Genomic DNA, 66,976 nt, shown 5'->3' on the forward strand with positions numbered 1-66,976 from the left:
CCCCTGTGCGCTTCACTCCTGGCACCGAGAGGCAGATGGAAGAGAGGGACGGGGCAGGGAACGGAAACTCAGATCGTGTCCAGTGAAAGCAGCTGCTTTCTAGACAGTCAGGATGTGGCCTCCGCCTCCCAGGGAGAGACTCGGGCGGGCCCTGGCTGGCTTGGGGTACAGCGCTCCGGTCTCAGAGCGTCCACCGTCCGGCAGGGGCTGTGGCCAGCCTGCACCCCCCTGGGCGGTGCAGCAGCCGCCCCCCCCCCCTGCTGACACCGGCCTCCCCCATCCACAGTCCTCATCCCGCCGGGCCGGCCTCTGCTGCACCAACTGCCACACAACCAACACCACGCTGTGGCGGCGCAATGCGGACGGCGAGCCGGTGTGCAATGCCTGTGGTCTGTACATGAAGCTGCATGGGGTGAGCAGACCCAGGAGGGGGGTGAGGACTGAGGGGTGCAGCGGGCCACGCTTGTGGGAGGGGCAAGTGGCGGGGTGAGGCACGGACACGGTGGGCCAGGGGCCGGGTGAGTGGGGCAGGGTGGGCGGAGCCGCGCAGGTGGACTGGGTGGGCGGGGCCCTGGGGAGGCAGGAGGCAGATCCGGGCTGAACGCGTTTACCGTGCGAGGCCCCCACTGACTGCGGGCACCAAGCCTGTGCTGTTGCTCTTGGGCCCTTTTCACAGATGGGCCTGCTGAGACTCAGCGTCGCTGCGGCAAGCCTGCAGCCATTCAACCTGGGACGGGGCTAGGTCCCCTGGTGTGGCCTCCTGGCCCCTACAGCCCTGGGGGTTCGGGCCTGGACTGGCTCTTACCGGCCTTGCCGGGAGGAAGGCCCCAAGCCCAGGCCCAGAAGCTCACCAGTCGCCTACCCCTGCCTGCCCTCCCAGGTGCCGCGGCCCCTGGCGATGAAGAAGGAAAACATCCAGACGCGGAAACGCAAGCCCAAGAACGTTGTGAAGACCAAGGGCTCTTCAGGTGTGAGGGGCCAGGGCCCACGGGGCGCCAGGGGGGCCCAGTCCCCAGCCCTCCTGCGGGCACGCATGTGCCCCGCGGAGTCGCTTTGAGTGCCGCAAGTTTCCGCCACCAGAGATTTGCATGTTTAGTTCAAGCATCATTGTCCCAAAGTACAAATACCCCTGACTCTGCCCCGGGACCCACCCAGGCTGGGGAGGGGCCGGGGGTGGGAGCCCACCAGCCGAGGGTCAGCACTGCAGATTGAGGGGGCCACACCCGGTCCCTCGACCCCTTCAGTGACCAGTGCGGCTGGTGTGCCCCACCTTCCAGGATGCAGCACAGGGAACCCCACAGCCTCCCCGCCCACTGTCCCGGACCCTGAGAGCTCCACAGCCACTCTGAAACCCAACTCCAGCCTGGCATCCCCTTCATGCCCGGGGTCCAGCGTCCCCTCCCAGGTAAGACAGTGATGCGGAACGGGGGTCGCAGAGCTGGCGCCTCTGCAGGGAACCCGGACTCCCTGAGCAGCTCAGACCCCCGTCAGCGCCCCCAAGGGCCTCTCCCAGGAAGGAGCTCAGGGTCGGGCACACCGCTGGCCGTGGGTACCAACAGGTGGCCTACGGCAGACCCCAGGCCGAACACCCTGTTTCTGTTACCCTGTCTGTCACACAGGGCCTCCCGGCCTCTTCCAGGGTCTCAGGAGGTCCCTCAAGGCAAACGCCCTGGTCGTGGGGGCTCCCTAACCCAAGCGAGGCCAACCGGCCATGCCTGCATTCCCATGCTTCCCCTGTTCTCTGCAGGCCTCTGCCCGGGTGGACGACCCCCTGGCTCCCAGCCACGTGGAGTTCAAGTTCGAGCCCGAGGACTTTGCCTTCCCCTCTGCAGCCCTGGGCCCCCAGGCCGGCCTGGGCGGGGCCCTGCGCCAGGAGGCCTGGTGTGCACTGGCCTTGGCCTAGGTGCTCGGGTACCCGTCGGACCCACCTCACTGCCTGCTAGGCTCCAGCACAGCAGAGGGAGACCACCAGGCCCACCCGCCGGGAGAGATGAGCCGGCGGGACCTCGAGGTGCTGGGCCTCCACGGCGGGGAGGTCTTCTGTACAGATGGCAGTCGGACCCCAGTAGGCCGATGAGGAGGCCTTGAACTCCCCTGCAGGCCGCAGGGGACTCCCCCAAATGCTGTGTGGCACTCTGCCTGGGCCACTGCAGCCAGGGCTGACCAGGGGTGCCCGTTGCCAGCAGCTCTCTCGCCCACCTGTGCCATCGCCGTATTGACATACAGCAGAAGTTGGAAAACACCCCACCTCCTACTGTAAAATCAGGATCACCAGTGAAATGGCCGAGGTCAGGCAGCCAACGTGAATGAGGGGACCCGCCGGACATGGGACCTCCTCGAGCCCGATCTGTCCCTTTTCTCACATGTGATGGGTAAAGACACAGCACAGAGGATTTTCCCTCCTGTGAGTGAAGGACCGCTAGGGACAGATGTGCAGGCTGTGCACTGTGCCAGGACGCCACCCCAAGGGCAAGCCATTCGCACCACAGTCGTCATCCACTTGTGTATTTATTGGGGTGGTTTCCCCAGAGGGAACAGTAAAGGCCCATCCTGAATGAATCTGTGTATCACGACTGAGAGTGAAGGACCTGGGGCCCCGTGCTGACCCACAGGCGCTGTCAGTGCTGGCGGAGGAGTGAGCACACACGCTGGCTTACCTCAGACCATCCCAGCGTGGCTTGTCCCCAGGGAACCCTTACTGACGCCCTTTGCCTACAGAAGCCCTCCCCTCCCAGGACGGGGGTACATTAGTTGGTCAAGCCGGCTACGGGAGCTGTGCCCGAGGGACCCGAATGCCTAGCAACAGCTGGTGTCGGGGAGGCCATAGGCATGCAGGGGAGGGCGCACGCCTGCCGCAGGGCGCGTCCTTTCTGCTCCGTTGATGCCTTTCGCCAGCAAACGTGGCGAGCCCGCAGGAGCAGCCACTGTGCCACGCTGGTCAAAGCCCGTCTTTTGTATTTGAAACCCGTGGTCGGTGGCGTCAGCTTCCAGAACGTGTGCGTTCATCGTGAGGCTATAGCCCAAGTTCAAGCAGCACAATTTACACGTGATGTTGTCTTGTCTTTTTTTTATAAGACAAATGGTGCCATGAGTAAAAGTATAAAATAAAGATGTTGGTTTTGCATTCCTTTTGCTGTCGCCTGTGGGATTTCCCAGCCTGGTCCTGCCCGCGAGGCGGGGTCCACCTCACTCGGGTCTGCTGGACACTTGTCTCTGTGTGTTGACCCGCTACCTCACTGGCCCAGAGTGCCTTCGAGGTCGACCACCCGCACGGGAGAGGGACGCTGGGCCCGCACGTCGAGAAGTCATCGCTGCGCGGTCGGGGGACTCAGGCCTGAGGCCCCGCCACGTGCTGCCGCTCTGGGCTGCGGTCAGGGCATAGGGGCCACGCACAGGTTTGGGGCGCTGGCAGCCCCCGTGTGCCCACGTAGGTCTGGTGCTTCTGACCGGGGTGCAGCCGGCAGGCCAGGCGCTGCCGCCTCTCACCGTGTGAGTGCCACACGTGAGTGTGCCACACGTGAGCGTGCCACGGAGCGGCACCTGCAGGCAGGCTGCCTGTGTGCGGACGGGCCAGCAGATGGGGCTCAGCCCGGACAGGACGCCCCTGTTCTGCAGCCATCGCGTCTCTGTGCTCACAAGCCCCAGGCTGCCCTTCTCAGGAGGCCACTCACGAGTGAGCTGGTGAGGCAGAGAGGTGAGGAGCCGCCCAGCTGGCCAGGGCAGTGCCCCTTCCCACCTCCCCCCGCCCCGGACCACGTGCGGGGTCCTGAGCCAGAGACCCTGACCGTTATTTTGCAAGAACCAAGTGGCAACACCATGCTCGACCTTCTCAGCCCCAGGCAGCTGTGCGGAGGGCAATGTCCACCCTCCGGGGCCGCTGAGGGGCGGGGGCGCCCCGGCTCCGGGTGAGGGAACAGGCCCCGGAGGGCAGGAGGCGTGGGAGGCCGCAGAGCGCCCTCGAGGACCCCCTCTGGGCTCGCGCTGTGCTCCACCCTGTGCAGTACGGTTGGTGGCCCTTCCCCCTGCGAGGGGGCTGCTGCGGGCCCCCCCTTCTCTGAAGAAGGAGACAAGGGCTCGGAGCACAAGGCACCCGGCCACTGCGGGACCCACACGGGGGCCTGGGCTTGGAGGGGACAGCACGGCGTCCTCACCCAGCATGCTACCGCTTGGGAGCCCAGTGGCTTTCGTCGGAGCCTCAGTTTCCCCATCTGTAGGTCGAGGAGGGTGCCTGTGGCCAGGTGATCCACACACGTGTGTGGCTGGTCCAGGCCTGGAGGTCCCCGAATCGGGGCCAGTGTTCTACCCTCTCCAACCCAAGGAGGCTTCCTGGAGGTGTTCGCCGTAGGAAAGGTAGGCCCTCACGGAGAGGAGGAGGGGCTGGATGCCCCCGCCCCCGGCGCCCTGCCCACGAACAGGGCTCCTCCACAGGAAGAGGGGTTGACAACGAGGGAAGGAAGAAACAATCTCTTCTGTGTCTGTCATTGTTAAATGTGTCGTGCCGGGATGAGGAGGCTGAGCACCCTACCCCTGGGCATGGGTGTTGCTGCTAATTTGAGCCTTTCCCCCCAGTGCCCCTCCAGGGCCGGAAGCTGTCGGACCCGGAGCCTTAATATAGCCACCAGCACCCCCTTCCCGGGGCACTTCCTCCTGCCAGTCCCCTTCGGCTCCGCCTGGCTGGCCAGAAACCACCGGATGGGCCGGGAGGCCGGCGGGCGTGGGCGGCCCGGCCGCTTATCGGAGCCACAGGACAGAAAGAAGGGCCGCTCCGTCCGCACTGCCTGGCCGCGCGCGCCACTCCCGTCACCTGCCCCTGCAGCTGTCCCTGCACTGGGCTGAGCCCCCCCGGGGTCCGTCCTGGGCGCCTCGAGGCCGGCGGAGCTGAGGACACAGAGGAAGGGAGACACCCAGAGTCTCTTCAGCTGGGGTCCCCCCCACCCACTTAGAGCCCTAGGGTCGCCCCAGGGACAGGGTTGCAGGGCTCCTCAGAGGGGACCGCGCCCATCCTCTGGGATGGACCCAGGTCGGTGACACCCCGCGGCGGCTGCTCCCCGGCTTCTCTGAGCGCTGCTGCATTTAGCCAAGACCGCGTCCCGCGCACACGCCGGGGGCCCATGTGTCCCTCAGGCCCTAGTGCTGCAGCCTCACCCGGTGCCTCCGCGCCCACCCCGCGGCCCGGCCCCGCCCCCCAGCCTTGCGGACCCGAGAACTTCTGGGGGCGGGGTGGAAAAATGGGGGCAAATTCTCTAATGTACTTGTCTGGAAAATGGAAGGAGCGCCTTAAGAAGGGAAAGTGGTTCTTTGGGGCGAGCAGTGCAGGGTACCAGCTTTTTACTTGACCAAATAAGGACATTTCTTAGAAAGAACAGTTACTGCTGTCACCATCATCAAAAACAGGCCATTCTGCCACCAAACACAGCCGGTCGCCGTCTCCGGGAAAGGGACATAGGCTTGGGAGCCTCACGGCTTCCCTTCCCCACGAGCCGCGGACAGCTCGTGACAGTCCAGGGACCGCCCTCGTCCAGGCCGTGTGGACAGGCACTCAGAACGAGGGCGCCGAGGCCGGGGTCCCCGCCCCTAGGTGGACCCCCATGCGGCAGATGGAGGCCGGAGAGGCCGGAGGCCCCTGAGACTGCGAGGCTGCGGGCGCCAGGGGTCCCCGTCCTTCCTCCCCCATGCCCTTCGGCAGCGGCTGAACGGGCCCCAAACGGGAGGGGGCTGGCTGAGCCCCACAGCCCTGCTGGAGCCGGGGTGGGGGCGGCCGGCCCTCGACGACCACTCGGAGGCCGTGGCAGGCAGCCCCCCCACCTCCAATGCCCTGTGACACCCGCCAAGATGTTGACACGGACGGCTCCAGCCGCCTTATTTATTATCTGATAACGGGCTCTCGGCACCGCCGGTGGACGGCGTCTGGCCGCGCTGGGGCCTGGGCGGGGAGGCGGCGGGCGGGAGGACAGGAGGCCGGAGCAGGCCTCCGCTCTGGCCTCAGGCGGGACGCCCTGCGCAGTCTGGACCTTTCCCTCGCTGGCGAACGGCTCTCCTCCTCCGCCACCGAGCCGGCCGGCCAAGGAGGAGCTCGGCTCGCACAGGGACCCGGGCTCCCTGCGCGGGGGCCACAGCCCGCTCGACCTGCACCCCTCTGCCGCCAGACGCTGCTCCCTTGGCCTCTGCAGAGCCCCAGCTGGGGCCCTCCTCGCCCCCCGCCCCCCAACCCGCTGCCCGTCCTCCCCCCCCTTGTGGCCCAGAGCTCAGATTTTCCATGATGCAAATCTGGGCCTGTTTCCTCTTTGTCTCCAAGTACCCCGGCCCAGGTAACACCCCAGCAACCGCACGGCTGGCCCGGACCCTGACCGCCCTGTGACCTGAGGGCTCCCCTTCCCCACACCTGCATCCGCTCTCAGGTGTGGGGGGCACTTGCCAGCATCCAGGCTCACCTCCGGGCCTTTGCACATGCTCTTTCCTCTGTGCACCTAACGGGGGCCAAGACCCTCTGATGCTGCCTCCTCCACCACGTCTCTCTCGGGCAGTGCTGGGAGGCCTCTCCAAGCACAGCCGTCCCCACTGCCTGGGGCAGCCCTTGCAGGAGGGAGACCCCCTACCTGCCCGAGAAGAGGGGTGGGTTACGTGATGGAGGGATTGTGTAGACAAAGGGCTAAGGTGGGGTCCCCGGAAAGGCGGATGTGAGATAAGGGGTCCCGGCTGAGGCGAGAACCCCAGAAGCACTCTCTCAGAAGGCGACCTGTGTGGGGTGATCCATGCAGGCCACGCTCCCAGTACTGGGAGGGGTGGAGAGGAGCACCCAGCCAGCCCCAGCCCGACCCTGCAGGCGCGCCAGCGAGGGCGGCCCTGCGTGTAGACGGCAGCTCCTGCCCTCCACCGGCACAGCCCCGTGCGCATGGGGAAAGGGCCCCAGGAACCCCAGTTAGGAACCCCAGATGGAGCACTCACTGCTGCCCACCCTGAACAGCCAGGGCCAGTCCAGACAGCGGGGCCGAGGGCCTGGCCAGGGTGGTGGGGGGGGGGGGGGTTACCACGCCCGGGCCACCAGGGACCTTCAGAGCCAGGCAGGCTCTGGCTGAGCACAGGGTGGGGCAGGCCTCCCCCAGGAAGGCATGGGGGCTGGTGGTCCGAGTCCAGGGATTCTGGTTCCGGGGGGGGATGGTACAAGGGTGTCACATCTGACCTCCGAATTCATCTTTTCTAAGTCGTGTCTCCTGCATATGAGATGTGCCAAGTTGTGCAACGTAAACATTTCAGAGATTACACAATTTTCAAGCCCCGTTCTGGCAATTTTTTGTTTTTTAGTATGCAGAAGACCGCAGAGCATGGCGGGCAGCGCCCTTGATCTTGACCTCTGAGAGGTTCTGGTGGCCAGGAGTGAGGCAGGTCAAGTCGGACCCAGAGCGGGCCGTGTCCTCGGACAGTGAGGAGGAAGCCACTGTCTGTGCAGAGTGGAGGGGCTGGGAGGGGGCGCGCCAGGCACGGGGAGACACACAGGGAGGGGACAATGTCCCGCTCTGCCCCTGACCCCACGTCCCCTGTGGTCTGATAGCCACAGCGCCCCTTTCCCAGAGGCCTGTCCTGAGGCTGTGTCCCCTCAGGGTGACATCGTGGGGGGGGCAGGGAGGACTCAGGAGGGCCCGGCCCCACCGGCCCACACTCAGGGCCCCCGACGAAGGCAAGGCAGGCAGGTGGCAGGAAAGGACTGTGGGTCACAGCTTCCAGAGGTGGAGCCTGCCAGGCCGCAGGGACAAGCAAGTGACCAGTTTTCCTGAAGAATCTGAAAAAAATACCAAAAGCCCTTCAAGCCCAGTTGGTCAGGATGGCTGATCCTGGGCCGGGACCCAGACATGTCCCTTCTACAGGAATCTCTTTCCAGCAAATCCAAGCTGGAGGTGGGGGGAGGGGATGCACAGAGGGTCAGGAGGGACCACACCCTGGGGCCAGCCAGCAGGGAGCCCCGACCCCCACCCGGCAGGGAGAAGCCCTGGGTCATCCAAGGGCACCGACCAGCTTGAGGCTAACAAAGCACATCGTTGGACTTGAGCCGCCCAGGAGGACCTGGCGCTTGGGATGCAGTGCTTTGCACGTGGTGTCCCCAGGAGAACGGGCAGCAGTGGTCAGCTCTGCCGTGGCAGCCACAGGCCCATCTCCCTCTCTTGGGGTGAGGGCGGGGGAGGGGAACGGGGGAGGGGGCTCCAGGCAGCAGCCCGAGCCTCGGTTCTGGTCATATTCGGTGCTGGGGTTTCTTCAGTGGGGCCTGTGGAACCAGATCCACCAAGACGAGTGGCTTTGGGGACCCCCTTCCCCCCTGACACTCAGGCGGGATCCAGGAGGGTGGAGGCAGGGAACAGAGCCCCTCCGAGGACCGCAGTGCTCAGCCCGGAGCTGGGTGTTCAGGGAGAGCATAGTGAGCTTTTCCGAAGCTTGTAAACTGAACACAGAAAGCCCTAGTCACACGGCCTCCTTAAATCGAGAGCGCTCTGAGCGGCGTGTGCTGTCCACTGGGCCGACCCTCCACGGCCCCGCCAGGGTTTTCTGGGAAAGATTTAAGACCCTCTGGCCCGGACCCACTAGCCTTCCAGAGAAAAATATTAGGTCTGTGCGCTTCCGGCCCGGCCTCCCCCCGGTCAAGTTCTGAGGGCTTCCTGGCCTCGGCTCCACGGGGCGTCCGCGGGAGCTCACAGCCACTTGCAGATAAACCTCCCTTGTTTATTTTATGAATGAGAGAGGACGTTAAATACTCTAATAAAGTGCATCTACGCACCCGAGGCCAAGAGACACTTAGAGCACCAGGCCTTTGTGGGGGAGCCAGGCCGGGGGGGCCACCCGGGGGTCCCCAAACCCAGGCCTCAGGGCCCCCGGGGAGACAGCAGGCAGGGCGGAGGGTAAGTGCTCAGCTCTGCGGGGAGTATGGGCCACGGGACAACAGCCGAAACACGAAGCCAGCCCCGCACTGAGGGTCTCAACCCCGTCACCAGGCGGGAACGCCCCGTCCTGGCCCTGCCCTGGAGAAGAGAAGGGGCCCTCGCTGAGTCCTCTCTGTGACCCCCAAAGGAGGCATAGCCCCTGGGGGCCTGGGAGAAGGGGGTTGCTGACAGATCCTCAGGACACCGGGCGCCCTCCACGGCCCCCTCGATGCCCTCCACCCCACCCCCACCCACCACGACCTCGGGGCCCCGCTGTCCGCCCCAGCCCCTGAGACTCGCCACCCCACCAGCCTTCCCGGGGCCCCCACACGCGTGCTGGTGACCCCGCTGCGTGTCCCCAGCTCCCGGCTCAGCAGTGGGCAGGCAGCAGGTGTTCAGGAAGACCAGCCCCGGAGGAGCAGCCGCTGGACTTCCGATGGACGCAGGCACCCCTCCCGAGGGGCCCAGCGCTCACTCCCGTCTGTGGACAGAGGGCTGGGCGCCGCTGGGCCTCCCCTGAGACTCAGGCGACTCTCACGCTCCCTCCTCAGCGGAGGCAAGTCCAGGAGAACCTGGTCAGGACAGACAATAGGCTCTAAAAATACACCAGGGGCAGGATTTCCCAGGAACATCTGTGAGCTCTGTCCGGCGGGAGTTATAAATACTAAATAATATTAATTCAGAGTCACCAGTCGTCCGGGGACAGCCACGTCCTTTGTGGGACAAGGAATGTTTTTCCTGATGCATAATTTATTGCTCTATACAGTTAAATTCAGCTATAGACCAAAGACAAGGAAAAACGAAAACAGCAGGGCCTCCTTGGAGCTGCTGAGACCCAGGCCCCCCGCAGGTCAGGGAGGGCTGGGCAGTTCCCGGACCATCTCTGTCCTGGGGGGGGGGGGGGTCTGGCGTGCTTAGCCTTTCCTTGCCTGCCCTCCTCCTGAGCTCCCCTCCCTGTGGGCCGCTGGGTCCAGGGAGCTCCCCACCCCGTGGGTCCCCAGCTCAGCTTCGTCCCGAGCCCCACTCTGAACCAGTTTCAAGCACAGGTCAGATTTGGGGCCTGCGGGACACTAGGTTCAGGCGGGGGGCTGCTGGGTCCTCCCCCACACCAAGCGTGTGGATTGAATTGCGTTGAGTTAAGGTGTTGCTCATCAGGAGGGGCCCTGATCCAAGGTGACTGGTGTCCTGAGAGGCAGGGGACCCTGGGACACAGACACGCGCAGGGAGAGGCCCACGTGGCAACGAAGGCGGAGGTGCAGCGCTGCGCGTACCAGCCAGTGCTCGGGGGCTGCTGGCCATGGCGCCCCGGGAGCGCGGAGAAGCCTGGGCCGACCCTCCCCCGGAAGGAGCCGGCGGTGCGGACACCCCGATCTCAGACTTCCAGCCTCCAGAACTGCACGGAAATCCGTCCCTGGTGCCTGAGCCCAGGTCTGGGTGCCCCGTCACAGCAGCCCCGGGACATCGAGCCTCCTCGCCGTCCTCTCTCCTCCACCCAGAGGGTCCACGCAGGAGAGATCCCCTCACCCTGCTGCCAGCCACGGAGACCACAGCCCGCGCCACCGCGTGGGCCCAGATCCTTTTACGGCAAAGTGCGTGAACTCACAATCCCGGCTCCTGGGTGTTGGCATCCTGGGGAGGCAGCCAGACGGCCTCCTCCTCCCCATCCCAGACTGAAGAGACTCAGGCCGAGACCGGCAGGCAGGGGCCCACATCTGGCCCAAGGTGGGTCAGCAGCTGCCCCTGGACTCTGCTCAGCCGGGTCGAGGGCCCCGTGCAGGCAGAGCAGGGCGCCCGGCGTCTGGAAGGAGCTGAACCTGACCTCCCTCTCAGGGAGCCGCCCCGTTCACATCCGTGGGGCCGTCACTGCGACCTGAAATGTGCCCGTCGCACACCTGTCTCCTTGCTGTGCATCTGCCTCCTGGGCTGGGGTGCCGTCCCGGACAGCTATACCTCCAGCCATGAACGTGACTTCAAAGTGCAAGTGGCCATAACAGGAGAGGGAAAAGAAACAGGCTCCGTGCATTTAATAATATTTTAACCACGTGTTTCCAAAATGCCATCATTTCAGCACGTCACCACTGCAGCGGGTGCTGATGTGACTGACCCCCTGGGCTCTGGTGCCTGAGCTGGGTCTCTGCACACTCACTGGGGGCTCAGCCGGGCCAGCCAGTCCTCGGCAGCCATGTGTGACTGGGGGGCCCTGTGCCGCTCCGTACAGGAGACACAGCTCCGTGCAGCTTTATCCCCAATCTTCATCCCCAAACCGAGGTAAGGGCGGGTGCTGAAGCCCAAGTGTATTTGCTACTTGGACGAGTGGCGCAAGCTGGCCTGCAGGCCGCAGTCTGCACAGGGCGGGAGGGCTGGGTGGGCAGGAGGCAGGGCGTGGTTGGGCGCACGTGGGCGCCTGTGGGTGCCGGCGGACTGAGCCCTGCAGGCGGGAGGCTGGGCCAGCTGGACTCTGGGACCCCAAAGAGGAAGACTGAGCCGGAACGTGGAGGTGAGGCCTCTGCAGACAGAGCCCCCGTCCACGGCGCGGCCCCTGTCAGCGACAGATAGAGTGGGTTTTCCATGAGGCCTCCCGGCCGACACCCCGGGGCAGTCCGGCCACCCAGGCAGGGTGGGGGTCGTGCCAGGCTCTGCTGCCAGGCAGAGGTGTCTGCTGATGGCCCCAGACAAGGAAGGGGCCTGGAGCAGGGAGGGGAGAACTTCCTTCTCCAATGAGAGCCCCGGGCCGGACCGCCGGGCGCCCGCCATGAGGGCCAGTCCCGATCGCCCTGGGGCTGCCGCGGCCGGTCAGCGGGGCTCACGTGCGCCCGGGGTGAGGAGCACGTGTCCGGGCACGTCTCCCAGGTCTCCCTCTGGAAGGGTGGTGGCCTCCCCAGGGCGAGGCGCCGGGGGGTAGTCTGTGGGCCCCTTGCCCTGCCCCCACCACGCACCCTGGGCAGCGCTGGGGGGGCACACGGAGGGTGGACGGGTGCAGACGCTCGGCACTCTGCAGGCACAGCTGCCCCGTCCCCGTCCCCGTGTCCCCACCGTGGGTCAGCAGCCCCTCAGGCCGCGGCCCAGCTCTGCGCATCCCAGCCCTGTGGCCCTGGACAGGCCACTCAACCTCTCTGTGCTTCTGATTATCTCGGCGCTGCTCACTACTGCAGGACTGGCAGCCCCGGAGGCCGAGGGTGGTGGGGCCAGACGGTGGGCTGGCCGTGGCCCCGCCGCAGCCGGATGGACCACAGGATGGTCCACTCCATGCAGCCGAGGCCCTCGTCTGCCCACCGCCCTTGGGGTCTGCATTCTGGGGCCAAGGCACAGACGACGTCCCAGAGGGATGGAGCGGGGGCCGTGAAGGGCCGGGGAGCCGGGGGCATGACCGTGCTGCCCACCGGCCTTCCCAGCAGCCCTGCCCCCCACACTTGGGCACGGAGGCCCAGGGCTCGCGGTGACGCGCCCGCGGACCCCCGTAGCGGTATGCCCCTGCCGCACTCTCTGCTCGGCTCCCCGCAAGGCTTGTGAGCACAGCCGGGGTGCGTACATGTGAGCATGGTCTCCTGTGTCATTGTCCCGGGGGGGAGGGTCCCAGGCAGCACCTCGGGGAGATCCCTGGGGAGGCCGGGCCCCTGCCAGCAGGGAGCAGCTGGGCTCTGCCTCGCAGTGACAGGAGGCCGAAGCCGGGGCTACACTTACTGGAACATTCTGTCTGAATCCCCAACCAGGCCAGGGTTGGCCACCCTCCCGGGTGATCACCACCAGGTGTGAGCTCCGGGACCCCGGAAATGGGCTGAGCTGGCACCTGACTCAGGTTCAAGGGGAGACTCAGAGGCCCCCCTCTCGGGGGACGGAGGGTCCGAGGTGCCAGACTGAGTAGCTCAGGAAGGCCTGGCTGCCGAGTGGCCGGGAGTGGGGGTGATGAGATGCAGACAGGTCCCGGGGGCACACAGCAGGGGACGCCCCAGCCCCGAGGCTGCGTCCCTGGCCCAGGCTGACGGCGCAGTGAAGGAATTCTGCATTTCCTCAATTATCAGTTTGCTCAGAATTACGTGTTACTTGTATATTATGTGCTTATTCCTGAGGCCGCAGCAGGAATCTACCCCCTTCCAGTCTCTGGAGGCCAGAGTGGTGGCTCCTGGTGGCCCCAGGCTCCTGGGGCGCGTGGCTCCATCCTGCCCATCTCCATCTACGTCTCCCCGTGGCTCCTCCCCTGTGCTTGTCTGCATGGGGACGGGTCTTTACGAGGACACCAGCTGCTGGGTCAGCGCCCAGCCTAGCGACCTCATCTTAACCTGACCATATCTGCAAAGACCCTAATTCCAAATGAGCCCACACTCACATGTGCTGCGTTCGGGACTTCAATATATCTTTTGGAAGACACAGCTCAACCCACAGCAGATGCCAGTACCATTGAGGTTCTGAGAAGGCAGCTCTGAAGACGGCCAGCCCCTCCCATCCTGAAACGGATATTTGAGTGGTGGCAGGGCAGAAAATGTGTGAAGGAGGAAAGGAGAAAAGCAGACAGCAGGTGCAAAGGCCCTGAGGCAGGACCCCTCAGGGAATGAGGGGGAGCGAGGAGGTTGGAAGAAGGCACAGAGGGTGAGGCCAGGGTCATGAGGCCTTGCCAGTCTCTGTGAAGACTCTCTTTTGAGTGAAGCGGGAGAATCAGGAGAGAGAGGGACACGATCTTCCATCAGCAGGGCCTCATGCCTTGGTGTCGGGGACAGATTTCAGGGAGACACGTTGTGCCTGTGGGGAGTGGCCGGGGACTGGCTTCTCACTGACCGCTGAGAAGGAGCGCAGGAGCGTGCACGCTGGAAGGGCACAGCCTCGGGGACCACAGCAGGCGTGAAGGAGACCCTGCCCCACGAGTCACTGCGCCTGGGTCGGGAGTGGTCAGGCAGCCAGGCGGGCAGCGCCAAAGGCCTCCTTCCCCCTCGCGCACTCATTCGTTCACCCAGCCCAGCCGCGCGGGCAGAGGGGTCTCAGTGTCTCCCGGCAACCCCCACGCACCTGCTCCCGCACGTCCCCTCGGATCCCTGGGCTGCAGGGATACAGCTGCCAGCACGGGGGCCTCACGCTGGGCGTCCCTGATACCCCCCGAGGGGCCCCCAGCCCGAGCACAGGAGGGCCCCTAGGAAGACCAGGGCAGGAGGCCCTAAGGCCCCTGGGGCTGGTGGCCCACTGGGACGGGCGCTCAGGCGTCCTGGCGTCCGGGGCTGCCCTGCGCCGCACGCAGGTGGAGCACGGCCCTGAGGCATGTGGCTCGGCACGCTGTGGCCTCGGCGTGGCCTCCGCTGTGGCGCCGGCCTCGGGCCCCAAGGCCGAGCAGCTGGCCAGGCGCCCCGCACGGTGCACACCAGCCCCAGAGGCCCTGGCCGGGCCGGACATGGACGTCAGCGCCCTGAGGCATCCCAAGGTGGCCTGCGCCTCTGGGCTCTGGGGCCCCAGCCACGCGGCCCTGCCCCCGGCACCCCCGCCTCCCTGCCCGCACCCAGAGCCTCCACCTCCAGGACCAGGCCGAGCTTCCCTCCCAGCCTCTCTGTTTCTTTAAAGAACAGATCGTCGCTGGTGCCTGTGATCTTCCATAAAGCACTGTGGCTTCTGCTCCGCATCGGCCATGACATTGACAGCTGTTTATTAGTTCTAAAATAGCTGAAATTCATGTCAGACATTCCGCATGTTAGAAAAATGTTTATGAAGTGCTATCATCGTTTATGTAACCGTGCGTGTTGGGGAAGCAGCACGGGACATATCAGACCACACAGGCCTCTGGCCTCGGCCCTGGGGCCACACCTCCCCAGGCAGGCGGCCGTCCCAGAGCCCCCAGAGCCCGCCCAGCCTTCCCGGCCCAACCCTGCTCAGGGGGCTGCTCCCCGGGCCCCAGGGTGACCCGCCAGTGCCGGTGGGAGGAAGGCAGTGGCCACCACTATGCTCCCGCAAGGGGGGGTGGGGCTTCCCACTCGCGGGGCCGTCCTGAAGCTGTAGCAGCTCCCTCCCAGCGTCGCCCCGCAGACCGGCCTCGGCCCCATCCTAGGTGGGTGCACTGTCCTGTGTCCCCTCAGAGTTTGAAGCGTGTGCTCATTATCCCACTGCACGGGGCTTTCTTTGAACGTAGGCACCTGGCTTCCTCCCTGGTGCTGAGGCTGGGTGGGGTGTCCCTCGGGGGTGCAGTGAACTCCAAGCCGGGGCAGAGTCCGGCTGGCAACACGAGAAAGGCCCCTGGGCTCACTCCTGCTCCCCAGCCCCCCCGACGGCCGTGGTTTCTGCCCTCCTGGGTCACCTCGCCAGCAGGACACAGAGGTGTGAACAGCTACTTGCTGTCATTTCAAATGTGTTACTCGCTGCACAAATGCCAAGTGGGGTGCAGGGGCCAGGACACGCTGCTCCCAAAGGAAGTGGGGGGCACAGCCGGGTGAGTGCCCGTGTGAGGGGGCTCTGCTCAGCGGGGAGGAACGACCTCCGGGAAAGCAGCGGTGTGGATGGACCTCGAGCACGTGGCTCTGGCCAGAGAGGCGGCGCGCAGTGGGACTCGGATCACGTGGATTCTGCAGGAGGCCACGTTTGCCCCTCACGATGGAATGCAGGTGTCCGCTGCGTTCCGGGGCGGAAGGCGGTGAGGGTCCCCAGGACGGGGCCAGAGGGGGCCGGCCAGGAGACGGGGGGGCCTCCCCGTGAGCGGGGGTCCCACGCTGGACGAGTCTGTCAAACCCTTTCAAACCAGATGCCTCAGATTAAGTGAATCACCCGGCGACACGCCAGCCGCCGGTCAGCGCCCGGCACGGCTGCCCCTCACCGGCAGGAGCGCCAACGACAGGGGAAACCGCGGCTCCGTCTGGAGAAAACTACCCGAAGAGTTGAGAGCACGACCTCAGCTGTTCGTGTCCCAGCCGTACAGCAGCACCCAGCAGAACAGACCCCTGGTGACGGACGGCTGGGGTATGACTTGGCCACGAGAAGGGACAGACGCCGCTACCCCGCGTGAGTCTCACAAGCGTGACGCCGAGTCAGAAAAGCCAGACTCGAAGGCCAAGTGTAGGGTCCTGCGGATGGGGGCGTCCAGAACCGGCCAACCCAGATGGAAGCAGAGTGGTGGCCAGGGGAGGGGGGGAGTGACCACCGGTGGGTACGGGTGGCCTCTGGGTGCGACGGAAGCGTGCGGGCAGGACACATGGGTGGTTACACACGGCTGTGGATGGACCGTCACTGAGCCATTCACTTTATATGGTTCATTTATGGGCCCCTGGGTGGCTTGGGCAGCTAAGTGTCCAGCTCTTGATTAGGCCCAGGTCATGATCTCACGGTTCATGGGATCGAATCCTGCAACAGCCTCTGCACTGGGTGTGGGGCCTTCTTGGGATTCTCTCTCTCTCCCTCAAAATAAATAAATAAACTGAAAAACATAATAAAAAGAAATAAAACGGCTAATTTTAAACCATGGGAATTTCACCTTTAAAAAGAAAAAAACCTGAGCAAAGTTTTAGAAGAGCCCATCCCCGGGTGTGGGGGGTCCCCAGGTGCACATGAGGGAGCCTCCCCACGGGGGCCCCAAGAAGTGGGAACAGAGCTCACCAGTGTCTCTGGCAGACGGAGGTGGGGGAGTGGGGAGCAAATTCCGGGGCAGTGGTGGGGGTCAGCCAAAGGGGACAAATCCATCACTCGTCTTTGGCACTCATTAGCGCCCCCCGGGTTCCCCAGGGCTGGGGGACTGGCAGGAACCCACCTGGCCCCCTTCCCTGGCCCCTTAATTTGCTCCTTTGCAGTAAGTTGTTCAGGCTGGTCCATCACATGAAGCTGTAAAGCCTCACTGTGGCATGCTGCCATCCCACAGGGAGCACATGGCAGCTGGGAGAATGTCATTCCGGAAAGATCTGGGCTGAAAGCTAGCCGCTGGACATCCCCCCGTCAGGCCCAGAGCCAGGAGGACCCTGGGCTCTCCCCTGCCCGGGGCGCACTCAGCCCCCTCTCCAGGCCGCCGACTCTCAGGACCGGCCCTTCCCGGCATCCGCCCGCAGGTTCACAGAGGGGCTGCGGAGGCCCGTCCGTCGGAGGCCCCTCCCGCCCTGTGTCAGGACGCCGGCACCAGCAGCAACGGCTATTTTGATCTCCCTTCCCCGTCCTCATGATCTGACTTTCTTTTTAGGTCATAAAATTCTGACTTTTAATATTTTCAACTCTTGTCTCTCATAAAACAACAGTATTAGTATTTCTCCAAAGACACATGTACCATTACTGTATCTTTATGATGTGTGCGGGATGTGTGGTGCCTGGACCCGGGCCTTCTGACGGGACACTCCTGGCCACGAGGCATCAGTTACCGCGCCGCGGTTTGACACGTCCGCCCTGTGCGCCGCGGGAAGATGCAGTTTTATTATCTGCGATGCGCCGCTAGACAGCCCGGCTCAAGGCTGGGATCACTCCCGTCACGGACACCTCCTGGCCCCTCCCCCTCCCCCAAGCCAGGGACCCAGTTATCCCGACCCGCGGAGATTTACGGTCCCCATGGCGTGCCTGGATAAATCCCGCAGCCGCAGCCCGGGGAGGCCTGAGGCCGTCTGCGCAGACACACGGGGCCGGAGGGCTGCCATTGGCCGCAGCTGGGCTGGTCACATCCAGAAAAACAAGTCTTCAGCTTCCCGGAGTCAGGTGAGGGCCCAGAACGGGGCGGGGTCCCCAGGTGAGCGTCACTGCCCAAGGGACCAGGACACTGGTTCGGGGGCAAGACGGCCTCTGCGGACAGACCCTCTCCCGAAGCCCACGTCCCGCCGGTCGACGGACTAAGGGGGCTGGGCCCCTTCCAGCTACAAAATGGGAACAAATAAAACATTCTCAGGAGTGGCATGTGGTGGACTGGGAGCCCCATTGTCCCAGGAAAGCAGCTGAGGCTACAAAGGGGACAGATGACTCCAGGCCCCCCTGCCCCTCACCAGGCCCCTCTGCTCCCTCCCCAGGCCCCCCTGCCCCTCCCCAGGCCCCTCTGCCCCTCCCCAGGCCCCTCTGCCCCTCCCCAGGCCCCCCTGTCCCTCCCCAGGCCCCCCTGTCCCTCCCCAGGGCCCTCTCTCCCCTCCCCAGGGCCCTCACCCTGTCCCAGGGAAGTATGTTTGGGGTCAGGGTGGGAGAGTCACTGCAATCCCACTCAAATCTCGGCAAGTTATTTTATGGATGTCCACAAACTGGTTCCAACGCGCAGGTGGACAGGAGGCAACGGACCCAGAGGAGCCCCCGCACACAGCAGAGGAACAGAGGGGGAGGGGCTCCCCGACTTCAGGTCCCACCATGAGGCCACCGCAGTCACGATGCCGTGTCCCGGAGGAAGAAGGGACAGACCAGTGGGACAGAACAGAGCCCAGAAACAGGCTCCGTGAACACAGTCGGCTGACGCTGGACAAAGGGGCAAAGGCAACACAATGGAGCAGAGACGTCTCTTCAACCAACGGTCGGGACCCATTGGACGTCCGCCTGCAGGAAAACGCACCTAGACGCGGACCTCACGCCCTTCACGAAACTTCACTCAGTGGGCCACAGGCTTAGACGTAAAATGCAAACCATAATCTCCTCGCTGACAACCCAGGAGAAAATCCGGGTGACCCTGGGGACGGCATGAGCTCTCAGCCACAACACCAAGACGGGACCGAGAAAGAGAGCTGGCCAGCGCACCTGCCGGGGGTCACAGACGTCTGCTCAGCGAGAGGCTGTCAGGAGAATCAGAAGACAAGCCACAGACGAGGAGACAATATTTGGCCAGAGAAACATCTGATAAAGGACTGTCATCCAAAATACCTAAAGAACTCTTAAAACATAGCAACACAAACACAAACACAAACATGGGCCAGAGACCCAAACAGGCGGCTAAGTGTCCGACATTTGACTTTGGCATCAGGTCATGATCCCATGGTCCGTGGGTTCATCACCCGCGTCGGGCTCTGTGCTGACAGCTCAGAGCCTGGAGCTGCTTCAGATTCTGTGTCTCCCTCTCTCTCTGACCCTCCCTGCTCACGCTGTCTCTCTCTCAGAAAAAAATAAATTAAAAAAAAATTAAAAAAAAAAAAAAAGATTCTGCCTCTCAAAAGTGCCCAGGCAAATCCATAGAGACCCAAAGAGGCTTGCTGTTGCCGGGCGATGCGGGGAGCCACGGCCGACAAGCATGGGGTTTCCTCTGGGGGCGATGAAAATGTTCTGGAATCAAATGGTAGTGCCGGTTGCAGAAATCTGCAAATGTAGCCAGTGAACGTACACCTTTACCTGTCCAAGTCCACAGATAGATGGTTACATAGAGAAAGATCCGGCAGGAAACACTGTCAGCGCAAGCAGAGGCTCCCCTGGGGAACAGAGAAGTAACAAAGGGGACCCGGCCTTATCTGCAGGTGGGCCATCTTGCGAAGTAAGTGTAAAATCAGGTGCCTGGTGCGGAAGCCACGTGCAGGGAGGGTTGCGGGGCGCCCCCCCCGCACTCCCGGCTGCCCAGACCAGGTCCACACCTGTCCCCTCCCGAGCCGCAGTCTGCCCAAGCTGGGGGCACAGCACCCCACCGAAGAGGGGGGGACAGAGGCCCCAGGCGTCACTGCAGGCAGCCTTGCCCCTGGAGGCCCCCCTCCACAGGCCACCTTAATAGGTGAGCGTTGATGCGGGCCTGGCCACACCCCCATCTGTCGATCACAGACAGGACGGGCTTTGCTTCTCCAGGTGCATTCACAGATGCCTTTGAAGCTTCACCTCCCAGCGCTCCCCAATCAAGGGCAAAAGCCTGGGGGCACTGCACCCCCCAGACTCCCAGCTGAGGGGGCGGACTGGAGCAGCGTCCCCGCACCAACGCTGGGGGTGAAGGACAGGTCTCCAGTGTCAGTTGTCACGCTTGCTGCGAGCCCGGGAGTCGTGCCACATGAGGGGTGGGTGCCGCCCGGGTAGTTCATCACACCCCCAGCCCCCGCGCCTGGCACCTAGGGCTCCAGGAAACATTGAACGAAGGGATGAGAGAATGAGCGAAAGAATGCCAAGATACGATCTCATTCAATCCTCACACCTTTGTCTTTGGTTGCAGATGAGTAAACTGAGGCTCGGAGGACCCTCGCGGTCAGCCAGCCCCCCTCCCTGCAGGACGGCTGCCGCCCTGGGGCAGGAGAGTGGCCTCCAGCGGGCCTGCTCCCTCTCTTCTCTCCTCCACCCCCGAGAGCATTTGCCCGCTGCTCCTCAGAGCTGCTGGCGGCACGCCGGCAAGGATGTCCCCCAGACGTCCCGGGGGCCGCCCAGCCCGCTGTGCCACCCTGCGAGGTGTCTCCTGTGTCGCAGGCCACTGGGACTTTCATGTCGGCCAAGCGGAGCCACCCTTCCCAGGCAGATGGCTGGGGAAACTGAGGCCTGAACGAGAGCCTCCCAGGGGATCAGGGACAGCTGGCCTCAGGATGTAGGGGTCCCAACACTCAGCCCGATGGGAGGAGGGGGCTAGGGTGGGGGAGACATGGCTTCCTGCGGCTGCCAGGTCTTGGGAAGGGGCCGTGTCACCCTCTCCCCACTGGTCTCCCAGCCCATTTTGACACCATGGGCCCTCCAGGCCCCCCACGCGCATACGCTCTAGGGCTTGCGCCTTAACTCTTGTGTCCCTTTGTGCACCCCGCACTCGCCTCCCTCGGCCTCCACGCCCCTCACGGACCCCAGGCCAGGAGCCTCCGGGGCCAGACGTGGACACGCGCGGTGGGGGGAAGAGTTTGAGGGCGAGGGCGGAGCAGGACCCCGCCCAGGGGAGGACCCGCCCCCTGGACCTGACTCCCCATCTGTGCGGAGAGGCCACGTCGCGGGGGGGGGGCTCAGACCCCTCACAGCTGATGCACCCCACTCCCTGGCCTTGGTCCCCCCACCTGTAAGATGGGGAGGGGGCACGAAGGGGCTCTGGCCACAGCATTCGGGGACAGCTGTTGTCACCATTCCAGCGAGATGGCAGGAACAGGGGCCCTGAGTGCAGAACAGGAGACACTTATCCGTCCTCCGGTGGCTCAGCCACCACTGTGCCAACACACTGTCCAGGGGGAGGCGACAGGGTCCCCTCGGTGACATCAGGTCCAGCTACTTACCTCCCAGAGGCGGGGGGGAGGGGAGCGTGTCCTCTCCACAGCCCAGGGGTCACACCAGAAACCAGGCCTCGCAGGGCAAACAGGGACAACAGGCCGGTGCCCGCACGGGTGCTCCGCCCCAAGGCCAGCCTGGGGCCGTGTCCGCCCAGCAGCCAGGGAGGGGGCCGGGCCCCAAGCGGCCGGGCGACCACGTGGGCGGCAGATCGTCACGCCTGCTCGTGTGAAGAACAGTTCAGTTTTCTAAAGATCAACTTTATTCTTACAAAACAAAGCATCGTCTTGCCGCTCAATCCCACAGTCGTGTTCCTTCGCATTTACCTAGAGTTGGGGGACTTCTGTCCACAGAAACACCCGCACGCGGAGCTTTACGGCGTCCATCTTCCTGATCGCCAAAGCTCAGGGGCATCCAGATGCCCTTCAGTGGGTGATGCACAAATGCCCTGTGGTCCATGCGCACAGTGGGACGCTCATCAGTGATAAAAGGATGGGGCGCCTGGGGGGCTCACTTGATTAAGTGTCTGGCTCTTCATTTCGGCTCAGGTCATGATCTCTCGGTTTGTGAGCTCGAGCCCAGCATTGGGCTCTGCGCTGATGGCCAGGAGGCTGCTTAGGATTCTTCCCCTCCTCTCTCTGTGCCCCTCCTCTGCTTGTGCTCTCTCTCTCTCAAAATAAATAAATAAACTTAAAAAAGAGAGAGAAAGAAATGAAAAGACAGGGCAGAAGCCTAAAGGTACATCACTAAGTGCAGGAAGCCCGTCCGAAAGGCTCACACCGATTCCGCCTGTTTGGCCTTCCGGGAAAGACACAGCTGTGGGGGCAGGAAGGTCAGCGTTTGCCGGGGGCGGTGAAAACCCTCCCTGTGACGCTGCCATGGTGGACCCACGTCTTTGTGGGTGTGTCCAGATCCACAGAACCTGCAACTTCAAGGGCGACCCTAATATGAACTACGGACTCTGAGGGACGTGGTGCATCTGAGCAGGTGTCCACTCTGGGGGGTGGGGGGCAGGGAACCGGGAGAGGGGACTCTGTGCCTCCCTCTCAGTTTTGCTGGGAACCTAAAATTCCTCTAACAAAGAAAGTCTATTAATTTAGGGGCGCCTGGGAGGCTCAGTCTGTTAAGCATCTGACGTCCGCTCAGGTCGTGATCTCATGGTTCGTGAGTTTGAGCCCCACGTCGGGCTCTGTGCCGACAGCTCAGAACCTGCTTCAGATTCTGTGTCTCCCTCTCTCTCTGCTCCTCCCCCACTCACGCTCTGTCTCTGTATCTCTCAAAATTAAATGAACACTAAAAAATGAAAAAAGAAGCAAGTCTATTAATTTGAAGCAAAACAACTTTATTGAGGCATAATTTGCATAAAACAAGCGTATGTTTCTCATGTGTGCAGTGGCTGCATTGTGGCAAATGAGCCCTGCCCTGTAACCACCCCCATCAAGGCAGACGGCTTTCCGCCACTGGGATCATTCCCCCTGCGTGTTTGCCGGCGCCCCCCCCCCTCCCGGACCCAGACGACCCCTCCCGCCTCTGGTCCTTCCTGGGCACTTCTGGGCGGAGTCAGACGCCATCCCCCGCCGAGAGGCAGCTCACCCATGAGGTGCTGACTTTCATCCGCATCGCTGGGTGCTCCGGGGACTGTCCTCCTGACCACGACTGTTCATCCGCTGCCCGGAGATGCGCCTTTGGGGCAGTTATGAATTTGGTGGCATGAGCTTCTTGGGGCCACAAGGTTGTGGGGCAGATGCCTTTCCTTCTGGAAACTTACAGCTATTGTTTGATGACTAACATGGTCCAGCCAGAGCCACTGCCCATCAGCTGACCGGCACTGGGCACACCGCCACACACACCCCCGGGGCAGACCCTGGCCCAGCCATCGTCACGAATTCCACTTTGAGGAAGAGGCTCCAGAGAGGCTGGGTAACTGGTCCGAGATGGCTCTGCTCTCGGTGAGGGCGGGGAGGGGCAGAGTCAGGATTCAACCCTGGCCGAGGTGGGGGGAGGGGGACACGACACGGTTAGGCTGACCCTGGACAGTTTGAGGGTCAGCAGTGCTGAGGGAGAGGGTTTGACTCAGCCCCTGCCCTCCCCGGGACACCCTACCCCAACACCCACAGGCAAACTCACAACGAGGGCGCACACGTTGCACTCCCACCGCGCACACCACACACGCGGAGAACACACCACACACATGCACACGCAGGGGAACGCACACGAGGTGAGGGGCAGCTCACACAGCCACGGTCAAGCACACACACACTCAGCGCGCACACGGTCCCCACGCCCCTTCCCTCCCGCTCACGCAGGCAGATCGGTGCCTGGCAGCACGCGGACGGATGCACCCGGGGCCCCGACGGGAGGGGCGGTGGGAGGCCTCGTCCAGGAGGCGTCCACGGAGCTGCAGGGTCCGGCCAGAGCCTGGATCGCCCTGGCTGACCTCCAGCCCCTTCTGAGAGCCCGGGGCCCGGCCGCTGCCGCCGACGGGGCCTCGCCAGGGAGCGGGAGGGGCCTCCCAGACCTGCCAGGTGTCCTGGCCTGGCGCCCGGGCGCCTCCTCCAGCCCTGAGGTCTCCCTGGAGCACATCCGGTGCCCCTGGGGGCTGCTGCTCCCGTGCACCCCTGAGGAGGCCGGGAAGGGGTGTGAGGAGGGGAGCGTGGGGGGGCCATGCGGACGGGAGAGCGGGGGTGCAAGACAAGGGGTGCAGAGGGCGCATCAGGGGCAGCCGCAGGCCTCAGAGGCCGGCCCGTGTCTGCGTGAGCGCAGCCACAACGTCCCAGCGCAGAGAACAAGCACAGGAAGCCCCCCGAAGGCAGCAGCTCCCCACCCCCGGCCCAGCCCCCCCGGGCACCCCACCTGCCCGGACGCCCCTGACCTGGGACACCCGGCCCTCTGGGAGGGCCCACCATGCGGCTCCCCGGACGCGGCAGGGACACTTCCAACCACACGTCTGGATGGATCTCCGTCTTCTGAGCTCTGGGAGGAGCGTGTCTGTGCCCATTATCCCCACCGTACAGACAGGGAAACTGAGGCCAGAAAGGTCAGCCTGTGGTGAGCCAGAATGTGAGGCCAAAAAGGGACACTGTAGGCCTCTGCCCCTCCCCCCACCCTCTGCCACCTCGGCCCCCTCGCCCTCTCCCTGCCCCGTCCAGGTCCCTGGATTCTCCCTGTTAACTGGCCTGCTCGGACCAGAGGCACCGGCCCCTCAGTAATTACGGGAAACAATCCCAGGTCTGTGTGGGTTCAGCCCCGACCCGTTCTGCCACTTTCTGTGAGAAGGCAGAGCCCGCTCGGCAGCTTTGGGGCCGTCTCTGCCTCCTTTCCGCTCCCGGCTCGGGGAACCCAGAACCTGTCCAGCGGGTTTGGCTAAAATTGTGTCTTGTTGCCCGTGCAAGTTCACGCACTGCTCACTTCTGTCTCCCTCAGGTGGGGAGCGCCGGGGCTCGCCCCAGGTCGCTGGAGGTCGCGGCAGTGAAGGACCATGTGAGTACCTGGGGACCCCAGGGTTCACGGCTTCAACAACGGGGGGTGGGAGAGGCGGGGACCGGGGTCCCTGGGGAGCCCAGGCCCTGCACTCTGAACAGGAGGGGGGAAGTCGGCCGGACTGGCATTAGAGGCGCAGCCACATGCCCTGGGGCTCCCGGGCCAGGGGGCTGGGGGGAGGGGCTCAGTGGGTTTCCTGGGCAGAGGGGCGGGGTGCAGAGAGCACCAGGAAGTCGTCATCTGGTAAGGACTCAGGGGCACTGGGAGTGGGCTGCTGGCCAGGCGCCGCATCCCGGACCCGCCCCACCGCCTGGACCCTCACAGGGCAGAGGGTCCAGGCCACGGGGCTGTGGGGACCCCGACCACAGGGCTGCAGTCACACGCAGCGCCGCCGCCCCCAGTGCAGGGCTGGGCACCCTGGGACCCTCGGCAGCCCCCAAAATGCAGTGACAAACAGGGACGTGGGTCCCGCTCAGCCTCCCCTGGCCGGGCCTCAGGGAGGGCAGCCACAGAGGGCCAGCCCGTCCTCGGGAGTCAGGTTGCAGGCCGCGCTGTTACCTGAGCCGCAGAGCAAAGCCTCAGCCCGCCAAGCACGCGCGCACCTGCTTTGCTCCCTGAGCGTGCGTGCATGTGCACATGGGATGCACGGCTGCTTGTGCCTGTGTGCGGGCGTGCACAAGCGTGTGCAGCTCTCTGCGGGCCTGTGCGGGGCCCTGCGCGAGGTGGGGCAGGTGACTGAGGGCGGCAGCTGTGTGCGTGGGGCTGCGTGTTGGGCCGCCACTAAGGTGTGTTAGGACAGTGTTAGATACTGTCGCCTCCCTGTGTGCGTGTGAGCGTCACACACTATGCACACGTGTCACGGTGATGTTAGAAACCACCCCAGCAGTGACGCCTCTCTGGACATGACCTGCCGCTGTGAAGTGGCCCCGGGGGCTACAAGGAGGCCCAGGCTCTGGGTTTCTGCCCTGGCTATGTCCCTCGCAACCTGGTGGCATCACTCTGAGCCTCGGCTGCCTCATCTATAAAATGGGGTTGTCACAGCTACTCCGTGGGTGAGCGTGAGATCCAATGAGTCGCTGCACGTGAAGCTCCCAACAGGTGCTGGGCACCCAGGCTCGCCCCCGGCCACCAGCCAGCTGCTGTTGCCGGAGCGCCCACCACGCCCGCCCGGGGAGGCGAGGCAGCCCAGGCAGCACAGACCCTGGTGTCTCCAGGGGCCCCGGTGGAGACACGCCCACCGTCTGTGTTAGGGACAGGGCCATCAAGGCTCAGCCAGGCGAGCGGATTGGCCGAGGTGGCCACGGGCTTTGCCCATCACCGCAGAGGCCCCCACAGAGGGTGGGCAGAGGCACCCGAGCTTCTTATCTGCCCCGAGCTGTAGAACCAGACACCCAGCACCTCCTCAGAAGGTCACGGGGCTCCAGCGTGCAAGCAGCTGGCCGTCTCCGGTGGCCCTGGCGCTCTCTTCTGTGCGAGGAGGCCCCTCCCCCCGACACGGCCACCGAGACCCAGGGGACCCGAAGTGCCCACACACTGAACGGCTGTCCACAGATGCAGGCGTGTGCCGGTTGGAGCCTGAGGCCTCTCCCCTGGACTTGGGGCTGGGGGGTCTTGCCCTCTTGCGAAGGGGCTTTGCAGCAATGGGACGCGTACTTGTCGGCGAGCGGAGGCGCCCTGTACGCGGCACCACCAGCCGGCTGGGGGCCACGTGAGGGAGGCGCTGCTGGAGGGACGGTGGGCAGTGGATGCGGTCTCGTCTGCACTTAGCTGAGCCCTCGACCTGCCGGGTCCTCAGCTGGACGCACATGGCCTGGAATGTGCCGCCAGGACAGCTGTCACTGGATAGAAACGAGCCTTATAACAGCCTGATGTGGGGGTAGTATGACCCCCACACGCGGGACCCGAGGCTCAGAGAGGCCACACAGAACATAGAGGCAGGAGGGGACCAGCCCCAGGCCCGTCAGCCCTCTGCCCAGGGTCGGGCAGACGCGAGGGGTCGCCCGCCCTTCCTCCCGCCCGCTCCTTCCGGGGGCTCAGCCCCAGGAGACACCGTCCAGTAGGGGCGTCCAGAGCGTCCGCGGGCCCTGGGGCGCAGAGCTCAGGCCTCTGTCCCCATCCGCACCCCGGCCAGCAGCTCAGGCCACCCTCTTCCTGTGCGCACACCACCCGGGCCCAGGGACAGAGGCCCAGCTCCCCGGCCCCAGCTCGCAGCCGCCCAGGCCCGTCTTCCCTGAAGCCCTAGCCCTGCTTGTGAGGACAGCCTCCCTCCACCTCCCACCCCTTCCCTAGACCCTCCTCCCTCCAGGAGAACGGAGGCCCCCGAAGACCAGGTCTGTCCCCTCTGCCTTGGCCAAATGTGCTTCTGTCACCTGCCCACCCAGGGAAGTCACAACATCCCCGTGACACTGTCACCCATGGGCTGGATGGCTCTGGGCCTCCCCAGGAGAGGGGAGGGGAGGGGAGGAGAGGAGAGGCTGCCGGAATGATGCACCCCTTCCACTCTGTTTCCAGCCACCAGCACATCCTGCCCTGTGTCCCTGCTGTCCCTTGCCCAGCGTGCAGGAGACAGTCTCCTCCCGTGAGGCGGGGGGAGCAGGGCCCAGCAGCCCTGCATCCGCTGCGCCCAGACCTGTGGGCACTGGAGGCTCCCTGGGGCAGCTCCCAACGGGCTGGGGGGAAGGGAGGGAGAGGCCCGGCCCGTCGGGCGGGTCTGGGTGGAATTTCAAGCGGCTGCGGCTCAGCCCCTGCCTGGCGCTCCTGGCCCAGCCTCCCGCCCTGAGTCTGCGGAGGCCCTGCTCACCGTGTGGTCCGGTGGCCCTGCTGCAAGCCACGCGGGGCAGGGTCCGCGGACCCCTGAGCCAGTTCCCACCCCAGCTCCCACTCCCTCCTGGGTGGCTGGCAAACAGGACGAGTTCTCCGTGGGCCTCGGTTTCCCCCTTTGGAGAGCAGGCCCCTCACAGGACACGGGGCTTTAATGCCGGCGGGAGCACTGGCCTGTCCCAGCCCCTGGGCTTTCCGGTCTTGTCTCCTAACCTCATCAGGCGAGCTCCAGCCCCCAGCCTCAAGGCGGGGCCCCTCCTAAGCTCTTGTCATCCCCACTCAACACACAGCCACCAAGCAGCCACGCATGTGCCCCTGGCCATCACCTGGGAGTGGCCCGGAGCCCCCAAAACAAGTTAAGGGGCCCCAGCACCCCAGCACATGCCGCCTGCCCTGTTCAGTGGGCTCCCACAGCCACCGCAGGACAGGGGCCGTCTCTGCGTCCTCCGGCCGACACTTCCCGGTGCTCTGACGCTTGACCTCAGGTCCGAAGAGGCTGCTGAGAGCCAGACCCCACGGTCCAGCCTCCCCCTGGCAGCTCCAGAAGCCTCCTGCTGGCCCCGACCCATGGCTTCTCCTGGGGCCAGTCAGGGACCCCCTGGGTTCCACCCCCAACTCCCAAGACCCCAGAGCATCACGCCTCTTCTGTGCTCTGTGAGCACGAATGCCGCACCAGGCCGGCTTTCCAGCCCGGCTCCCATCGTGCGGTGTCACGGCGTGGTGGCACCTGGGGGCGAGCACCCGCCGCCCCTCCCAGCAGGGGGCACTGGCAGCGGCACCTGGGGCTTCCCAGCTTGGGGCTGCCCGGCAGGGTTTGCTGCAAACCCTCGTGTGCGTGTCCTCAGTGCCGACGGGATGAGGCTGGGTTCCCTTGGGCAGCCCGGGCAGGGGCTCGGGGACAGCCTGGCGTGATGGGGCCACGGGCCGGTCTGAGCAGGGGCTTCAAGGGCCTCGAAAGGCCCACTGCTGTGCAGAGAGGGTGTCCTCATGGGAAGGGGGGTGGCTTGGGCACCGGTGGGCGTAGCAGGGGAGGGGAGGGGAGGCCTGGGTGGATGTAGGGGGCGGGCCGACAGTTGCTGCTGCCAGCAGAAGAGGGGCCAGGAGCTCAGCCACCTGCCTGCAGGGTCCAGCGGACCCCAGGGCTCCTTGGGCTAAAGCCCAGAAGGGGCCACCTCCCCTGGCCAGGAGGTGATATCCACCCTGTTCCTGGAGAGACTCTGTCCGTCCAGCGGGGCCTCGTCCGTCCAGCAGGGCCGGCAGCAGCCTCAGGAAACGCAGGCCAGAGTCCAGATGACCATCCACATTTACTCAGACGCAAGGTGAACATGGGGAGAAGGGGTGCTGGGGCCTCAGCACCCCTTAATACATGCATACACAGCACACAGCCCACACGTGCGGCACATACAGTACCTGTGCACGGTACATGCACACACACATGTACACACAGTACCTGTGCACGGTACATGCACACACACATGTACACACAGTACCTGTGCACGGTACATGCACACACGCACACACACACACTGCATGTACACGGTACCTGCGCACACGCACCCACCCCCACGGCATGCACACGTGTGCACAGCACACTTCCCGGCCCCGGACAGAAGGCAGCCCGGGTGCGCGGCAGCCCAGAGCGGAGGTCTGGGTCAGAGGCCGGTCCCCGCCCCAGCACTGGCAGTGCCCCCTCCCCTCAGAGAAGGGCCTGGAAGAGAGACTTTCCCAGAAGGGCTCTGCATGTTGCAACCGGCTCACGGGTTAACAGAGCATGTAATGGGTGCCCGGAGCCACTGCAGACCGGGCCTGGCCAAGCCTCCTGATCTGTGGCCCAGCCTCCCGGGCCCGGGGCCAATCTGTGGCACAAGGGCAGTGGCGGGGTGGGGTGGGGGGGTGGAATGGGGACCCACAGCTCTGTGAGCTCACTCCTCCCAGCTGCCCGCCTGCAGAGACCTCTCCAGGCTGCCCAGGCCCCAGCCCCCCGGGCCCCCTCGTCTCAGGCAGTGGCCCCTCAAGGTGTGCACAGCCCAGCAAGGGGCCCCTGAGGACCTGTGGGGAGGAGGGGGTGGCGCCAGCGGTCAGCGGATTCCTGCCCCCTCCTTGGACCCTGCGGCCTCTCAATATGGAGCCCACTTCCCTGGGCAGACGAGGTTGGTGTGTGTTTCTATGACCTTCCCGAGCCAGGTGACCTCTCCCCACGCCCTCCTCTACAGGCTGGAGACAGAGGGGCAGTAGAGGCCAGGGCCCCATCCCTGTGCCCTGAGCACAGACGGGCCTGGGCTGGAGCCCTCGGGAGCCATGGAGAGCTTCATGGAGTCACTGAACAGGCTGAAAGACATCCATGAGAATGAGGTCCGGGGTGAGTGCCACGGGGTGGGTGTCCACAGCCCTCACCTGGGCCAGCTTGGGGTGCTCCTCCATGATACCTCCAATTCTTGCCAGACCCGGGGACCCTGCCTGCCAGGCCCCAACACAGAGTCCTGACCCAGAGCCCAGAGGAGGCAGGCGCCCAGCCTCAGATCAGCATCCCGAGTGTGACCCTGGTGGGGTTCTCCCAAAGGGTCAGCTGACAGCAGAGCAGAAATAAAGAGCCAAGCCCCCAACAGAAAGCTTGGGCTGAGATGAGCCCTCAGCCGGGGCGGGGCAGGGGTGCCCACGGCCACACCAGGGTGGCTGCCTCCCTCTAGGGACGGAGGGAGGCCCATCCAGAGCACTCCAGGGATTAGAGCTGAAATCCGTGTGCCCCGACAGGACCCCCAGGCCTGGCTCTGCCCCGGCCCACAGGGCCATTACCCCCCCACAGGCCTGTCCCCCACAGGGCGGGAGCCACCACACTCCCCTCCCTCTCAGCCCCATGACAGCTCTCCCACACCACCCTGAGGGCCCGAGGTGCCTGGATCTCTTCCCCTGTGACCCGGAGAGGGGGGGCTGCGGGGGCCCAAGTCAGACGCCAGCCCGTGGCAAGGAGGCTCTTGCCAGGGGGACCCAAAGAGCCTGCTTTATTTCCACATTGGCTGTGCCCCCAGAAAACACCCCTCCAGGGCCTGCCTGGGTGGGACGGCCCAGGCAGGTGGCGGGGCTCTGCAGAGCGCCCTCCTGACAGCCAGGGACAGGAGGTGACCCCACCCCTTCCCTGGCTCCCCTAGGTCTGCAGAATAAACTTCTGGAGCTGAACTCCGAGAGATGCCGGTGAGTCAGGACAGACCCTGGCCCAGCGGGAAACTGGTCAGAAAGACAGCGGCCACAGCCCAGGGCGCTACCGCTGCCCCCATCCAGTGGTGCAGAAGGGGAAACTGAGGCTCAGCGTGGGGGGTGGGCGTGAGTCACCCGTCCAGAGCAGTGCCTGGAGCAGCCGCTGGAGCAGGACTGGAAACTCAAGCCCCCCTCCTCCCCCCCCCCCCGAGTGAACAGGGACGCCCAGAGGGTGGAGGAGCTCTGCGCCAAGAACCATCAGCTCAGGGAGCAGCAGAAGGCGCTGAAGGAGAACGTGCGGGTGCTGGAGAACAGGTGGGTGCGCAGGGGTGGGGCAGGCGGGCGGACCACACGGAGGCCTCCCTCTGCCCTGGCGGACTGGGCCGGGCAGTGCCCCCAGCGCCCGGAGTAAACCGCACTTCCGGGGCACCATCCTGCACCCAGCAGAGCAGGGAGCGCCGAGCCCACCGGCTGGGGCTTCCACAGCTCTGGAAACGCAGGGGTGCATCTTGCGAGCCGCGCAACGAGGGTCCCAGCCCCGCCGTGGGCCCCGGTCTCCCTCCTGAGAGTGGCCTCTCGCCCCCCCGCCCACCGCAGGCTGCGAGCTGGCCTGTGTGACCGCTGCATGGTCACCCAGGAGATGGCCAGGAAGAAGCAGCAGGAGTTCGAGAACTCGCTCCTCCAGAACCTGCAGCACGTCATCATCCTCAGTGAGCCCCGCCCCCGACACCACCCCCCCACACCACCCCCGACACCCTCCCGACACCACCCCCCCGACACCACCACCCCCGACACCCCCCTGACACCACCCCCGACACCCCCCCCTGCACCTCAGGGAGCCCCGCCCCCGACACCCTGCACCTCACTGCCCCCCAGGGGTTCCAGTGACCCCAGGCCCCGCTCGGCCTGCCATGGGGCGTCGGGGAAACACACATGTACGAGGCCGCAGCGGCCCGGCCTGTCCCTCGCTGCTCAGTCACCTGGGCTTGGGGCGCCACCAACCTCAGGACCCCGACCCCTCCCTCCTGTAAAGAGGACGGTCCCACAGAGTCCGGAGCCCCCAGCTGCCCAGGAGGAGGACAAGCCCCCTGTCCCCTGAGGGGCGCCCCAGACAGGCCTGGCACTGGGGGTGGGAGGCCCCACCACCTTTGAAGGCCTCCAGCCTAGTGCTGTTTACTCAGTAGCGCCGACCGCGCGCCCGTGCAGCGAGCACTTAGGGGGCACCTGCGGGTCGCCCGGCCCTGGGCCAAGTGCTGCAGTCACAGCTAGGGGACAGGTCAAGGAGGGGGACTTCCCTGGTGTTGTGGGGACCCTGCCCCTGCCCTGCCTCCCCTCCCCCGCCTCCTCACTAATCAAGCTCTTTGCAGCCAACGAGCTGAACCGGCTGCAGGGGGAAAACGAGGCGTTGAAGGAGGAGGTGAAGCGGCTTCGGGGCCCGCGGTGAGTGGGGAGGTGAACACCCACAATCCCCATGGGAGGCCCCTGCCACAGGCCCTGGGCGGTCCCCTCAGGCCATCACCGCAGCACAGACTCCTCAACTCTTGTCGTCTAACCAGCAGGAGCCCGGGGACACCCCAGAAACGGAGCTGGGTCCCGGCACCCACAGCCACCAGCAGGGCCTTCACCCAGCAGAGCCCTGGGTGGGGGGGTCGCAGGCACTGTCAAGAGTGGGTTCTTCCTGGTCACCTGGGTGTCCCCAAGGGGTGGCTTGTCCCCCGGGAGGGTGCGCTGGCCTCCCCGCTCGTCTCTGGGGGCACCGCCCTCGCTCACTCTCCGTCTCTGCCCCCCCTCTGGCCTCAGGCTCAAGCCCCAGCACAGGGAGGGTGCCTCAGACCCCCCCTCGCCCCTCCTGCTCCCCTCCCCGGGCGCCTGGAAGGCCGTCACAGAGAAGACACCGGGAGGCCACGAGGAGGTCGAGGACGACCGCCCAGGTGCGAGCCCCCCGAGGGAAGGTGCTGGAGGGAAGAGTCCGGAAAGTTGGGCTCCGCAGGGCTGGGGGGCCTCTGGCTGGAGGACTGAGCTGCGCAGCCCCCTGAGAGCCTCCTGGTCGGCCCCGCCCACTGCTCCTCCTCCCGCAGAGAAGTCCACGGGCTCCAGGACATCCCCGGCAGCCAAAATCCCCCCAAGTGCCAGCCTGCCCGAGACGCGGGCTCCAGACACGGTGAGGACGCGGGCCCCCAAGCCCACTCCTCTCTGCCAGGCAGCCCCAGCTCTGTGCCAGGCACTGCTTGCCAGCCCCACGTGGCAAGTGCCCGGCCTCTGTGCCGGCCAGGGACCGCTGGGTGGAGGCGAGGCTCCGAGCGGGCGGGTGACCCGGCTGAAGTCACACAGAGAACAAGGGCAGAGGGCGGCAGCCGCCCCCGCCCAGGCTGACCCGTCCACCCGGCACAGAGCCCCCAGCGGATCTCCAACCAGCTGCACGGGACCATTGCCGTGGTGCGGCCGGGGTCCCAGGCCTGCTCTGCTGACCGGGGCTCCACCAATGGGACACCCACACTGCCACTCTCCGGGAGCAGCCCCCCCAGCCCCCCCTATGAGCACAGCCTCCCCCTGGACAGGTGAGGCCCTGCCCGCTGCCACCACCCCAGCCGAGTGCCCGGTCTCCAAATCCGGTCCCACCTTTCAGGACGTGGCCAGGACAGTGTAGGGCAGTGGGGGGGGGGGGGGGCAGGTGGGGACTGAGCCCCGGGAAGCCCTCTCAGAAGTGGCCCAAGACCACCCTCGCTGTCTGAGAGCATCTTGCGGCCAGTCCACTGGGGGCGGGGGGGCGGGGGGGCGGGGGGACGGAGCAGGCGGCGGAGGCGCAGAGAGAAAGAGCCCCGTGTGCAGGTCCCCCCGCAGAGCCTCGGGCCCCAGGTCACCTGTGGCCACTCCACAACCACGCTCGCTCGTGGGCCTGCCTGGTGAGCCAGGGCCACGCGCCTGTGAAATGGGGGTGAGCCCGGGACTTCCCTCCCTGCAGCCTGCTGCGGGCCTCCCGGCACCCGGCCGTGACCTGTGAGTCCCTGAAGCGCTCCCTCCGGGCTGACCGCCTCTGCCTCCTGAACCGCCACCTGGCGCTGCACCTTCAGAGCCCCCACGGCAGCCCCCAAGTCCCCACCTCAGTGCCCGGTGGCCCCCGGCCCCAGGGCCTGAAGGCTGGAGACGCAGAGGCCTGGGAGGAGCCCAGTGGCCTGCTGGGACTCCCCGGGGGCCTAGCGGACACGCGAGACCCTCGGCTGGAGGGGGCTCTGCACCTGCTCCTGGCCCAGCAGCTGCGGGCACAGGGGCGGAAGGGCAGTGCCAGGCTGAGGGGCCCGCCCACACCGGGAGGGACCCCACCCTCCCCACCAGTCAGCTCTGACTCGGAAGGCCCACCGGGTGAGGCATCCCTTTCCAGAGGGGGACACGCGCAGCCCAGCGGCCCAGGGAGTCCCAGGGGCAAGGAAGCCACAGGCACACAGGACTCTGTCCCGGACAAGCCCCTGGACCTCTCAGAGCGTGGCCGGGGCCGGGATGGCCCCAAGCCTCCTGCCCAGCCGGGGTCACCCAGCCCCCCAGCTGCCTGCACTCCCAGCCCAGAGCCACCCCCGGGAGCGGAGCCGCCTGCCCAGCCTGCACCTTGGGGACTCAGCAATGGCACCAAGGGAGCCAGAGCTCCAGAGGTGGAAGGACCTCCAAGTCCTGCGGTAAGGGGCCCACCCCTGCCCTCCACCTCCGTGCGCCTCCAGCCCAGGCCCAGCAGCCAGCCAGGCCCAGGCCGAGCTCTTCCCTCTTTCCATCAGGTCAGTCCCCCGTGAGAAAGCCTGGCTGCCTGATTCACACTAGAGAGGCAATGACTAACCCTCCAGCTGCAGTCCCAGCGAGAGCCTCCTAGGCTGTGTGTGCCCAGGGCTGGGCTGGGGGCAGGGCAGCTGCCTCGGATGAATGAAGCTGCTTACTTGCTTCCTCCCAGGATCCCGCACAAGCTCTTCCAGGGCCACACCCCCATGCGCCCTCTCCAAGCAGGATGGAAGATGAAGCTAGAGGGGGTCCGAAGCCTCCCCCCCACCCACACAGGCCTGATGCTGATGGCCACCCAGGTGAGGACGCGTACCTGGGGTCAGGCGCCCCTGGGAGGCGGTGTCGTCATGGGAAGGGGGCGGCGGTCAGTGGCGGCCGAGGAAGCCTGTCCTGGGCCCAGCTCAGCCCCCTGGGCCTGTTTGGCCCAACCCTGGGTCTAGGGCTTGGCACCCCAGCTGCAGACCCAGAAAAGAGTTGGGGGCCCAGGACAGGCACATCTCTGATCACAGGCAGTGAAGGGAAGAGCATCCTAGCAATTAGGGCTTCAGGACAGGTGGTGAGCTCCCAGTCGCACAGCTACCAAGCCTGGGGACAGCCCAGCTCGCGGGGCCGTGGCAGAGGGTCCCAGAGACAGTGGGCAGGTTGCTCGGCCCCTCTGTGCCTCAGTTTCCTTGTGTGCAGTTGCCACTCCTAGTCTGGCCTGCTAGGAAGGCCTGTGCCCTGCTAGACCCCAGGGCCCCCAGCCTGGCCTGACCCTCACCCTGCGTCCAGCAGAGCTCAGCAAGGCCCGAGTGCAGTGGCCGGAGCCGCACCAGCTGGACGAGTCAGACACCTCGGACGATGAGGTGAGGTGGGTCCCCGGCCACACGCAGGTGCCGCCCCAGGCCCCGGGGAGGGCCCTCGTCCTGACCGCACCCCCACACCCTCAGGTGGGCCGGAGCCCCGAGGGAGCGCCGCAGGAGGGGCCCAGGTGCTTCTGCACCAAGGAGCCCGGGCAGGGCCCGCATCAGAAGAGGAAGCGAGCTGTGGGCCCCTGGTGCAGAGGTACGGCGGGGGGGGCGGGGCGGGGCCGCAGTGCAGGGGGGGAGGCAGCCCAGAGCCCCCACCACACCTTTGTGTCTGCTCAGAACCAGAAACCAGCCCTTGAACCCCCCCCGGCACAGGCCCCTTCGAGCAGGGACCCAGGTCAGGCCAGTGTGGATCCTGGCTCTTTTCACCTCCCTGTCCAGCCTGAGCCAGTGCCGTCACCCCAAACCTCAGTTTCCTCCCAGAGGGGGAGGGATGGCACTAGCAGAGCGAGTGTGAGGCTCCAGTGGGATAAGGCTGAGGACAGTTATCACCCTTTGGCATCAGGGCGAAGGGGCTTCCTGAGCCACAGCAGCCCCCAGGCCAGGGGCCCGGAAGCCTGGCGCCTCTCCTGGCCCGCTGTGGACCCTCCTGTCCACCTTCAGAGAGGGGCCGCACGGAGGGTGCAGAGCGCGAGTGGCTCTGTTCTCGTTGAGGCCCCGGGGGCTGCCGGAGCGTTTGGCAGGGACGGTGCCTGTGGGCCCCTCCCTGAGGGTGGCCGGGGCGGCCCCCGCCTGAGGGTATCGACATGACCTTCCACTTCCTGGTGGGCCCCAGAGGCAGCTGGGCCGAGGCTGAGCCTGTGAGAGCCTGAGCTAATAACGCCGGCCGCCCTGGTGTTTGTGCAGGCAGGCTGGCAGCAGGCGGGCCGGGCTGCGGCCGCCACAATGTGCCATTGTTGCCGGGAAGGTGACAGTGGCCTGTGTTTGCTCCGGCGGCCATGGAGGCCAGCACACCTGTCATGTTTCAAGGCACTTCCTGCTCGGCATATTCGGAAACTGTCCCGGTGGCCATAATCCACAGGGGTGCTCGGGTACCCATCGTGCCCTCCGCTCTGAGCCAACTCCACCTCGCGCCCCGTTCTCCTCCCTGGACGAACGCAGGGGCTCCCAAGCAGGCACCCACCCCACCCCTGCAACCCACACACTGCTGGTCTGTGAGAACAGCGGCCTCACTGAGCTTGAGGCAGGCACCGCTCGGTGCCAGGGGCGGCACCCTTGGATCTGGTGCCCACAAGGAGGTTCCAGGCGGCAGACAGCAGCGACTGCCTTTGGGCTTCCCCACCCTGCCCGGTGATGGGTCATCACTGTTTCACAGGTGGGAAAACTAAGACTCCCAGGGGTGAGCTATCCACCCAAGGCCACGGAGCTGCTACGTGGGGTCCAGACCCCAACACGCCCGTCCCACCCAGAGCCCTTGTCCTGCTAGGGCCCAGCATCTTGGCAAGACCTGCCTGCGAGGGTCCCAAGGACAGACCACCCTCCCCTGGGCCCCCGGCCCACGGAGCCACCCCACCAGTGTCTCAGGGACTCCGAGAGCATTTGCTGAGAAGCAGGATTTATCCACAACGTCCTGGGCCTCTAGCAAGGCGTCGGGGCATCGGGGCCAGGCGGTCCTCAGAGTCACACACTGGGGAGACAGCCCAGCCCTGCACCCCTGTCGGGCGCTTCCAGGAACGCGTCGGCTCCCCTTGCCCCAACGCTGCCCCTGGGGCCCCGGGCAAGAAGCCAGCGTCACTGCGAGGGGGACACAGACTGCTGCCTCCGACTAACCGTGGTCCACTCTCCACAGCCTCCAAGAAGCCGCCCCCAGGGAGAAGGAAGCCGGGGGAGCCCCTGACAGCACACGCGGGGTCTGGGAGCCCAAGCGACCTAGAGGACGGCAGCCCCCCACCCAGCAACAGCAGCTGGGAGGAGACTTAGCAGGCTGCTCCCGGGTACCCCACACCCCACCTACGCCCAGCCCAGGGCAGGAGGGGATGGGGTCCCGGGCCCTCTCCACAGGGGCTGGGAAGGCCGAGTGGGGGGGTCTTCGGCTGGCCACTTGAACCCCTCCCTCGCCACCCATCTCAGAAATGACCAGCTGGTCTTGGCGCTCCTCCCTCACCCCAGTGTCCGCTCCCTTGAGGGGAGGTGATGTTCTCAGAGCAGGGGAGGCAGGGGTGACCCAGACTCCAGCCCAGCCCAGCCCCCACCCCTGCTGCACATAGGCAGCCCTTCCTGGGCAGAGCCTCCACTTCTGACCGTCTCAGACTCCACCTGCATCCCTGGCCCCAGGGCCCTGCGCGCCTGGCCACCCCGTCCCTGACTCAGCGGAGAGTGCGAGGGGTGGTCTCAGGCGCCCCCTTGTGGAGTCTACTGGACCGTGCTGGGCGGTGGAGGCGTGGGGAGGCCAGTGGGGGAGGGGGGCGCCCCAGCGGAGAGGGTGCCGGGAACAAAGGTGTAGGGGATGGCATGTGCAGCTGGCAGGGGCGGGGGGTCAGCTGGGCCTCCACCAGCCTGGGCTCTTGAATGCATCCAGGCCTGGGGAATAAAACCAGCAGTGTTCGCAGAGGGTACGGGGACCAGGACCCCTCTGGGGACGGCTGCGGGGAGCAGGGAACAGAACAGAAAACCTGCCCCAGCCCCCACACAGAGCCCCCTCCTCACTGTAGAGTCCCCGGACCCACAGCTGCCACTGACTGGTCAGCACCTGCAGGGCCCCGGGGCAGCTGGGCCAGGGTTACACCCTCAGCCCTCGGGTACCCGCTCCCTCTGCCATTGTCACTTTAGGAGGGTGTGTCTCAGAGCACCCTCTGTGGGAGGAGCTTAAACAGGCTCCCGGGCCCCAGCCCAGACCCACTGAACTGGGGTCCCGGGGGCAGGCCTGCACAGGAAGTTTGAGAACTTGAGAACTGCCCCTTCTGGGCAAAGCCAGGATACGGGGCAGTGACTGGGCTGGGTGAGGCCTGCGGCAAACTGAGGTGCAGGTCTGATGACGGGACCACGGCTCCCCCTCACTCACTGGCCTGGCCGCCTGTTGGCCCCAGGAACCAGAGGGACTAAATTCCCAGGAGGGAAGCTGGGGGAGAGGGGTGCAGGTGTGTGTGTGTGTGTGTGTGTGTGTGTGTGTGTGTAAACTCCTGTTGTTAAAAGTTGCTTTGATTTTTCTGACATCAAATAAACGCTGTGTGCTCCATTCCCACCTGACTTGCCGGCCGGAGCTGACCCAGGGCACCCAGCCGGCAGGCGGCAGAGGAGGCTGAATCCGGGGCTGAGGCTCTGAGCCACCCCAGGCCCCGTGCCGCCCACTCCCTGCGCGTTGGCAGGCAGCAGAGTGGGCGCCACCCGTGGGCACAGGGCCTCCCCAAGAGGGGCCTTCACAGGGCACTTCTGCCGCCCATGAGTGCCTGGTGTCACGTGTTTGGTCCCCATTACACACTTGGTCAAGCCCCACTTTCTCCCTGACGGGAAGCTGTCTGCTCCGCCCCAGGCACAGGAGAGGCCTTGAAGGCCAACTTGGAAGGGCACTGGTGGGAGCCGCGCAGGCCTACCTGTGGTGGTGACGGAAGATCAGTGGGAGGGGCCGTGGGGGGGAGGGGGTCTGAAGGGGCAGCGGCCATGCAGCGGGCCCCACCGGGACGGGGCACTCCCTCGCTCTTCCTGCCCGCCCACAGAAGCACACAGCCAGGCTGCCCCACCCATGCCCTCTCCAGCATGGGCACAGAAGATATCCTGGAGTTACACGCAGAGGCACTGTCTGGGCCAGCCCCCCAGCAGGTGCCCAGATCTGCAGCAGCACCACGAACCCGGTGCTGGGGACGCCCCTCACTGAGCCCACGTAACCCTGACAGTGCCGGGAAGTCATTGTCCCAGGCAGAAAGCTGGACAGAGCAGAAGTGTGACACAGAGGCGAGACCTTGTCCCCCCAAAGACACAGGTGGGCTCCTGGGGGCTCCAGAAGGCAGCACTCGAGCATGAAGCCACCTGCTCTGAGGTCAGGGGCACCTGGGTACAGAATGGGACAGTGAGGCCTCGGCACCACGAAGGCTCAGGTCACCTTGCTGCTGAGGGAAGTGCAAGACCCTGCCTGGGGCGGAAGGACCAGCACTGCTCCCATCGGCGGGGACCGCAGGCAGGTGTCTTCCTCAGTCGGTGAGGAAGCCATGTCACCACCCGCCATTCCAAGGAGCCTTGGGGTTCCTCAAGGAGATGACCCTTTGCAAGCTGAAGCCCCCCAGAGGGCAGGCGGCACAGCTTCAGCCCCCGCACCCCAGCCTCCAGCACGGACACACACCCCAGAGGAGACATGCGCTGGAGCCTAAAGACTCAGCCTCGACGGAGACTGACCACGAAAGCCGCAACCCAGCAAGAGGAACAGGGCGCCAGCGCCCCGAAGCTGCTGCTTCCGAGGCGGGGACTCGAACCCAGGGTGGCAGGGCTGCCTTGCCCGCGAGCGCTCGGCTCGTGGATCCCTCAAGCCGCAACGATCTCCTTCTAGGACCCAGGGGAGCCACCTCCCCATCCCAGCCTGCGAACTCCGCGGCCCGCCCACCGAGCCGTACGGGCCAATGAGCAGGAGCAACGGCGAATCATTTGCATGCGGGCGCCCCTCGGCCAATGGGCGGCGTGCGCGGGCGCGTGCGCGCGGGCGGGGCGGCAGCGGCGGGCGGCCGGCGGGCTCAGTCGGAGGATGGCCGCGGCCGCGGCGGGTGGAGCCCCGGGCCCGGCCCCCGGCCCCGCCAGGGCCCCGCCGCCCGCCGGCCCCGGCCCCGCCGCCAGGGCCCCGCAGCAGGCGCTCCGGAGGCGCGGGGACTCGCGGCGCCGCCAGGCCGCGCTCTTCTTCCTCAACAACATCTCCCTGGACGGACGGCCTCCGAGCCTGGGCCCGGGCGGAGAGAAGCCCCCGCCGCCGCCTCCGCCGCCCGCCGAGGCCCGCGAGCCCCCCGCGCCGCCGCCGGGACCCCCGGGACCCGAGCCCTCCTCCCGCGGAGCCCCGCCGCCGCCGCCGCCGCCGCCCGCGCCCCCCGCCGGCCTGCCGGGGCTGCCCGGGGCCACAGGCAGGGCGTCGGCGCCCCAGGGCCTGCTCAGCCCTGCGCCCGCCCCCGCGCCCGCCGGCCTCGGCCTCGGCCTGGGGCTCGGGCTGGACGGGCAGCGCCAGAGGTGAGTGCGGGCCGTGGGCTGCAGCAGCGCGGGGCTGACCCGGGGCCGTCGGCCCAGGGACGGAGGTGGGCCGGGGACCTGGCAGCCCAGGACACTGAGTCAGGGTGACCTGGGAGGGAGGGGGGCGTCGGTCCGGGGGATGGGGACACCGTGGGCCAAGGCCCCCTCTGCACAGGACTTGGGGATCAGGGTCACCTGGGGCCCTGTCGGTACAGGACTTGGGGATCAGAAGGTGACCCTGATCCCCTGTGAGCTGCAGACACAGGGTTGGGGTGCCCTGACTTTGCCAGCTCTAGAAAGAGTCTTGCCTGGGCCCGGTCAGTCTAAGATGTGGGGGTCAGCTTCCTCAAGGCTTGTCCCCAGACGCGGGGGTCATGGTCCCCTTAATTCTGTCAGCTCCTCAGTCCTCATCAGCCCCCAGACATACAGCCCTGTCAGCTCTGGACACGCCCCTCCCCAACCCGCCTTTATCCGTCCTGGACTCAGGGACTCTGGAGAATCCCTTGTGTGTCCCCTTGCATTCTCCTGGCCGGGCCACCCCTCCGTGTGGGCCAGGGCTCTTCCCTGCACTGTGACATCCGGTGTCCAGGTCTTCTGCGCCAGCGCAGACCTCCCAGCCTGCCATCCCGCAGCTCCTGCTCCCTGGTACACCCCCTCCTTCTCTCTGTGCAGATCCCCAGCCCTCCCCCCACCCCGGTCCCCTCTGGGCTCAGTGTCCCTGGCCCTGTCACACCCCAGCTGGCACTCACTCCCCCTGCTGGGCAGCCCTCAGCCCATCCCAGACCAGCCCCCACCCTTGAGCCCTGCCCCTCCAGTCTGCCTGTGCCCAAAAAGGCCCAGCCGCCAGACACCCGCTTCCTGCCCCTGAGAGCCTTGCACAGCCCCCTGCATGGCTGCAGCTCGGGGGGTGAGGGGGGCAAGGACCCTGTGTCCTCCGCCCCTTCCTCCAGGTCCCAGGGCTTCCCGTACCCTCCCACTGTCCACCTGCACCTTGAGGATGGGCTTGGAGCCTGGGCCTGGGCCTCAGGGTGGACTTCGGTCACAGTCCTTCTGGAAGGGACCGTCTGCAAGACAGAGCTGGAGGGCAGGCCTCTGTGAGGCAGGGGCCCTGCAGAGATGGCCATGACCTCACGACCCCCGCCACTCCCAGGGGGCCAGAGGCCGCTCTTCTCAGCTGGAGGTCATCACGGCTGCGCTCGCACCCCCAGCCCTCAGACAGTGGTCAGGGCACTGGGTGGGGGGGGTCTCTAAGGCTGTTTTGGTTGGGAGGGTTGAGTCCAGGATACAACGACTGGTTCTCACCTTATGGTCAGAGCTTTGTTTGTGGCCCGTGGGTAAGTGCTGGCTGAGGTCACTGTCACACCACAGACGGAAGTATTTCCAGCTATCCGGAGGACCCCCGTGGAGCTGATCCCTTACACAGACAAGCCTGGCTGCGCTCTGGAGGCACTTAGGAGGCTGACTGGGGCCAAGGGACCATGGGCAGCTCGGCACCCCGAGTCCAGTCCCCTGGGGGCGTGGGGGTGCTTGTGCCGGAGGAGGCTGACGCTAGGAAGCAACTAGCTTGCTGGCAGGAGTCCGGCCGATTTAAAAACAGCCCCACGGCTCACTTGTCCTGGCCTCGGAGTTGTCGAGTCAGCCTGGAGGACGGTCCCCTCCTCACGCCCGGCGGGTGGCAAAGCCCCTCTGTTGTGTGAGGAGTCGTGGGGCTTGGGAGGGAAGGTGACTCGCCTGGAGGCAGGTCCCATCCCGAGAGCTATGTGTGTGCTCCCGGCCCGCCGTGTGACCCCGGGCCGCCCCCTGCCCCTTCGGGGTGCCTGTGCGCTCCTGCGGCCGCCCCGCTGCGGGCCAGACCCTGCCAACCAGGCTGGCCAGCAGCCTGTCCCCAGGGCCACGCTCAAGGGAGGGGCTCGGGGGCCGTGGACGCTGGATGCGCACCCTGCGAGGCCATGTGGCCTGTGGTGTCACCACATTCGTAGGGGGCGTGTGCAGTGGCCCGAGCTCGGGAGGGGATGTGGTGTGGGGGCTGGGTGCCCTTCCATCTTCCTGCCGCATCCACCCCAGTCCCTGGGTCCCTCCACCCCGGGCCCAAGCCCAGGCATGAACCTCTGTCCCTCCTCAGGCTCTGCTGCTGAGCTCAGGGCCCTGCCCTTATATTTTGGAGTCACTGTCCCTCCCCGTGAGAGACTGCGGGCTCCCTGTGTGGTGACTGTCCGTTTCTCTCTTTGTCCCCCAGGCCCAGAGATGGGCCCACAGAGAGTCGCTGGCGAGTGCATGAGGGGTGGCCGGCCCAGCAAAGAGGGGTGGCCGGCCCAGCAAAGGGGGCTCCCCGCTGCAGGCTCAGTTGAGGATCCAGTGTTTTCCGGAGGAGGGGGGTGGGTGGGGAGGCCCTCTTCCTGAAGCCTGTACAAGTGCGGTGGTTTGACCCAGGCTCTGGGAACAGACTTGCACCTGTCAGGGGCTCCGTGACCGTGGGCAGGAAGCACAGCCTCGCTGAGCCTCAGTTTACTTGTCTGTGAAATGCTCCTGCCTTACATACTACCTACATGAGGGGCTTTGTGAGATCAGGGGAGGTCAAGGGCACAGCGAGGGGAGGCGGTGGCCAGGGCCAGGCGAGCAGACACTGGTCACAACCAGGTTACCCACTGAGCGCTCACACCAGTCCACAGAAGGGAAGTTGTATTTCACTCGGGCTTTAGTCTGGCGTGGCTTTTCCTGCTAAGCCAGTGAGCAAGTCGTTGGAATCCCTATTCCCCCTGAGCCCCTGACGTGGCACTTATTTTCATTTCGGCACTGCCATCACCTAACACGAGCTGGCAGGTTTCTGGGCTCCGCCGCCAGCAGAAACAGGTGGCTCCCGCCGGGCCTTACACCCTCCTCTCGCTGCCGAAACAAAGCACCCAAGCTGGTTGGCTTTGAACAAGTGCATGGCTCCCTCACGCCGTCCCAGAGGTCACAGCATGAGGTCCATCTGGAGGCTCCAGGGAAGGAGCCTTCCTGCCCCTGCTCCCTGCCCAGCTCCTGGTTTTCCCAGGTGGCCCTTGGCTGGTGGACGGCCTCGTCCCTCCGGTCTCTGCCTCCGTCTTCACAGGGCTTCTCCCGGGGTCTCTGTGTGCACTTGGCGTTTTCTTCTCCTTCTAGGGACACCAGTCATTGTCCACACGAATGGCCGCATCTTAACTTGGTCACATCTGCAAGGATTCTATCTCCAGATACAGTTATGGTCACAGACATCAGGGGCTAGGACTTAGTGTAGCTTTTGGGGGGCCCCAGCTCGGCCCACTGCAGTCCCTGTTAGCGTCCAAGGCACTGATGACTGGGAAGGCGAGCCAGGGCGCCGCCGTGTTAGCCGGGGGCACAGACTCACAGTTCTGGAGGGTTCGCACTGCCACAGCTCTGAGAAGGGGCCTAGGATTTTAGCTGCCATGCTGGCCAGGAGCCACCTCGTGTTCTGGAAGCTGCCAAGCTCCTGTCCAAATTTAACCAATTTTAGTGTAGTGTCTGGCAGTGTGCTCACAACTCCGATTTGGGGGTTTCTTGCTGAAGGACAACCAGACGAGGCGGCCAAGGTTAGAGCCTAGAGGCGCTGCCCCGTGGCAGCTCACAGGTCTCGCCAAGACCTGGTCCTCAGAGACCACACCCTGCGTCCCGTGGCCAGGGGGTCTTCAGGCCTCTCTGAGTGGTGGGCTGGAATTTGGAGTTTGTGCTTTGCCTGGCAGGGGCTTGGCGAGAGGGGGCACCCTGGACTGCCCCGCACTTAGTTTGGGAGGCCGTCGGCCCTCACACAGACCTCAGGTGGGCACCCCTGCTCCGCTGGCATTTCTGTAGTTACAAAGAGAAGGACTGTCCATCAGGTGTCAGAAACTGTCTAATTAATAAATAGCGATTTCTCTTCCTGTTTACCTTTCAGGTTGAGCGTTCTGGGGGCGGGGGCGGGGTAATCCTGAGAGTGAGCCAGAGAGCAAGCAAGCCCGTGGTCGGGGCGGTGGGCACCTGTGCCCCCCAACCTCTGGCCCATCTTCCCCAGAGAGTCAGATGCAGGCAGCCCGGGGTCGGTCGCTGGTGAGGAGACACCGGCCTGCACACCCTGACCTCGGCTCCCCGGAGAGGCTTCCAGGCGGGGGCCACCCGTGTTTGCCCAGACGTCGGTGGCAGGAAGCCCAAGCTGTGTTCTCTGTAGCTGGTTTGTGGGTAGTGTTTTGAAATGGGGTGTAAAATGCAGGCCCGGCTCTGGGGGCAGCACACGCTCCCCCCCAGAAACTCTCCCCGGCCGGCACCCCCTCACACACCAAGACCCCCACATCATCACCACCGCCACAGCAGCACGCGATGGAGTCCCGGCACCGGGACCGTGGCATGCCCGGCCTCCTGCTGCCCGTGCCCGGCTGCTCCCAGAGGGGGTGCCTCTGTCTGGGCCGCTGCGGGGCTTCTGGGAGGCCCTCGGCCATAGCCCACCCATGCTGGGTGGCCCATCCTGCTAGGGCCGCATGTGAGGCCGTGGAGGTCTCACTGTGAGACTCCCCAGAGGGCTCCACATTCCTCCAGAGGAAGCCACCAGCAACTGGCCAGCAGTTTCTTTGGAAGTGGGCGCCATGGGAGGAATGGCCAGCACTGCTCTGTGTCCTGGGAAGGGTGAGCCCCTCCTGACCCCCAGGGGAGACCCGCAGAAGGTCCTGTGTGTCCACGCCTGGGTCTCTGGCCTCGCCCACTTGTGGCTTGACCTGTACCGCCGCCCGTGACATGGTCACCTCCGCGCCCAAGGACGTTGGGATCCCTGGGAAGCTGTTTCTCTCCTGCTCACAAAGTCTCACTTCCAGAACGTTCTGCAGCTCATTCAGCCCTCTGCAGACTGGGATGCGTCCATGGCAGCCGAGGAAGCCATAGGCCTCCCGTGTCCCAGGCGCCCACGCAGGCCCGCGGCTCAGAGCGCCGTGGTCAGCGTTGCCGCCGGTGTTCATTCCAGCCCAAACAGCAGCTCTGGAACGGAGGCCAAGTTCAGCAGAGGAGCATCTGAGGGAATATTCGGGGGGCGGCCTCGATTCCAGCCACCCCAGCCAGTGCTGCGGCGGTAGTGGGCGCACCGACCGCCTGCGGGGGTGCAGGGCCCGGTGCAGCCTTCCACGTGCATGACCTCGTGCAGGCTGCCTGCCGGCTCCGTGTCTCCGTGTCCCCACCTGTGAACTGAGAGTGAGGGCGCCGCCTGCCATGTGCCGTTGTGAGGACTGAGTCTGCGTGTAGCACACTCACGAGGAGGGGCAAGTGGAAGAAAACCACAGGTGTCTGCCAAAGCAGCCGGGCCCAGATTTTAACAGTGTGGTGAGCCGGCCGCGTCAACCCAGAACCCAGGGGAGGAGCGAGCCGGGCAGCAGAGGGCCATGACCCGCCTGCCGCTCCGCCGGGCGCTGGCCCAGAGGCCACGTGCGGGGCGGCGTCCGTGGGGACCACAGCCACCCCGGGCCTGCGCACCAGCTCCCGGGCGTGCGGGAGTCACCAGGGTGCCGCCTGGGAAATGAGCCGAGGAAATGAGACTGAGGAAGCCGCGCGGGGCTGCCCCTGGGGCCTCTGAGCCTGGCCCAGCAGAGCGGCCCAGACGCCCCCAGGGACGGCCGGGCTCTACCTAAGCCGGCTGTTTTGCTGGGCCTGGTCCTGCTCACCCAGCTACTCGCCCGCCACGGGGTCACCGCTCCCCTGCGCCCACCTCAGGCTTCTCAGGGTGGATGCCCGACACGGCCCCCTGCTGCCTTGCACGCAGCCAGCACACCTGCCTGCGGAGGCCCCTGCTGCATGTCCTGCCGCCACCTGGCCAGGCCTCAGGCCCCGTCCCAGAGTCCCCCTTGCCCTGGTGCCCGCCCCCCACCAGGCACTGTCCTCCAGTGGGCAGATGCCCTGCGTCCCCACCAGCCCCTGGGAGGTGGGGCCACTCTGAGACACCCGGCATTTCACTGGAGTTTGCACTGTGTTCAATTCTAGTTTCTTTTCAACAAGCTTCTGCTGTCTTTGTCGTCTCAAAGAAATAAGTGGAGCGTGGGCTATGGCTTCGAGGTGACAGCCTTGGGGCCCCCCGGACTACCCTGGTTGTGTCATCTCGGGCAGGGGCCGAGCTGCTCTGCGCTGCCATAGGCAGTTGATCAGTGGCGGGCGGTGGTGGCTGAGCCCCTGAGTGCACGATGGCTCCTTGGGGACTCGCTTGCTCGTAGTGACCTGGATTCCAGGCTGGCCCCACCTGGTGAGGTGGCCTGACCACACTGGGCCTGGCCTGTAAGCCAGGGGTCCTGCTGGAGAACAGCGTTGCTCCCCGACAGGCTGCAGCTCCCAGGAGCCCGCCCCCCACACCGGGCCCCTCCCAGGAGCCCGCACCCGCTCACACTCTGAAGGAAATGGTGCCGCGGACACCGGAGCAGCCACCCGGCACGTGCCGGCCCAGGCTGAGCTCAGGACCTGTGCGGCTTCATTTCCCAGGCCACACAGCCTTGGCCTCCGCGAGCCTCCCTCCCGTACGGGGGTGTGGGGTGTGCTCGTGAGCCCCACGAAGACTAAGGGGCTGTCAGGTGACCAGGTGGGCGCCTTGGCGCCAGTAACCTGGGCTTATGATCTTCGTGTGCAGTCCACGTAGGGTCTGAGCCTTCTAGCTTGAGAAGCCCCCTGACGTGGGGTGGGAGGTTGGGAGCCCTCCAGGCGCGGCGCTCCGGTCCTGGAGACTTCCTGAAGCCCCTCCTTGCCTTCCGCCTGCTGTGGCTGAGTGGGGCCTGCCGTGCCAATCTTAGGCCAGAGAGGAGCTCTCGGGACGTGCAGGGCTGAGTCCCGGGAGGCGACAGGCAGCAGCAGACCAGGACGCTGGTCCCTCTTGTATTCTTCTGGCAAAGTCTGGTCCTGAGTCTTGCCCAAGACTCAGACGTGGTCACAGACGGGCTCCGGACCCCGTGGCTGTGGGCTGCCATTCAGTGGGGAGAAGCCCGGGAGCACATCTCTCTGGTCGTTAGCTGAGGCCCTGTCCTGTCTTTTCACAGACGGCGAGTCGCCTCCCAGCGCTGCTCTCTCGAGTTCCTGGAAGATGCCGTGGGATGTGCCTCCGTTCAGAGGTGAGAGTTTCACTGGCTCTGAGACCCTGCGCACCCCAGCCGCCAGGCTCTGAGGCCAGGGGGGTTCTCGAGGAAGGGGAGAGTGACCTGGGGCTTACCTTGCAGAACCAAACACATATCCGGCTCCCCAAGGCACAAAGGCCTGAAGAAGACTCACTTCATCAAGAACATGCGACAGTATGACACGAGGAACAGCAGGTACCATGTGCCGCGGGAGCAGGTGTGCGGCCACCGCGAGGCAGAGCTGGAGTGCGATCCCGGGCCCGTGTGTGCAGCCCTGGCGCTGCCCTGCACGTCCACCCTCGAGCCCCGCATCAGCGAGCAGCTCCTGCCGCCCCGCTCCCCTCCGGTGTCCCGGGTGAAGAGCCACCAGGTGCACGAGCTTGAGTAGGAGCGCTGCGGTGAAGGGACGTTGCAAACGCAGAGCGGGCGTGGCAGTGGACCGTGGCCAGGAGAGAAGGGCGGCAGAGGGGAGGCTAAACTAAAAGCCGAGACCCGGCTGCCTCAGACCAGGGTGCAGCCGCGCCACCCTGAGGAGCTTCTGCGCCCGTGGGTGCTGGGCGGGCGCCCTAGGGCGTTCCTGGCGCATCCCCCACGCCCTGTCCTGCAGGCCCTGAGGCATCTGAGCTCAGCGCCCTGCCCTGCGGGAAGCCATGCTGCCAGACGTCCACCAGGAGGCCCTGTCAGGGAGCCCTGTGTTCCAGCAGTGGCCTGGACACCCCCCAGCGTGCCCCCCAGTGTGCCCGGCTCATGCTGCTGCTGAGGAACAGGCCCGAGCGCAGGGCTGGCTCCAGGGAGCCCCGAGGGCCCAGCAGTCGCACCCAGAGAAGAGGGAGTCTCCCCCTGCTGGAGCTGCACTGGCCCGGGGCTGGGGGGGAAGGGGGGTTGGCCTTCCTGCCACACCCGCCCCGTGCAGGGCCACCTCCTGGCTAGCGTGGCTCAGGGTGGCTCGGGACGTAGAAGTAGGTGCTTCTTGGCTTCCTCGGTGCCCCCAGGTAGGCTGAGGACAGGCTCCCCGAACCGAACCATCCTCTGGGCACACGCCTCTGCTCTAGTGTCCTCCAACCACTGACCTCCCCCTGCCTGCACGGGCCAGGCGACACCTTCCTGTGCTGCTCGTCGCCTGGAGGGGACGCACCTGCCAGCGGGATGGCGCGCCCTCGCTCAGCACCTGCAGGGAACGGGCGAGGCCAGGGACAGCCAGACCGACTGGCCCTCCGTCCCCGGGACACCCCGGGCAGCTTGCGTCACCCACGTGTAGGCAGGAGGGAGCTTCCTCCTGGAAACACCTGCCACCTGCTCTGACCAACCCCTCCCCCCAGGATTGTGCTGATCTGCGCCAAGCGGTCCCTGTGCGCGGCCTTCTCCGTCCTGCCCTATGGAGAAGGCCTGCGGGTCAGGTGAGTGATGTGGGGGGCGTGGGCTGGGCCCCCCAGGCTCGCAGCAGCCTTGCGCCAAGGCCAGCAGATCTGCTTCTGCCAAAGCCTCTCGGGAGCGTGGAAGGCCACTCGGGTCCTGGTTCTCCAGGAAGGGTGTGTCCGCGCCGTTAGGTGCACGGAGATGCCCCGGGACGTCCCTCCTCATGGGGATGCGCCCTCGTGGCCATTCCAGGCGAGTGTGTCCCGGCAGAGCTCCAGGAAGGAGGGGGTGACTGTCAGGGCAGAGACGGCACCAGGGACCTGACGGCGGGGGGCGGGGGGATGATGTCAGGGAGAGGCCAGCGCTGCCCCAGTCCGCCAGCCTATAGGCGTCCCCGCAGGAAGTGCACGGGACGGGGGTCCTTCCCCTGTGCCTGTGGCAGTGCCGGCGTGGTTCCCGCCCTCAAGCTCTGGGCCTCGCAGGTGCAGAGCTGGGGGTGAGCTGCTGTGCCCAGAGCCCCTGCTCCCCTGCCGCCTCCGGGGACAGGAGGCCCAGCAGCCGCCTCCCGCCTGTGCACTGCAGTGACCTGAGGCTGGACAGCCAGAAGCAGAGACATCCGTCGGGCGGCGTCTCCGTGTCTTCTGAGATGGTCTTTGAACTGGAAGGCGTCGAGCTGGGAGCAGACGGAAAGGCAAGAGTGGAGGCCGCGCACGGTGGGGCCGGCGGGTGGGCTGGAGCTTGGGCTGGCCGAGACCGTGAACACACCTTGACTCTTAACTGCAAGGTGTCGGGAGGAAGCCACACAGCCCTGTGAGGACACCCGCCCCTCCCCCCCACCTCACACATCGGCCAGGTGAGGGGAAACGGCATGAGTTGGAAGGGGTTCCAGGTGCCGCCTCTGTGCTGGCAGTCAGAGGTCAAGGGCTTCAGAGGCAGCAAGAAGGTTTTTGTGTTGCAGATCCCACATGGGGGATGGCAAGAGTGGCTTTCTGGAACGTTCTTGGCATCAACTGTTAGTGCAGGGCTAATAGGGAGGGCTGCCTGGGAGCATTGGTTCTCGGTGGGTCCTCCTTGTCCCCGTGAGGGTGGCATTTGGGGCCTTCCTGCAGCGGAAGGGGTAAGGCACAGCTTGGCTGGGCCTCTGGTCTTAGGAGGGGGCCGTGGACCAAGGGATGAGTGGGACTGAGCCCTGACACCCCTGCCCCTCCAGGTGGTGTCTTACGCCAAGTTCTTATACCCTACCAACGCCCTGGTCGCACACAAGACGGACAGCCACGCCCTGCCGCCTCAGCCCCGGCCCAGCGTCCCCCGGGCTCTGCCAGGGTCAAGATACAAACCTACCCCAGCCAAGTCAGCGCCAACGGGCACGGATCTAGGTAGCCCCACGTGCCCTAACTGGGCGCCAGGCAGGCAGCCATGCCAGCCGGGCCAGGGACACCCTGTGGCAGGCAGACCAGAGCCACATTGAAGCCCACGGCCCCTGGTCCGGACGGAGAGCCAGGGTTGGGAAAAGGGTCAGGAGAGGAGGGAGCAGATGGCCTGTGTTTCACCCAACCAGGCAGTGGGGAGATCCCGTGTCCACAGATGGCTCCGGGACAGGAGCAGTGGGTCCCTGGGTCAGGACACCTACCCAGCCCTTAGGGACAGGGAACTATGGCTCGAGTCCCTCCCAGATCCCAGGAACATTGTTCCCCAGGCACTAGACCAGGGTTCTAGCTGAGGCTTGGGTTGCCAGAGCCCCGGGCTCATGGTCGGTCAGGGCTGTCCTCTGCACACAGGGACTGACGCAGGGGACGCACTGGAGTATAACCCCAACCTCCTGGATGACCCGCAGTGGCCCTGCGGCAAGCACAAGCGGGTCCTCATCTTCGCATCGTACATGGTAAGCTGGGCGCCGGCGCAGGCCCACTCCACATGCCCCGGGCAAGCTGAGGGTGAGCTGCCAGGGCAGGGCTGCTGAGCCCCCTGCCCCAGGGCACCAGCACCTCGGGGCAGGGGGCGTGTGCAGTAGGCCAGAAGGCTGCGCTGACCCCACAGCCCTGGCACCCTGGGTCGCCCCTCTGCATCCCAGGCCCTGAGACTCTCTGTCCTCATATCCTCTGATCTGGCACCTGAAGCCATTTGCAGACCTAGGCTGGTGTGAAATCAGCCCCCCGGGGCTCGGGCGGCTGGGCCCCCAGGGCTGCGCAGGCTGATCCCCTACCCTGCGGCCTCCTCTCACGCAGACCACCGTAATAGAGTACGTGAAGCCCTCCGACCTCAAGAAGGACATGAATGAGACCTTCCGGGAGAAGTTCCCACACATCAAACTGACACTGAGCAAAATCAGGAGGTAAGGGGGGCTGAGGCGAGATCTCGGGGCCCCACCACTGCGATGGGGCTGTTCCTCCCCTCTTGTGTTTCCAGTAGGTTCCTAGCTTCACAAGTCTAGGTGTGCCCCACCCAAGTCCCCCCCTGCCATCTGACCAGGCCAACATCAGCAGCTCCCCACCCCCCCCCCCCGACCCACCACCTCCACGGCTCAGGCTGCCTCCGTGCCTCTTGCACCCGCACCTGCTAGCCCTTCCTGATGCCCGTGACTACGCAGGGGGTGGGCCCCGTGGTGACCCCCTCTGACAGATGGGATCGAGGGCCGAGGAGGCTTGCCCAAGACTTCACGGCGAGTAGGCGGTGGGCCGCCTGGAGCCCGGGAGTGCCCTTCCCTGGGTCCTCCTCGCCCACACCTCACGGCCCCCCTCACCGGCACCAACAGGGGCTTCGCTGAAGGTCCAGACACTGCCTCGGGGCCTTTCCACAGTGCCGTCTCCTCCCCACGTCGCCCCCCTCACAGTGACAGGGGAGCAGGGCCTCTGCCCTCTGTGGCGTCCCCTGGAGGACATGGCGGGCTCTCTGGTACAGCTCGAGGGCGGGGGCGGGGGGGGGGGGAGCCGGCACCTGCCCGCTTGTCCAGCAAGCTGCAGACGGCGCCGGGCCGCGCCCACCTGGATGGAGGAAACGCGCTTTCTCAGCGGCCCGAGGGCCACCCTGGAGCAGGGCGAGGGTCCACTTCTTCGGCCCGTCAGCACCCGGCTTCCGTGTAAACCCGCAGTTTAAAACGGGAGATGCGGAACCTCTCTGAGGAGTGCAGCCTGGAGCCCGTGACGGTGTCCATGGCCTACGTGTACTTCGAGAAGCTCGTCCTGCAGGGCAAACTCAACAAGCAGAACCGCAAGCTGTGCGCGGGGGCGTGCGTGCTGCTCGCGGCCAAGATCAGCAGCGACCTCCGCAGGAGTGAGGTGAAGCAGCTCATCGACGTGAGTGCGCCCCGCCCCGGCCCGGCCCCGGCCCGGCCCCGGCCCGGCCCCGCCCCGCCTCCCGCCCCCGCCCCCTCCCCCGGCCCGGCCCCGCCCCCCCCCCCGCCCCGGCCGGCTCTGGAAGGGGTCGGGGGGCTGGTGCAGACCCCGGGCCCCTCGTAACCTCCCTGCTCCCTCCTCCCCTGCAGAAGCTGGAGGAAAGGTTTCGGTTCAACAGAAGGGATCTGATCGGGTTTGAGTTCACGGTGCTGGTGGCCTTGGAGCTCGCGCTCTACCTCCCCGAGAGCCAGGTGTTGCCCCACTACAGACGCCTCACACAGCAGTTCTAGCCCCGCCGGGCCTCCGCGGGGATGGCGGCCACCCCTCCCACGCCACCAGCACTCAGGGCCCGAGGGACGTTGCCTGGCCTCCGGGTGTGCGCCCCGCGCCCCGTTCCCGCGTGAGCGGCCGCCCGGCGGGGAGGCGCCCGCCCTCGCCACCGATGCCGTCCCTGCACACCTGCTTCCTTGGAGAGACACTGCGTTCATTCCAAAGCGCACCACCCGCCATGGCACATTCCTGAGAATTTTCTCGCATTTTTACGTGAGCAGAACGTGAAGTTTTCTTTTTTCATGTGCCTGTGACGGACCCTGATCCTCCTCAAGTGGCCATTTCGGATCTTTTCCCTTTGCACCGCCTGGGCTTCCGCAAACCGCCGCCGCCACTGCGCTCGCCTCGCAGGGGACATCGGGGCTCCCAGGGCCTGCTGAACATGCTGAAGTTGCTGAAGTTAATGTGTCCAAACATTAGTCTTGGCTATTTCGGGTTTTCAGCTGCGGTCACAGCCCGGCCCCCTCCCGGCCCAGCCGAGCCCGCCGGTCTCCCCCGCGTCCTTCTGCAGGCGGAGCTCTGGCATTAGGTGCACGCAGCTAGGCCAGCGTCCGGTTTCTCTCACTCTGTACTCCAAGCATCGTGTCACTGTGAAATCCTGAGGCCCGAGCGTCACACACGCCAGCAGGTCTCGGCGCAGACACTAGCCCACCTCACGGGGGGACCCACCCTTCCCCTCTCACCCCGAGCCCCTGCTTGCCAGCCACACTCTGGACCTTCAGGATGACGGACTGCTTGCTCTTGGCTCTGGATCTTTCTCAGCAATATTGTGATGAAGAAAAGCAGTGTATTTATTGTTACTTGCGATTTGGTTTGAAGAGTCTTTTAAGGGAGACGAAACGTGGCGGAAAGCTGCTGAGGCTGTGACGTGGAGCCATGCTCACCCCGGCCATGGGGGGCCGGCTGCTCCAGCTCCCCGGGGAGAGGGTGCACACACTGGTACTTCCTAGGCAGGAGGAAGCAGTCTTGGCTGTCACGCTAAGCAAGCCCAGGGAGTGCTGGCTGCCACCTGTGTGCAGGCCTGTGTCCCTCCTGCACATCCTGGGACCCGGTCCTCCAGCTCGCTGCCCGTCAAACACTGAAGAACTGAGGACAGTTTCCGTCCCTGAGACAGCTGGGCCATTAAGCTGCTTCCCTGCTGCTCTCCTAGAAAGCTGTCAGTCTGTGCAACAGCCCCACCCTGTATCCTGTGAACTGATGCTTTTGCCAAAAGGAGACACCAGTTGTGCTCATCACAGCACTCAGGCACCAGCAACGCGGCCTGGACCTCAGCCCCGTGTCTGCGCAGGCTGCTGGGGAGCCTGCAGGAGGGAGGACACAGCCCAAGACCGTATTCCAACCCTACTTATTGTGGGCGAACTCTGTCCTCTCCGCCGGCCCGACCTGCATGTGTCCCACGTGGAAGAGGGTGGGAGCTCTGAGGTCCAGGCACCTTTCTCCCGGACAGCAAGGTGCACAGCCACCATCGGATCTCAAGGACATTCTAGCGGTACGAGCACTGTAAGGGACAGACTCCCAAACTTCACCTCAAGAGGGCATGTGCCCTCATCCTCCACGACTTCCATACAGGTGTTAGAACAGCTGACAGCAGCTTAGGTCTGTGTGTTCCGTAGTAAAGTTTAGTCCTTCACAGACTAGCTCCCCATTCGGTGTGTCCTGTCCTCGGTGCCGAAAGCTGCTCGTGTGTGATGTTCAGTAATCACCGCGGCAAAGCCAGTATTGAAGCCAAACTTCAGCCTGAACTCCTCATTCTCTAGAACGAACCCAGACGTCCGAGAGGCGTCTCAGGGCCTGGTGCGGCTCGCAGCAGCGGGCAGCAGCTGTGCATTTAAAAGCGTGCTAAGCTTGACTGACCTCAAGGTCAAGTCACGTGTCATTTGTTTGCAAATGGTAACGTATTTGTGGTTCGAAGTAAAATGTGGTTTTGCAAAGTGCTCTGTAGGTTGTCTCCTTTTGGCCAACTGGCCTCGTCCAGCCATACGGCAGCTTTGACCCCGACGCCCCAAGGAATGTACCCACAAGCACAGAATGAACCAACACAGGGGGGTTTTGCTATTTTTGTTATTTATTTACGACAAATATCTCACATCCATGATCCTCTCCGGTCAGAAGTTCCTAGGACAGAAGTAAGGACAACGTTAAAACCTGATTTCAGGAGAGGTCCCTGGCCTCTGTGCCCAAACGCAGCCCATCTCACTCACTTTGAAACGATGCCATCGGCCTTGGCCAGTCGAAGAATGGAGTCGTCGGACTCACCCTGGGAAAAAAAGCACTCGCTATCTCCCCTGCTACCCTCAGCTGGCGGGAAGTCCAGTGGGGACAGCCTCGCACCTCACTACCGGGGGGGCGGGGCTCACCTGAGTGCTTTCTCAGGGGGGTCCTGTCCTGGGCCCCTTAGCATCCCTATTCCACCCCAGGAAGGGGCGGGCGGCCGGCTGAGCCGCACAAGTTAACCTACTCTGCCCACAAATCCACTCGGGCCTCCCCACTCAACCGCGCGCCCGATGCGCAGAGCCAGGGGGCACTCACCATCCGGCGGATGGCCCCGCAGATCGCATAGGTTTTGAACTGGCCGTTGAACCTGCCTGTCACCTTGTCAACCTGCAAGTCGTCAACGCGAGTCACAAGACATCCAAAAACCTTTAACCCTAAATCTGGGGTCCGGGAGTGATCAGCCGCCTAGACCACCCCGACCGGGCTCCGACCACCCTGGAGGCTTCCGGGCCCGCTGCCTCCTCCCGGCTCACCTCGGCCACGTTCATCTGGATGGACGCGTGGTCTTTGGCGCCGATGATTCGGTTGCTGGCGGAGCTGCGGGGAGGGGGGCCGCGGGGAGCGCCGTGAGCCGAGGACTGGGGGCGGGGGGGGGCGGGGGAGGGCGGGAGGGGTCGCTCACCATTTCCGCGGCACGTACAGGTCCACGAACTCTCCGGCGTCGTTCTGCATGTCGAGGGCGCGCCTGCGAGACCCCGAGGCGCCGTGAGGCCGGGCCGCGTCCCCGCCGCAGCCGGCCCTGGCCCCCCCGCCGTGTCCCCAAGCAGCCCCGGCCCTCCCGCCTCCGCTCCCGCCCGCAGCCCCCGCCCGGCCACGCGGCCCACCTGCTGCCACCGCCACGAGCGCGAGCGCAGAAAGGAAGCGCTTCCTCCGCCGGTGGCGGTTTTGGCGGGTGGGGCGGGGCCTCGGCGAGTGCTTCCGGGTCCCGATGGGCGCATCGGGGCGCAGTCGGCAGTTCTGACGCACTTCCGCTTCCGGCGGACGGGGCGGGACCTGCGAGTGGCGGCGGCCCGCGGACTCGCGGGAGCGGGTGACCGGTCCAGGCGGCGTCGCAGGGCTGGGGGACGCCCGGGCCTCCGCGGGGTTCGGCTTCCGCTGTCATCCCCGCGTGGGCGGGCCGGGGACCGTGTAGACCCCTCCTGGGACTTCTTCCGCGGCAGTGGCCGAGCCAGAGGAAGCCGCAAGCAGGCCGGGGCGGGTGGGGGGACAGCTGGCGGACTTGGGGTCCTCTCTGGGGCGCGGGGACACGGCTTTCGGGAAGCTGAGGTCGGAACAGGGTGGGGGCCGCTGCTTAGCCGCGGGGCAGGACCCGCCGAGACCCCGCAGCCCGTCCCGCTAGGCCAGCCTCACTCTATCCCTCTGGAGAGCAGTGCTGGCCCAGAGGGGCCCCTCGCCCCGCGCGCCTGCGGGCGAGCCTGGCGGCCCCTCAGCCGAAACATCCTTGACGGTCCGGCCTCGCCCGCAGGGGCCTGCCTGGGGCTGAGCCTCACAAGTAGGATAGCCCCTTTGCCTGCAAGCCCTCCGTCCAGCTCGGCCCCCGCACCGCTTCCCCTAGCCAGGTATCCGGCAGGCTACGCGGTTAAGGGCTCTGTCAAGGGCTCTGTCTGCTCGCCCTGGACCTGCACACAGTGGGTGCATAATCATGAAGTCGAGTGGATGCGTGGCCGCACAGCAGCATGGTTGCCAGCCGTTAGGGCCGTGGGAAGACTTAAGTCCCGGGCCTGGTTGGAGCTGAGGCTGCAAGTCCCCGCCTGCCTGGAAACCAGTGTTCGTGTATGCGGTGTCTGCTGTCGCCTCCGCTAGGATCCAGCGCCCAGGCATAGGCAGTGGGGTCGCTGAGCCCAGCCTTCTAGGAAAGGCTCTCCGTGTTCCCGCAGGCCTGAGAGTTATGTGCTCTTTCTAGGACCCCCAACACCTGTGCAGACATGACTTGCTCATGGTTCCGGATTTGCACAGCTGCTCTGCCTGCCTGTGTCTGCATGTGGGTCAACCCAGCTAGTCCTGCTGATCAAAAGATCCTGTAGCTGGAAGGTGGGAGGCAGGCAGCCAGGGTGCCAATAAGGAGAGAGTAGCAGAGAGACGTCTGCAGAGGGTCTTCCTTGAGTGTTCAGAATAGAGAACCCAGAAATAAACCACATATGTGGTCAACTGATTTTCTACAAGGCTGCCAAGACCACTGTGGGGAGAAAGGACTGTCTTTTCAACAAATGGTGCTGGGAAAACAGGACATCCACGTACCAAAGAATGAAGCTGAACCCTTACTTCACACCTTATGTAAAATTAAAGTAGGTCAAGGACCTAAAACAAAATTCTTAGAAGAAACGTAGGACACAGGCTTTACCACATTGGACTTGACCATGATTTTGATGTGAGACCAGAGGCGTGGACAAAAACAAGACAAATCACACCTCATGAAAATTTTTAGGATTTGTGCATCAAAAGACACTATCAACAGTTTAAAAAAAAAATAGCCCACAGAATAGGAGAATATACTGCAAATCATATATCTGATAAGGGATCAATACCCAGGCTATACAGAGAACTATGACTAGATGACCTGTTTTGAAAGTGGGCAAAGGACCCCAGTAGACATTCTCCAAAGAAGATGTACAGATGGCCAGTAAGTACATGTAAAGATGTTCAACAGAAATAGTCCTTAAAGAAACACAAATCGGGAGCCTGAGTGGCTCAGCTGATTGAGCGGCTGACTCTTGATTTTGCCTCGGGTCACAATGTCCATCCTGACAGCACAGAGCATGCTTGGGATTCTCTGTCTCGAGATGAATGTATAAGCTAAAAAGAGAAGGAAGAAGTAGTGGAGAAAGGAGAAGAGAGAAAATTGTAAAAAGAAGCAAATGTTGGCATGGTTGTGGAGAAATTGGAACCCTCTGCTCATTGTTGGTAGAAATATAAAATGTGTGCAGCTACTGTGGGAGATCGTATAGTGGTTCTATTAAAAATAGAATTCCCATATCCAGTAATTCCACTTCTGAGTGTACACACACAAGAATTAAAAGCAATGCCTCGAGGAGGTATCTACGCCCATTTGTAGCCGTATTATTCACAGTAGCCAAGGGCAGAGGCAACCCATCTGTCTGCTGGTAGATGAATGAGTGAACAAAATGTATACACACACAAGGGGATATTTATTCAGCCTTAAAAAGGAAGGACATTCTGACACGGGTATAGTTGGGCCTTGAGGACATTATGCTGAGAAAAATAAGCCAATCACACACAGACAGAGTCTATACAATTAGACTTATATAAGGTACTTCGACTCATTGAAATCAAAGAGTAGGATGGTAATTGCCATTGTCTGGTGGAGGCAAGCAGGGAGTCCGTGTTTAATAGGGACAGAGTTTCACTTTTGCAAAACGAGTTCTAGAGATGGTTGGTGGTGATGGTGGTGCATTGTTAGAGAATTTTATACCATTGAGCTGTATGCTTACAAATGGTTAAAATGGTAGGTTTTACATTATGTGTGTTTTATTTATTTGTTTTAATGTTTATTTTTGAGGAAGAGAGAGAGACACAGAATCTGAAGCAGGCTTCAGGCTCCGAGCTGTCAGTTGAGAGCCCAACACAGGGCTCAAACTCACAGACCATGAGATCATGACCTGAGCTAAAGTCGGACGCTTAACCGACTGAGCCACCTAGGCGCCCCAATATTTATTTGTTTGTTTGTTTATTTATTTATCTATTTTAGAGAGAGAGAGAGACAGAATGTGAGCGGGGAAGGGTCAGAGAGAGAGGGAGACACAGAATTCAAGGCAGGCTCCAGGCTCTGAGTTTTTAGCAAAGAGCCTGAAGCAGGGCTTAAACCCACGAACTGTGAGATCATGACCTGAGCTGAAGTCAGCTGCTCAACCAACTGAGCCACCCAGGTGCCCTATTATTTATTTATTTTAAGGATTTTATTTTTAAGTAATCTATACACCCATCATGGGTCTCAAACCCACAACCTCGAGATCAAGAGTTGCATGCTCCACCAACGAGCCAGCCAGGTGCTCCATGTTATGGGTATTTTAACACAATTTTTATTTTTAAATGTTTATTTAGTTATATTGAGAGAGTGAGCGAGCAGGGGTGGGTCAGAGAGAGAGGGAGAGAGAGAATCCCAAGCAGGCTCCACACTGTCAGCACAGAGCCCGAGGTGGGACTAGATGAGTTGAAATAAAAAGTCAGACGCTCAACTGACTGAGCCACCCAGGCGCCCCCAAAATTTTTAGAAATGTAAGATGATAGGATGCACACACATGGGTGTGCACACTCCTTTCCTCTAGGGCAGTCCCAAGGCCAAGTTCTTCAAGGGGAAACTCTGTGCCCCCCACCCTATGGCCCATGAAGTCTGGATAACACCCTCTCTTAAGAAACGTTGTCCAGAGTCCCAGGAGCCACCAAGGAGCACGTGGTCCCTGAAGGGAGCAAGGTCAGCTTCTCATCAGTCGGGATCCTGCCATCTGGGGGCGGGAGGGCTGCAGACAGGACCCCAGGTGGAGATGGCCTCACTGAGCCTGCGCTGTCCCCAGCAGCCACTATGGGGCGTCCGTGAGCTGTGTCTGCACTGCCTGCAGCGGTGCTGGGGCTCTGGGGCCGATGCTCACCTGATTGTTCCCTTCCCACCTCCCCCGAGCTGAAGGCGGCTGAGCCACCTCCCTGAACCCCCTGGTCCCTTGCCCGGGGGGTAAATTGTTTACTGAGCTTCCTCTGGGGTCTCCAGGTTGGGCAAGAGCCCAGAGGTCAGGTGGGGAAAGGCAGTGGGGGGCAGGAGGACCTGGCACTTGAAGACACTGTCAGGCCGAGCGCTTTTTGTGGATCCCAGGGCAGCCTTCAGGGGCTCAGCAACAGCCCTTCAGCAGGGGGTGCTGTTCAGGGGTCCTGAGTGCGCTGTTTCTACTCGAGTATACGCCCGTGGGGCGCCTGGGTGGCTCAGCTGAGTGTCCGCCTTCAGCTCAGGTCTTGATTTCATGGTTTGTGAGTTCAAGCCCTGCATCGGGCTCTGTGCTGACAGCTCGGAGCCCGGAGCTGCTTCAGAGTCTGTGTCTCCCTCTCTTTCTGCCCCTCCCCCTACTCATGATTTCTTCTCTCTCTCTCTCTCAAAAATAAATGTTAAAAAAGTTTTGGGGCGCCTGGGTGGCTAAGTCGGTTGAGCGTCTGACTTTCGCTTAGGTCATGATCTCGCGGTTCGTAGGTTCGAGCCCCGCATCGGGCTCTGTGCTGACTGCCAGCTCAGAGCCTGGAGCCAATTTCAGAGTCTGTATCTCCCTCTCTCTCTGACCCTCCCCTGCTCATGCTGTCTGTCTCTCTCTCAATCTCTCTCTCTCCTAGAAATAAATAAAAAATATATTAAAAAAATAAAAATAAATAAATAAATGTTAAAAAAGTTTTAATAAAAAAATTTTTTCTTTTTTTTTAAATATTTTTATTTATTTCTAGGAGAGAGAGAGAGAGAGAGAGAGCGTGAGCAGGGGAGGGTCAGAGAGAGAGGGAGATACAGAGTCTGAAATAGGCTCCAGGCTCTGAGCTGTCAGTCAGCACAGAGCCCGACGCGGGGCTCGAACCCACGAACCGCGAGATCGTGACCCAAGCGAAAGTCGGATGCTCAACCAACTAAGCCACCCAGGCGCCCCAATAAAAAATTTTTTTTTTAAAAGAGTATACACCTGCTTCTGCCCCACTTAACCTCCCATTTGCTCCCGATAACCTTGACTGTCAATATCATATCAGGATCACAAGTCGAACTTGTACTCCTCCTCGGTTTCTTAAACCTGTGACCTCAGATAAATTACTTAGCTTCCTCCTTCTGGCCATAAAGTAGGGACAGTGGTCGTAGAGCCACCCCACAGGGCTGGGGCCATCTTCATTCAACTGGTTAACACATGCAGTGCTCAGAATGAGTGCGGCACTCGGGAAGCCCTCAGCATGCTGGGGTTCATCACCGTATTCACCATCATCATCACCACCACCACCATCACCACCACCATCACCACCATCACCACCACCACCACCACCACCATCACCACCATCACCATCACCATCATCACCACCATCACCATCACCATCACCACCACTATTGTTATAATGTGGTTCCAGGCCATGTGGTTGGTTGGAGTTGAATCCTGGGCTGGTGACTGTCAGCTGCACAGAAAGCAGCGCAGTCTCACACAGGTCCCCAGTCAGGCTGCCCGGGGAAGGCGGTGGCGGCCAGCAGCAGCTGGCTGGTGTCTGTGCAGCAGCCCCTGTCCTTCCCCAGTGCGGCCCGCAGCCCCCCTCACGCACAGGTAAACGAGGCGCTGCGATGTGGGGCAGCGCGGCCGTCCTGGGAGCCTCCCCTCCTCCTCCCGGAGCAGCAGCTTCTGGGCCTGGAGCGGCCAGGCCAGTCAGAAATGCATTGTGTGTGGAAGGGAACTGGCTCGAACCAGGAAACCCTCCTTCCGGGCCTGGGGCGGGGGCCAGGGTGAGCGGCCGGTCAGGGCCACCAGACCAGACCTGCCCAGGAGTTACAGCCACGGCCCCTCCCGCCTGCCCTCCATTCTCCTGAGAGCAGGCCCGGCTCACCTCCCTGGGGCGTGGGGGGGGGGCGGGCATACGCAAGCCAGGGAGCCGCCAACCAGGGCCTGGCACCGCAGCCTCCCGTGTGCTCTGGGATCTTCCTCTGCGGGTGGGCATGCAGCACCCCTGCAGGCCAGCGCCCCATTCCGCTCTATGTTACCTTAGTTTATTTTTTCATCTTGTCATTTACTATTTCGCTTTCCTTTACTCACATGTCACTTTCTTTTGTTTCGAACGTTTTACTTTTTTGTCATTTTATTTTTCTATTTACTTTGACTTTTTCCATTGAGATGTAACCCACACGTGATAAAAAGCACAAATACGAGTCTGGGTGTCCCACCCGCCGGGTGCTGTGCTCCTGTGTTCAGCCAGGCAGGCACAGCTCCCTGAGGACGGTGCAGGATTGGGTCGGGCTGGGAGGGCCAGGCCCCCTCCCCGGAGCCCCCTGCAGGCCCCTTCCCGGGACCCCGGCAGGGGCTGAGCTGAGCTGGGGCCGCGCCCCTGCAGCAGGTCCGCCCGGAGGGGCCAGCTGACCGCAGCTCCTCATCGGGACACTGAGGTCGGAGACACCCAAGGCTCTCCCGTCTCCCGGCCCCGCCCCTCCTGTGGGGGCCGGCCACGGAGGTCTGAGCCAAGTGACAGGAAAGGAGGCACTTCCGTCCCCGGCGCACACAGAGCGCCCAGCTGGCTTGTCCCCGCGGACACACAGGGCTTGCCAGGCTGGCCGGAGGCCCGCGCTTTCCAGCCCAGCCGGGTGGAGTCCAGACTCAATGGGGAAGCGCTGCGAGCGCGCGCGGGCAGCGAAGCCCCCGGGGCAGAGGCCGCTCCGACCCCAGGCACAGAATGAGCCCCCATCCCGAGGCAAGGCCGCCCAGTAACTCGGGCGCGGGGACCCGGGAAAGGCCTGGGCTCCTGCGCCGTCCCCTGCCCCTGGCCCTTCTCCCCTTCGAAGCCGGTTCCCCGTCGGGAGGTTGGCGCTCTCGTCCCCACCCCCACGGGTGGAGGTCAGGGCTCAACAGGAAAGGGGCGGCTGGGAGCCCGGCGAGCGGTGCTGAGCAGAGCAAAGGGGTGCCACGCCCGGGGTGCGCTCGGTCAGGGAGGCACAGCGCTGCTCTCCCCGTCGGACGTGGGCCCCAAGGGCGACCCTGCAGCACGTCTCGGGCCCCAGCCCTGCCTGTGCCTGGGCTCCGCAGGAGTGGGTGTCCCTGGGGCCCGGCCAGGCGGCGGTGGGGACAGGAAGCTCACGGCCTCGCACGCCGGAGGGAGGCTCGGGCTTCCCGCCTGTGAACCAGCACCTGGTGAAGGCCCCACAGAAGCCCTATGACAACACTGTGAGCCCATTTTACAGAGCAGGAAACTGAGGCGAAGGGAGAGGCCGTTGTCCCTACGCCCGGCGTCATGTGGCTAGAGCGAGAGAATCACAGCAGGGACCGGGCCTCTGTGCTGGAGAGGACTGTGAACGGTGGTGTCTCAGCACGGGGGCCTTCAGAACATTCCCAGGGCGCCCCCTGTGGGCCTGAGCTGGACTAGACAGGAAGGTGGGCGGGTCCCTAGCCCAGGGCACTGACGGGGCTGCTTTCTGAGCCTGAGCCGCGCCCTGCCCCCAGCAGGGCGTGTCAGCAGTTGCTGAAACAGGCCCAGAGGCAAAGATGTGTTAGGTCTCAAAAGCAAAGGTGGGAAGTGACGGAATCCAAATTCCTCTCCCAGGTATGCGGCCCAGGCCCAGGCTTGTCCGGCTCCCTAGGCCAGCCGCCAGCTCCCCCCTCCCCCCACCCCGCCCCACCCCCGCCCAGCTCTGCAGGTGCTCTGAGCCTCTGCGGCCCCTCCACCCACCAGGACCCCGCGGGAGTGGCAGCGGGACCCTGGCTGGGTGCTGCTGGAAGCTGTGGGCCCCGGGCTGGGCCCCGGGCACTGCAGCGTGCGAGACCGACGACCCCGTCCCCAGGGGGCTTGTGACCCAAGCAAGAAGGCCGTAAACATCTCATCTCAGGTGTAGGGCAGTGGGTCCCACTCAAGGGCTCTCCCCCCCGGGACCCCTGCCAGGGCGTCACACCTGGGGGTGGAGAGGTGCTCCCCGCCATCAGTTGGTGCCGGCTAGGGGCGCCGCTTAGTCACCCACCAGCCCAGAATGGCCCCTCGGGGAGGCATCAGGCCCAGAACGCCTGGAGTGGGGTTCTGAAGGGCTACATAGGCTGGGCCGTCAGGGAAGGGATGTCTGAGGAGGGGACAGTGCCATGCAGTGACCATCCCTGAGAGGTGCCCTGCCTTTACGCCGGTCACCCCAGGGCCCCTGTGGACGAGGAAAGGGGAGGACTGAGAGATGGGCTGGGCACCCTGGAGCGGGGCCCGGAGAGGCGCAGGGCTGGGGAATTCCAGAAGGCAGAGGCGTTCCTCCCCTGGGTGGATGGGGGATGGGTCAGTGGGCTCTGGCGCACATACAGCGGCTCCAGAAGCAGCCTGCACCAGCCTCCTGAGTGCCCTGGATAACCGCACAGGCCCTACGCATCTGGGCTCCCTGGCCCTGGCCTCCCACGCCAGGAGTCAAGCCTGCCGTTGCCAGAGAGCAGCTGGGCACACCGCCTGCCTCAAGCAAACCTCCGGGCTGGGGAATGGGCATCTTGCAAACAAGGCCGGGGACTTGCCAGCGCGGCGTGGTCGGAGGGGCGGGAGCCTCAGCGGGCAGGGTCACACACATCGCCTCTCCCACCGCCAGTGCCCTCTCTGTAAAATGGGCTTTTGTGGGCTTCAGATCAGGTGGTGCACGTTAGGCGCTTGCCCAGAGCCAGGCGCAAGGGCACCAGACAGCGGCTGCCTAATGGCCCACTGGGTGCTGGGCGCGGGACGGCATGGTGCTGCCGAGGGGCTGGCGGGACAACAGGGCAGGAAAACACAAGCAGCCCCATTTACACAGGGGTCCAGGGAGGCCGTGCCTCTGACCTCAGGGTGCACAGCAAGTCCAGGACAGAGCCAGGAGCTGGGAGGCTGGCGGGAGACCTGGGCTGGGAGGGAGGGGCAGCTCTCAGCTCCCAGCCTCGGCCCCCCAACCCCCACTGCCACTCGCAGGTTCCGAGAGGGGGCCCAGACCTCTTTCCAGGAGACTGGACTTCCAGTGGACCCCCCTGCAGTGGCCTGACGGAACCCTGCAAAGTCGCCCTGTGTTCACATTCCCCCAGAGGACACATGTTTGTAAACGCTGGAGCTGGAGGCAGGCGGAGGCCTGGAGCTGAGCCCAGCCACCTCCTTCTCACCCCGGAGCCGAGGGCGGCCCCAGAGGATCCTGGAGGGGCTCTCAGCAGCCCACCCCCTCCGCCAGGCCAGACCTGAGCGGGAGGCTTCGGACACTGGCTGGGTGCACACCTCCAAGCCACCCACTGTTGGTCATGCCCGCGGGCTCCTTGAATGAAATCAGGGCGCCAGTGGATGGACGTGGTTGGGGAGCCAGCCACATTTGAAGCACCGGTGACCCTAGGGGGGCCCCAGGTCAGGCCACCTGTAGGATGTGCAGGGGTGAGGCCCAGTGCCTCAGGGGCGCAGCCCTCAGGCCACCCACACCATGACCAGGGCCCGCACGGGGACAGGGCATGAGGGGCCGTGACTCAGTGTCTCTGCAGACTGGACCCAGGGGCATCTCACGCACAGGCTGAGTCAGTCCGCTGTTTGGGGTTGGTGTCTCTGCTTCACCGCAGCTCTAAACACGGGCCCACGTCTCACCGGAAGCACGGGACCAGCTGGCCAGCAAGGGCAGGCCGTGCGGCAGTCGGTCACAGGCGTCCTGACGCATCTCTGCCCGCACCACCTCTGCCAGAGGCCTGATGGGTGCCCGTCCCGCCCACACTGTGCCTTCATGGTCCCCAGTCAGGACCCGTGCCCCTCCGGAAGCCTGGGGAAGGCCCGCGGTCAAGCCATCCCCCAAGGCCTCTCCCGGTCCTGGCGCAGCCCCTGCAAAGAATCCACCTCCCAGGACGCATCCCCGGTGCTTTGCACCTCTGCAGGCTGACGTGAGCGCCGCAGCACATGGGGCCACACCGCTGCCCCGCTCGCCATGCGTGGGCATCAGGGCCGTTGTGCATAGCGCTGCCCTCCATGTTTGTGGACAGGGGCTGTGTAGATACGTGCCTACGACTCTCCTGGGCACGTCTGCACAGCGGAAGGGCCGGGTCACATGGTGGCTGCACCGTCAGTGTCTGACGTTTTGTTCTGCGTGGCGGCCGCAGGGCGGGGGCCGCTGAGGACGTGCGGCAGGCCAGGTGCTGAGCCCTGACCCCCTTGGCCTGCCTGCCGCAGGGCCTGCCGGCGAGAGTGAAGGCGGTGGCCACAGGGTCACCTGCTCGGCACAGGGCTCCAAACACAAGGTAAATAACAAAATGATGAAATGAAAGAAAAAACATTTTTTTAAAGAGCTGAGTGAACAAAGGACAAGTGTGCAACAGAAAGGGGCGGGGCCTGGGGCCCGAGAGTGGGGTCACGAGAGGCGCTCCTGGCTGCGGGAACCACTTTGTCATAGCAGGTGGGGAGCTGGGGGCCACGCGGGGGGCTCAAGGTGGGGCTAGGGTGCAGGGGCTGCAGAGCAGGGGCCAGCTTGAGGCTCGAGGGGTGACGGCTTCCCAACTGGGGCCACAGGGCTGCTCGCCTCCGAAAAGCCACCTAAGCTGACAGGCTCAGAGGCTTCTCGGCAGAGGTGGGCAGAGGCAGGACCCCTCAGTGGGGGCCACAGGGCAGGTGTGTCTGAGCCCCCAGGCAGCGCCCAGGCCAGGGATCCCCAACGTCTGAAGGGGACCAGGACAGATGGGGGTCCCGCCCAGGGCCTCCCACCCCTGCACTGACCCCAGCCCTTCTGCCGCATCCCCTTCAGGGCACCCCCCGGATGGACAGCTGTCAACACCGCAGGTGTGCGCCTCACTGGCCCCTTCCTGGCTCCTTTCCTCCCCAAGGCTCAGTTTCCCTTCTGGGAAATGGAACAGGGACTCCCAGCGGCCGCCGGAGAGCCACCTGCACGGCCCCCACGTTGTTCTCAGCACACACAGCCAAGGAAGTGGCGCGGGGGAGGCACAGAGGTGCGGTGGCTCCAGGTCCCCGCCTCGGTCAGCTTGCCTGGACAGCAGGGGAGGGCACAAGAGTCCAGCCTCCGCAGCTGGCCCCGGGGAATGGCTGACCCTGACACGCAGTGGGGGTCACCACCACCTGTCTCCCTCTGCCCTTGGCCCAGGGCCTCCCTGGGGGGCAGCCCCGTTCACTGGCAGGCGGGCTACAGGCAGGCACGCCCCCGGGCGTGGGAGACGACAAGGTGAGCATCGCCCCTACTCGCTGCGTCCTGGGGCCACATGGTAGGGATGGGGGCCTGTCAGTTCGGAGTCCCAAGGGAGCTGTGGCCTTGCCAGCCGGCTGCTGGGAGCCTGTGACGAGAGCTGTCCAGGCAGGCAGGAATGGCCCTGTCACTGTTAGAAATAAGTCCACTCTCCAAAGGCTTCAGGAGACACCAGCACTCTGAGACCAGACGTGGGTGTGCAGTGCCCCGGGGCTGCCCGAGGGGCTGAGCTTGGCAGATTTAGGGCATGGAGCAGGGAGGAGAGAGAGAGAGACAGAGGAAGGGACAGAGAGACAGAGAGAGGTGCAGCCGCAGCCTGGGAAGGAGAAACCCAGGCGAGGAGAGGGAGAAAAGGCAGGAGCGGCCAATGACGAGGAAAAAGACATGGGTCGGGGGAGGGGAGGCCTGGCTCCGGCCTGCTCTGAGAGGGGCTGGTGGGTTGGTGCCAAGCCGGGCCAGGGGAGGGGACTTGGGGGCTGTGTGTCTGGCCTGCCAAGGTGAGAGCAGGGCTGCTGGGCCCAGGCTTTCCCCAGAAGGAAGGGGGCTGCACCTGTCG

General features: G+C 64.5%; 4 protein-coding genes across 4 annotated transcripts in view; 3 read left to right on the top strand and 1 right to left on the bottom strand.

The window, feature by feature from the left end:
• GATA5 (GATA binding protein 5) overlaps positions 1 to 3,079 on the top strand; it is a 9,195-nt gene extending 6,116 nt beyond the window's left edge. The window contains exons 3-6 of the mRNA XM_039237051.1: positions 287 to 412; positions 881 to 968; positions 1,278 to 1,405; positions 1,748 to 3,079. Coding sequence (XP_039092982.1) covers positions 287 to 412; positions 881 to 968; positions 1,278 to 1,405; positions 1,748 to 1,903 — 498 coding nt within the window. The 3' untranslated portion in view covers positions 1,904 to 3,079. The remainder of the gene's footprint in view (positions 1 to 286; positions 413 to 880; positions 969 to 1,277; positions 1,406 to 1,747) is intronic.
• Positions 3,080 to 24,366: 21,287 nt separating this feature from the next.
• RBBP8NL (RBBP8 N-terminal like) lies at positions 24,367 to 37,048 on the top strand. Its single transcript, XM_039236927.1, has 14 exons — positions 24,367 to 24,428; positions 29,462 to 29,607; positions 30,395 to 30,437; positions 30,660 to 30,755; positions 31,038 to 31,150; positions 31,808 to 31,880; positions 32,241 to 32,371; positions 32,519 to 32,601; positions 32,832 to 32,998; positions 33,403 to 34,108; positions 34,375 to 34,501; positions 34,977 to 35,047; positions 35,132 to 35,246; positions 36,840 to 37,048. Exons 2-14 carry the CDS (start codon positions 29,547 to 29,549, stop codon positions 36,968 to 36,970), a joined length of 1,917 nt encoding a protein of 638 aa, XP_039092858.1. The 5' UTR covers positions 24,367 to 24,428; positions 29,462 to 29,546; the 3' UTR covers positions 36,971 to 37,048.
• Positions 37,049 to 39,719: 2,671 nt separating this feature from the next.
• Positions 39,720 to 54,223, top strand: CABLES2 (Cdk5 and Abl enzyme substrate 2). Its single transcript, XM_039237055.1, has 10 exons — positions 39,720 to 40,189; positions 47,197 to 47,268; positions 47,374 to 47,466; positions 48,591 to 48,668; positions 49,210 to 49,318; positions 49,838 to 50,003; positions 50,406 to 50,509; positions 50,853 to 50,959; positions 51,716 to 51,920; positions 52,109 to 54,223. Exons 1-10 carry the CDS (start codon positions 39,720 to 39,722, stop codon positions 52,247 to 52,249), a joined length of 1,545 nt encoding a protein of 514 aa, XP_039092986.1. The 3' UTR covers positions 52,250 to 54,223.
• Positions 54,224 to 54,335: 112 nt separating this feature from the next.
• RPS21 (ribosomal protein S21) lies at positions 54,336 to 55,478 on the bottom strand. Its single transcript, XM_039237053.1, has 6 exons — positions 55,388 to 55,478; positions 55,186 to 55,248; positions 55,037 to 55,100; positions 54,819 to 54,890; positions 54,491 to 54,546; positions 54,336 to 54,404 (listed from the first exon to the last, which is right to left on the bottom strand). The coding sequence occupies exons 2-6, from the start codon at positions 55,233 to 55,235 to the stop codon at positions 54,395 to 54,397; spliced, it is 252 nt and encodes an 83-aa protein (XP_039092984.1). The 5' UTR covers positions 55,236 to 55,248; positions 55,388 to 55,478; the 3' UTR covers positions 54,336 to 54,394.
• Between the last annotated feature and the right edge of the window lie 11,498 nt (positions 55,479 to 66,976).

This window comes from Hyaena hyaena, unplaced genomic scaffold (genome assembly GCF_003009895.1).
Source record: "Hyaena hyaena isolate Hyena2069 unplaced genomic scaffold, ASM300989v1 scaffold_118, whole genome shotgun sequence".
In the NCBI taxonomy this organism is placed as follows: Eukaryota; Metazoa; Chordata; class Mammalia; order Carnivora; family Hyaenidae; genus Hyaena; species Hyaena hyaena.

Excerpts from the sequence above, each read along its gene's own strand:
- RBBP8NL (XM_039236927.1), top strand. The coding sequence starts at position 29,547 with ATGGAGAGCTTCATGGAGTCACTGAACAGGCTGAAAGACATCCATGAG. Across the intron at positions 32,602-32,831 it reads AGACGCGGGCTCCAGACACG|AGCCCCCAGCGGATCTCCAA; the intron begins GTGAGGACGCGG and ends CACCCGGCACAG. Across the intron at positions 34,502-34,976 it reads TGATGCTGATGGCCACCCAG|AGCTCAGCAAGGCCCGAGTG; the intron begins GTGAGGACGCGT and ends TGCGTCCAGCAG.
- RPS21 (XM_039237053.1), bottom strand. The coding sequence starts at position 55,235 with ATGCAGAACGACGCCGGAGAGTTCGTGGACCTGTACGTGCCGCGGAAA. Across the intron at positions 54,891-55,036 it reads TCCAGATGAACGTGGCCGAG|GTTGACAAGGTGACAGGCAG; the intron begins GTGAGCCGGGAG and ends GACGACTTGCAG. Across the intron at positions 54,547-54,818 it reads GCGGGGCCATCCGCCGGATG|GGTGAGTCCGACGACTCCAT; the intron begins GTGAGTGCCCCC and ends TTTTTTTCCCAG.
- CABLES2 (XM_039237055.1), top strand. The coding sequence starts at position 39,720 with ATGGCCGCGGCCGCGGCGGGTGGAGCCCCGGGCCCGGCCCCCGGCCCC. Across the intron at positions 50,004-50,405 it reads GCCAACGGGCACGGATCTAG|GGACTGACGCAGGGGACGCA; the intron begins GTAGCCCCACGT and ends CTCTGCACACAG. Across the intron at positions 51,921-52,108 it reads AGGTGAAGCAGCTCATCGAC|AAGCTGGAGGAAAGGTTTCG; the intron begins GTGAGTGCGCCC and ends CCTCCCCTGCAG.